At 46.4% G+C, this 50,836-nt stretch overlaps 1 protein-coding gene across 1 annotated transcript; it reads right to left on the reverse strand.

The window, feature by feature from the left end:
• Nucleotides 1–12,500: 12,500 nt before the first annotated feature.
• Nucleotides 12,501–36,648, reverse strand: LOC136463339 (uncharacterized). Its single transcript, XM_066462338.1, has 3 exons — nucleotides 36,456–36,648; nucleotides 33,757–33,976; nucleotides 12,501–12,597 (listed from the first exon to the last, which is right to left on the reverse strand). The coding sequence occupies exons 1-3, from the start codon at nucleotides 36,646–36,648 to the stop codon at nucleotides 12,501–12,503; spliced, it is 510 nt and encodes a 169-aa protein (XP_066318435.1).
• Between the last annotated feature and the right edge of the window lie 14,188 nt (nucleotides 36,649–50,836).

The following is a 50,836-nucleotide window of genomic DNA, read 5'->3' on the forward strand; positions in this document are numbered from 1 at the left end:
TTTTTAGTCAGAGCCGTTTTTGTTACGCCAAGGAGAAATTATAATTCGTAGCTCCTCTCTCCACCTCCAGCAAAGGAGGAGTTACAGAGGAGTCATATCAAACTCTTTCTTTCATTGCATGGTCCCTTAGATTACACACCAACCTTGTCCATTTTTTTTACAATTATTGCAGTGGCAAATAGGCTAGGAATTTGACGTATTTGATAACAACATGTTGTTTTTTTATTTACCTTTGTTATCTACAACCGCTGCATAAGGTCTAGTATAGACTAAGGTTAATACAAGTATCAATCAGAACTTTTTGAATATCCACACGTTACCCAACTAAGGGATGAAACAGCTATGTAAATATTGGCCATATATATATATATATATATATATATATATATATATATATATATATATATATATATATATATGCATGCTAGTATCCTACGCTATGATAGAATAATTGTCGGTGTTTCGTAAACCGGGCTAATAATTTATACGATTGGCGCGCTGCTCTAGGAAGACGATGGTATCATCCAATAGACACGAGGATTTATACTGGTTCAGGACGGAGCCCTACGTCCAGTCTTAGAGAAGATCTAGTGTGTGTTCCTCGCTTAATGCTCTGAAGTTCTTACAATGGGGGTGCAAGAATGGTGAAAGAGGTGGTCGAACCTATGCTAGACGAGGGGCAGTCCGAAGAGAAGCTCCAGGAGCCCGCTGCTATGGATGGAATGGTAGAGGATGAAGAAGAATGTCCTGATCCCCCAGATGGGAGCCCTGGCTGTCCTTATATAGAGTTCCAGGGCAGGGCTTGTTACAAAGAGGAGGTTCCCCAGACCGAAGCGTCGAGAGCCCAAGCGAGGTCCTAGATAACTTGGCTTGCAAGCTACACCGTCTTCTGATGCTCGCCCGGGCATGGCCGTTGTCATGGTCTTGCGGCCATGTTGCGGTGGAGCGAGACGTGGTGCTACTGTGCTGACCGTGGCAGGCACTGTAGGCACATCGGTAGTTCGCCAGCCGTCTTTTGCAACGTGGCATCCGTCATGGTCTTTGCCATCGTCTCCAAGTTTCCTAGGATGTCATACCCATAGTAGGTTGCCACCCTGGGTTGTTGTTCGCTTGGTCGCTTCGTGGGGCTGAGGGCCACGCCCCCGATCATTGGAGTCGGGGCACTCCGCCAGCCAGGAAGGTCTTTAGGTCGAGACCCTTGCCCTGAATCCCATCCCATAGTGGGTGGGATCGTACGTGTGTCCTATTGGTCCGTACCTAGACGGTGGGTATCGTACCTGTTGCCATCGTCATGCAGTATTGCCTTGTTCGTGCGGTATGGTGCCGGGTTGGCGTCTGACCGGACTGAGGTGACTGCTATCATGTCGGTCTTTGCGGGGTCAGTGCGGCGTGCTTGCCTTCGTCAGAACTGACATGTCGCGCGGGGCTCGACCTCTTCCTATCTCTTCCGGGGGTCATGACAGGGAAGCGGTCGCGTATTTGAACATCACGTGGCCTAATGTTGGAGGAAGGGATCGTGTCGCCCCCGGCCTTAGCGCCTGGCCTGTTCTGCTCGTCTTTCATAGGGCCTCAGTCGTTTGGGCCCTTGCTTACTGTTGCATTGCAGGCCGTGCGCCCTGCTAACTAATTGGTGCCTTGAGACAGCCCGGGGTCATGACCCCGACAGTAGCCCCCGAGCGTTTTTGCGATCACGAAGTGATCGGGAAAGCGCTGATATGCGTGTTCATCCGGAGCATGGGCACGTGGTCATGGCCTACTTGAGCTTTGTTGCTCGACCCCTTGCGGGTTGAAGCATTTAATGTGGAGGGTGGCCGTTGTGTTCCGTTGTGGTTCATGACCGCTGAACCTTGCCTTGCCAGTGCGCCGTGCATCGGGGTTTACGACCCAAGCGAAACCGAGCAGTCTTATCGATGTTTGTACTAGCTCACCTTTATGAGGGCCTCGATTCTCCTGTCCTCACACGGGCATTTGGCGTTGGCTATGTCCCCCTAGGGTTTGCCATGCGGTGGGGAGACCTGGGCCATTCGGTCTTCCTTCCGGCCTATAAGTATGAGTTCTTTGTTTGAACTATTCATGGCCGCGACTTTGAGTCATTTTGGACTCCCCTCGTTGGGAGTTGTTCATGGCAGTAGGGAGCCTGCGTGGCGTCCACCAACAGCCAATGCTAGAAGGGATTTTGGGGGGGGGGCAGGGAGGTGAGAGGCGGCGAAGATGTCAGTTCCTCGTGAAATCATTCAAAACCTGACATCTCCTCCTCTTGCCATCCCTATTTTTCTTGGTCCGTGGGCTATGGTAGCATGTCAAGATCAGCAAGACAATCTGCTTGCCTCTCTTGTGCCTCCACAGCCGGTGGACTGAGAGGCGCTCGCCGTCACCTTCGTCGGTGTTCGGCATTTTGTGCCCCTTGTGCGGCATGACCGCACCTATAATTGTCAGGCAGTGAATGAAGAGGGATTCCTCTACATCCATGCCTTGCCTCGTAAGCGGTTTGTCCGCTTTTGTTTTGTTTTTTTAATCTTCGAGGAGACATTTCCCTGACCTCTGGTTTGCACGGTCACGAGGACTTTTTGCGATAGTGTCCTGGCTCATAGGTTTTTGGACCTTTCTTGTTTTTTCTATGTGACCGGGCCACGATCATGCTTTGGGCTTTGCATTGCGCGTCACCTCGGCCTCTTTGCTTCGTTGATCTCTCCCGGAGGGGTCATAGATCCCTAATGGTTTGTGAATCTCTGGAGCAGGCCTTAGGTCTGAGATCTGAGATGTAGGGCAGAGTTGGTTGGGGCTTGGCCCTGACCTCTTTCAGGGTCAAGGGGATCCTACTCCATTTTTCCCTAGCATCCTTGCCGACCTTGAGAGGTCATGTCGCCTTGTAACAGGCGGGTCTATTTTCGCCCCACACGGATAGAGGCATGTCCATCGTAACCACGTGATTGGAGCGGTGTGCCTCATCGGGGTCTATGGTTAATCTGAGCGAGACCCGATATGCTCCCCAATCGACGTGGAGTTCAGCTGTGCCTCGCATGAGACATCTCATAAATCATCGGCCATCAATCCCATTGGTCTCCAACCACCTCTGCAGTGGCCAAAGGGCAAGATGCCCCCTCCCTAGATGGGGTCAACCCGGGAGACTTTGAAGCAGATGACTCAGACATAGGGAGAGATGGTCATATGGCTCCACAACACCGATTAGAGCCACAGGGGCCTATCTCCTCCCTGCCCTATCCCTTTTGTGGCCTTGAGCCCTTCTAAGGACCGGCCAAAGAGTAGGTTTCCTAAATACGATGCTAGGTCGTGGATGCGGAGGGTCGCTCGGCGTGTGAACCTAGGGGGTTGTCGACCTCCCCTGGACACGTCGCATCTTAGTGGTGCCCTCTTATAAATGGTCGAGCGCCATAAATCACAGGCGTGTGAATCAGAAGATAATGAAGGCAAAAGGTTTGAGGCTTACTCGGGATATGTTGCTGTGCTGGCGACCACTGCTCAATCTTTTGCCCGGCCATCTCCCCTACACTGCGAGAAGATGGTTAGTAGTTTATGGATCAAACGTGCGCATTTGATGTACCTCCTATGATCGTTGCTGGGTATTATGCCGCCTAGGAGGCTAAACCGCCGCGTCTTCTGCCTCTTGGTTATGAGTGCGTCTTGGGGTTTGGCGCCCGTCTTGAATGTCAACCGCCGCCTTCTCTGCCTTCATCTTTGTCTCCAATTTAAGTCGAGGGAGAGGAGGGCAATGCGCCTCATCCCCACTTCTCCCTTGTCTTTCGAGTTTTTCCCGGTGTCTAGTTCGAGTGGGAGAAGGACTGTCTTCTTCGAGCGCCATGGGAGGCCTAGGTCGCTGGGTTCCCCCTTAGTTGGTGGGCATGTGGCTCCCAGCTCTAGATTTGGGAGCATCGACTTGGCGGCCCGCTCGCTGGCTCATCGCTAGGTGGTCCTCCCCTGGCTCTACCAGAAGTGGCATCAGGGTGGTTTCTGGCGGGCTCCTCTTCCTCGGATGTTAGAGGAAGCTTCGCGAGGTGGTCGTGTAGGATCTCTGGTACGCCTAGAGGGGGTGAATAGGCCTGTAAAAATTCAACTCAAACCAAAGTCAAATTCACCCACGACACTATCGCTCTATGAGCACGGCACCTGCAAGAGAGATTAGTTCATAGTTCAAAATCTTCCCAATGAAATTTAGATCGGGTATATTTCTTAGCTTCCTATAGGGTAGTAGATCACAGATCGACAACTAAAAGTGGTGGAAACACCACACACAAGTAGATCGGCCTCAAATTCTAGAAATCACCTCAACAACAATAGGAACATAAGTGTAGCAGTACAAGTATAAGATGACACAAGGATTTATCCCATGGTTCAGCTCACCACCAAGGCTTGCCTATGTCCATGTTGTTGAGGTATACCACTAAGGCTTAGGTGTTTGCAACCCTACCTCATTCTCAAGTCAAGAGAGTGGACTCTTGAGATGAGGGGTGATTTTACTTGCTGCAAGAGGTGGTTACAAACCTGCCAAGGCTGCCACACAAGTTGGCAAGCTCCGTGGGCGATGCTCTAGCCGGCTAGGAGCCAAGCTCCAAGAGTAACAAACACAACTGCCGGTTAAAATATGAACCAAGTGCTCTTTAGAGTTTGGGAATCAATGGAGCTACTCTCTAATAGAGTTTTGGACCCTTATCCCTCAAGGATTGATGGGGAAATCAATGGATTTGCTTAGGGGCTTGAGGTCAACAATGGATTGAGAGAGAGAGAGAGAGCTCCTGCTCTATTTTTGGGTGTGCGGAAGTGAGGAAGAAGAGAGCAGATCACCATTGGGGAGGAAGGAGAAAGGTATATATACCCCCCACCCCCCAACGGTCACTTGAATTGTAGATAGCCATTGGGGAGGAAAGGGAAAGGTATATATACCCCTAGCCCACAATGGACATCGCACCCAAGGGGTCGGGCGAGATGAAACCCACGGCCATGAGGTCAGGCGAGACGAAGCCAGTGGCCTCGGGGATGGGCGAGACGAAGCCCACGATCAAGGGGTCGAGCGAACCAGAGCCCATGACCAAGGGGTCGGGCGAACCGGAGCTCACGACCCAAGGGTCAGGAGAGTCGGAGCCCATGACCAAGGGGTCGGGCGAGCCGAAGCCCGCGACCAAGGGGTCAGGCGAGCTTCTCTTCAAGTGCAGCAGTGCAGCACCACGCAAGACATCAAGGGTAATAGTAAAGTATAGATTGTCTTGGTTGTGAACCTGAGGATGCATGTGGTTGTTTGAGCACTTGGTAGCATATATTAGCTTAAGCATTGTGCCCCCCTTTATAGTACGGCTTCTCCTATAATCAAATTCAATATATAAAAGAATTTAAACCTCCTTTGAGTTTGAAGCCATCTACATTTGTAATTGGGGGCTCCTCCGTTTCGTGTAGCATCCTCGAATATAAATGCACTGCTTGTCATCTCGATAAATCTCATTAGTTCTCTAATTACATGGTCATTATCACCAAAACCCACAATTAAGGCTTCATTGGACTTTTAGGTCTTCCCTGAGGCATCTTTCGACAGTCCTCTCCTACTCATGGTGCAGCTCTGAAGGCTAGAGACGCCTTGTACCGGTCTTTTCGCTTCATGAGATGTCCATCGCGAGTGGGAGGGGATCCGACGATTATTGTAACCTCAGGTCCATCTAGTCCTATAATGCACTAGGCTAGGTATCTTTGTCCACGGCTTTTGAAGCCGGTGATCCTAATGTCTTAGGACAGTGTTGTAATCAGCAAGCACATGAGTCCTTGAGGCTCCGATGTATGCGTTGGTTTTTCAGATTTCCCTCTTGTTATTGCCAATGTCAATTTTATCTCAGTGATCCTTGGCGTGAATGGCTTTTGCCCAAGTTATTTGCTCCTTGTGTTGTCGATTCTCGTGGATCATTCCGTCCAGCTAGGCTCATCATGGAGCCATTGTCGGATTGTGGGAACTCATGTTCGAACTCCACAACATGCTTCGTCATAATCAAGAGGGGCAACGTGTTTGTCATTCCCTACCAGGCCTCCTTTCAGAGGAACGGTTGCCACAAACCCAGATGAGGTGGCCTTGGTAGACCGTTTGCGTGTGCGCCGAGGCGCTCAACATTCCTGAGTGGGTCGTGTTTCTTGGAACCGTAAGGGGTCCTCGACGGCTTTGTTTGACTAGATGACATGTTCGCCACGGTCGTTCAGGCGAGCGCAAGTGCTCCACAGGTGAATCACGCCTGCTGACTCGGGCCTTGTCAAGCTCGTCGTGTGGGGTTTGCTCTTGCTGAGGTTGTTTGCTCAGTCTTCTTTTCTTGAATGTGCGGGGTCGGCCACGAGTGACTATGTGCTTTCAGCTCAGGGCAGGTCAGATTGCTCGAGCGCTACGTGCGCTGAGGGCTGCTCGGATGTTGCGATGCTTGCCGCTTCCGCATGTGATCCCACCTTGTCACGTTGCCGTCTATGTCCCTCTTGTTCAGGTTGGAATGTGCTCCTTCTCCGTTAGCCTTGTGAACGCGGGTGCATGTTCTAGCCTAGGGGCTAGCCCATAGAGCGAAACGTTATGCGGCCCGATGTTACGGTCGAGGCATCGGGGTTAGGTCGCCAATTTGGTTTGATGCAAGGTGAAAAAGCGAGCATAGGGCGTATGCCCTGATTTTCCTCATTCCACCCGCTCGGGCAGGGCGGCGCTCTGTTTCCTTTCGCTCCTTATCCGCATGAGTGCCCGACTTTCCCTAGAGCTGGTCCGAGAGGCTTGGTCTGAGAGGCATCTTGTTACGATGAGGAGCCTAGGAAATAGTTCGCCAATCCATCCTGCCATGGATATACATGGAGAAGCTCGAAGCAGGTCTCTCGTTCAATGATGGATGGTGCTTCAGGTCTTTGCACCTAGAGTGCAATTGGCATATTCACTTGTCATTATGATGTTCTTTTACTTACTTTTTGTCCGAATTGGAAAGTGCTTCACCCCCTTGGGTCTGTGCTATGAATGCGTGTCTTAGCCTGAGGGCTAGCCTGTGGGGCTAAAATGTGCGCGATCTATTAGAACAACAGGATGGTGGAGGATGATCGCAGATCTGGCATGATGCAAGAAGAAAGCGAGATAATGACATGAGCCCCCTCCCTTTTGCTCCCCTAGTCCTGAGTGAATGGGTTTTCCATTTCCTCTTAGGCTCGTGCGTGGGTGCCTGTCCTTGCCTAGGAGCTGGTCTATTGGGTTGGCTATGGCATCCCAAGTGAGAGGTCAGGACACGGGTTACCGGCTTGTCGTAGTGTGGGGAGCGATCAGAAGATGCACGGGAAAGGGGTTACTGGGACAGTGACAAGTAGTGCTACGTCATGGGACACATATATGTGTCCTCACGCATGTCCTCCACGGGTGACTCATGTCCGGCTGCTGGCACGAGCCGGAGTGGGTCGCTCAGGGATCTAGGCAATTCCTAGATGGAGTGCTCAAGCGCACTATCCCATGGTTTGCTGCACGAGTTGGTCACGGTTTTCTGAAGCTAGGGGTGAGCCTACATGTGTATGTTGACATGTTTGGGTAGAGCGGCTAGAGCCAGAGATAACATTACTGACCGATGTGCCAGAAGCCATTGTGGATCAGGTTGTCGTAACTCGTGGCGTGTTAATCCCCCAAGCATCTGTTCATGGTGGAGTTGCTGCTCGAGGCACTGCGAGCTCTCGAGCGCTTGCTTGCGCTGGAGCTGTCGTGGTCCCTGGGCCATGAACCGATGAGGTCACTTCTCCACCACTCTGATCGGTCATAGCCGACGAGGATTGACCCCTCGGGCAGCCTTGGGTCGTTCCTTGCTGGCTCGGTAATCTCGATGGGCCGTGAGCCCCTGAGGAAGGCTTCTTCGTGTCTAACTTAGTGTAGTTTCTGGTCGAAGGAGCTCATGCATTCCGATGCTCAAACCCTCCATGTGTGATGACATCATTGTCGTCATGTCCCCGCCTCTAGGCATGGTTTCTGCTCTCAACGGAGAGCCGCCATGTCCTGTCGCTGCGGGAGCTGGCTTTGAGTGCAACGCTGTTTGATCTGCTCGTTGTGGCACGCGATGCATTCGGAGAGCCTGCTTCCTCGGATGCACACGCATTCGAGCGACGGCTGATAGTTTGTGGGGGTGTGTCATGCGGCTTTTCTATTACATGGGGTCGAACCTAGGTTTTGGGTTTGGCCCTACGTGGCGTGGCGCTGGTTGGCCACCTAAACACCCGTGATGCCGCTGTGCGGCGGTGGTTGATTCTGCTGCTCGTGTGCGCCCTGGCTCATTGCGTCCTATTGACAGCGGAGGCATTGTCTAGGGCGTGGTTTGACCGTCGTGTCCAAGTTCCTCAAGCGGTGAGTCTGGACTGGGCAGTGGCCGATGACGAGCATTGACCCATTGGTTCGGGCGATCTTGTGATTCCCTAGAGGGTTGCGGCCACCGTGGGCCATTCCTCGGGCGAGGTCGCTGTGAGCCATGGTCGTCTTGCTCCCTGGGTGGAAGTCTCGACCGTGGTTGGTGAGGAGAGAGGGCCCTGGGCACCCTACGTAGGTAAACTCTAGGATGCAGCCCCCGTAGGTAGTTCTAAGAGTGCGCCCGCCATAGGCTGTGGGATCCAGATTCCTGAGGTGGAGGTCTAGGCCGTGGTCAAGGGCGGACATGGGCGCCGGGCCTTTGGTGTGGTTAACCGCATGGTTCCCTAGAAGGATGTGGCCAGTCGTGGCCATTCCTCGGACGAGTTCATCGTGGGCCGTGTCCTTTGGTTTTTTGGACGAGAAACTTGGCTATGGCTTACGACGTGTGAGGGTACTAACCCCTTTGGGTAGGTGAACTCAAGGATGTAGCCCCCAAGGGTAGTTTTGGGAGTGTGTCCACCGTGAGCAATGGAACTCAAATTTCTAAGGTGGAGGTCTGGACTGTGGCTGATGGCGAACACGGGCGCTGGCCCGTTGGCATCGATGAATCTGTAGTTTTCATGGTGGATGTGACCGCCATGGGCCATTCCACCTGTTAGTCCACCGGTGGTGCGAGGAGCCATCGCTTCCTTCCACAATCAAAAGAGAGTGCGCGGCTGTCCCCTACCTGGCGCGCCAACTATCGGTATTTCGTAAACCAGACTAGTAAATTTATATGATTGTCGCGTTGTTCTAGGAAGACGATAGTAGCATCCAATAGACACGAGGATTTATACTGGTTTAGGCCAGAGCCCTACATCCAGTTTTAGAGAGATCGAGCGCATGTTCCTCGCTTGATTGCTCTGAAGTGCTTACAATGGGGCTGCAAGAATGGTGAAATAGGTGGTAGAACCTATGCTAGATGAGGGATAGCCCAAAGAGAAGCTCCAGGAGCCTCGCTGCTATGGATGGAATGGTAGAGGATGAAGAAGAATGTCTCGATCCCCTAGATGGGAGCCCTGGCTACCCTTATATAGAGTTCAGGGTGAGGGCTTGTTACAAAGAGGAGGTTCTCCCGACCGAAGGGTCGAGAGCCTGAGGGAGGTCCTAGCTAACTTGGCTTGCAAGCTATGTCGTCTTCTGGTGCTCACCTGTGCAAGGCCGTCATCATGGTCTTGTGTCCACGTTGCGGCGGAGCGAGATGTGGTGCTACTGTGCTGACCGTGGCGGGCACTGTAGGCACATCGGTGGTTCATCAGCCGTTTTGTGTAATGCGGCATCCGTTATGGTCTTAACCGTCTCTAGGTTTCCCAGGACATCGTACCCGTAGTAGGTTGCCGCCCTAGGTCGTTGTTCGCTTGGTCGCTTCGTGGGGCTGAGGGCCACGACCCTGATCGTTGGGGTCGGGGCACTCCACCAGCCAGGAAGGTCTTTAGGTCGAGACCCTTGCCCTAAATCCCATCCCATAGTGGGTGGGATCATACGCGTGTCCTGTCGGTCTGTACCTGGACGGTGGGCCTTGTACCCGTTGCTGCTGTCATGCGGTATTGCCTTGTTTGTGCAGTATGGCGCCGGGTTGGCGTCTGACCGGACCGAGGTGACTGCTGTCATGTCGGTCTTTGCGAGGTCAGTGCGGCGTGCTTGCCTTCGTCAGAACGGGCACGTCGCACGGGGCTCGACCTCTTCCTGTCTCTTCCGGGGGTCGTGACGGGGAAGAGGTCACATATTGGAACATCACGTGGCCTAATGTTGGAGGAAGGGATCGTGATCGCCCCTAGCCTTAGCGCATGGCCTATTCTGCTCGGCTTTCGCAGGGCCTCGGTCGTTTGGGCCCTTGCTGACTGTTGCGTTGCAGACCGTGTGGCCTGCTAACTAATCGGTACCTTGAGACACCCCGAGGTCATGACCCCGACAATAATACTTCATCCATCTCAAAAAAGTGATGTTTTAATTTTGTCCTAAGTTAAACATCTGAAGTTTGACCAAATGTGTAGAGAAATCTGCTAACATTTATGACAACAAATAAGTATACTTTAAAAATACGTTGCATGATGAATCCAATGATATTTATTTGGTAATACAAACATTAGTATTCTATTGCATAAATTTTGTCAAACTTTAGATAGTTTGACTTAGGACAAAACTAAAACATCACTTTTTTAGGGACGGAGTAAGTCGAAATGCTAGCGAGGGGGAACTGAAACAAAAAGTTAGTCCGCAGGCACTACATGTGATCTGCATGTATGATGTGCCTACCCTGCTTTTGTGGGGGATTTTGTGCCCATGTACCCCTTGGCTTTGTTCTTGTGGCATTTACTCTCTCCATTCAAATTATAAGTCGATCTGACTTTTTTAGTACACCGAATTTGCTATGTATCTCGTTATGTCTAGCATAGCAAATTCAATGTACCAAAAAAATCATATCGACTTGTAATTTGAAATAAAGAGAGTAATTCTTTGCACGATAATAATTAGTTTATTTCTCTTTAATACGAATATACTCAGCTCTCATGGGCATTTGAAAAGAAGTTGCATAACTGATGTCGACAGCTTCTTGATTTAACATTTTTACATGCCTCGGCCTGTAATAGAGCAAATCAAATAATATCCCCTGCAGGATAATTCAGGTTCCTTGAAGTCTCAAATATTACACCTCATCATATATGCACTCATTGTACTGGCGCCACAAATCTACACAACAGTCTTGCAAATGAACAATAAATATACAGAAATTCATCGCCACAAGTATATACCAGTACATGACCCATTCTTTTATTTTTGTTTTTTTTTTCATTTGAAGGGGAAATAATTGATACTGAATTCTGTATATATTAGGGCCCACGACAGTAAGGTAAGTTGGCAACATTCGAAACATACCAAAAAAAAAGATGCCCACAATTTGCACCCAGTGGTTCTAGTCCGTAGGCACCCCCCAAAGCAGTTAGTACATGGAGCAGCATCCATTGGACTCCACTGAGCAGACCAGAGCATTATGATCAATTAATCGCTACAAGCTCTGATAGGTTGTGCACATCCAAAGATTTCCCGGAGAATCCTTACCTTATACCAACACTCCCTACAAAGCAAAGCAAACCTTCCTAAGCTTGGACATGCCAGGACTCAGGTCTACTTGTCAACCTCTGTTCATAAAGGCCTCATGACAAGAGGTGTTTGGTTCGAGCTCCTAAACTTTAGTAGGTACTAAACGATTTAGTCACTTTTAGTAACTCCAGAGTTATTAGAGAGGACTAAAGCTCTTTTAGTAGCTTTTAGTCATAGCGTTTGGTTGAAAAGTTACTAAAGTGACTAAAAACTACTAAATTTAGTAGCTACTAGGCGAACCAAACAGGTCCTAATCTTTGTTCATCTGTACTAATACAAGGACTAGCAGCCTGTTCGTTTGGCTGTGGCTTGTCGTAAACGATCGTAAATTTCTAACTGAAACAATATTTTTCTCTCACACAAACTAGCCAACGGTATGAATCGGCAACTATACGAACCGGCGAAACGAAAGTGCTGTAGAGCGTCAATAACATTCACCAATCACCGACAGTCCAACACCAGCTCATAGACTACACTGACAACTTTGCAGTGTCAGAAAGCCGCTTTGTATCATAAAGTAGTGTGAGCCCTTTTTAGTTCTACCTTAACTTTCAAAAAGTTGCTACAGTACCTGTCACATTGAATGTTTGCGGCCTGTGCATGGAGCATTAAATGTAGACGAAAAGAAAAACTAATTGCACAGTTTGGTGGGAAATTGCGAGACGAACGTTTTGAGCCTAATTAGTCCATGTTTGAACACTATTTGCCAAATAAAAACGAACGTGCTACAGAACAGTGTTTTTTCGAGCCTTTTGGGCCACAGTCAGCTTTGCTTTCGCATCATAACACTACGCACCTGCATAACTGAAACAGCAGAAGCAAAATGCCAGTCCAATTAGAATACAAGGTGAACTACAGCCTACGAAGCTTTGTGGTTAACACTTGATTCATTAAGCATCTAATATATAGGGGAACTTGAACCCACATACTTGTTCCTTTACCACCAAAATAGAGCATCCCTATTTCATCAGCACATAACCTAGATCATGTCCGACCAACCAAACTATCATTCAAGGAGCTCCGAGTCGCTTTAGACACCATTGTTATTCTTCTTGTTCGTGGTGTTAGCATTGTCGCAAGCGCTAACATTGTTAGTGGAACCGTAGTGAGTGTGCTTCTTGGATGAATGATATGATCCCGTTAGGGTTTGTTCCCGATCTTTCGATGAGAGGTGTGGGATAACTCGATTAATTGATGGAGACGACGTTCACGGCCCGACTACAGCCTTCCAAGCTGCGTCTTAGCAACCGATACACCACCTCCAATGGCTGCCGCGATCTTGTGGAGCGCGTCACCCGGCCACTAGGGCACTCGTCCTGCAAGCAATCGAAGAACTAGCAAGAACAAGTATAGCAAGTACTGAATTACTAGATGTAGATGAAAGTTTCAAACTCAATCTCAATCAAGGTGGGGTTCCGAAGACAAGAAGACGGGCGACTGATCCAGCACGCGCGCTTACAAGCAAGTAGCGAGAGCTAAACTTGATCTAAACAAAACCCAACTATTCTTGGTGGCGGCTAAAGAGTATATGAAGGTGGAAGGACGACCACCGGGGTGTTGGGGTCGTTCTCCAACCCTAGGACGCGTCCCTAATGGACCCAACTTGATACACGGCCCATTAGACCAAACTAAGGTGATGCAGCACCTTGGACAGACAAGCTCTTAGTCGGAATTCAGTCATTGCGGCCGCCTCAAAACAGATATAGACTTGATTCCGGATCCATATGAAAATAGACTTCATCAGGATTCCATAAAGTACTTGAACGCCCCAATCCGAGTCCGTATGCGACCGTGGTGACCATCACAAGTTGGAGCTGTCCTGGAGTCCGAATTCAGCCTCCGCGAATCCTTGTCCCTTTCGGTCCTCTCCCTGGTTCCTAACCAAAACAAGAGTGCACGCGTCTCCATTGTCTAAATATGATGGACAGGACCTCAAGAGTGAACTTGATGATTAATGTGATGAGCACGGGCGCGAGTAATAGGACCAGAAACTGGTACTCGTGTCGGCGTGGATGTATCATTGGTGTTGATGTCCTCATCATCCTCCCCTTCTTGCATTTGAGTCATCCTCGACTCAAGCTCTTCTTCTTCTCCCATATATGGCTTCAAATCTGCAATGTTAAATGTGGGACTAACCCCAAAATCTGCAGGCAGATCGAGCTTATATGCATTATCATTAATTTTCTCTAACACTTTAAATGGTCTAGCAGCCCTAGGCATCAATTTAGACTTTCTCAATTCAGGAAACCTATCCTTTCTCAAGTGCAACCAAACTAAATCTCCAGGTTCAAATATTAGTTCATTTCTACCTTTATCACCAGCAAACTTATATTTAGCATTCATACGCTCTATGTTTTCTTTAGTTGTTTCATGCAGTTTTAACATCAATTCAGCACGCTTAGTAGCATCAAAATTTAGTTTTTCAGAAGATGGCAAAGGCATCAAATCAATAGGAGCACGAGGCAAGAAACCATAGACAATCTGAAATGGGCACATCTTTGTAGTAGAATGCAGCGAACGATTATAAGCAAATTCAATATGAGGCAAACAATCTTTCCACATCTTAATGTTCTTCTTTAAAACAACCCTTAACATAGTAGACAAAGTTCTATTGATAACTTGTCACACCCAATTTTAAGGATAAAATTGAATGCACAAAACTCGTGTGTGCCCAGGGATCAATCACACACACAAGCTGACAAATTACATAATGTATCATCACGGTGTTCATACATCAGATCCATAATATAACTTAGTCTTACATTACACAGCGGAATATAAAAAGATAATAAAACTCTCGTGGGCTTCATCACAGGGAAGGTCAACTGGTTGACCACAAGCCTAAAAATCCTCCGGGAAATCCTCATACCCGTTGGCATCTGTTACCCATCCGGGATTTTTATCCAAATAAAGAAAATAAACAAGTGTAAGTACATCCCGTGCTTAACAAGCTAACATGGGGTTATGAAGCTCAAAAGGTTGACACTGGTTTACTGCAGTTAGCATTTTTAGTAAGTCAAACTTTTATTCTCAGGTAATATCCAATTATGCTTAAGCTCCCATTTAACCCCATATGAACAGGTATCAAGGTCAAGTGTCTCATATAACATCATAGAACAACTTAAATAATCATCAATAAGTATCCAGTTATTCTGTGAGTTTTCCGGGCCGCTCGTGACCGTGAGCACGGCTGTTATAACAGTTTGTTACCCTCTGCAGAGGTGGTGCACATTTACCGCGAGTCATGATCCCCATATGCCCGGGTTAATTACTCCCATGTCACTACCAAGGTGAGCGGGTAGGGTACACTATGAAACCATTTCATAGGTTTCCCTAACAAGTTAGGGCCGCTAGGTTTCCTTGGCAGGCAGATGTAGGAACCCCCCTTTTCTATGGCACATATCCATCGCGGCTATACTCATAGGAACAGAGGCAGCCCTATACCCAACGTGGCAAGCCCCATTTGCGCCAAAAAGGTAACCTCTAACTAGCTAGAAAAGATCCTATTACTAAGCTAAAGTCAGAGCCATATGACTCTCCCGGTTGCACTATCAGTCCCAGCTTTTGCCGACAGATAAGTCCTTATGGAGGGCTGGGAGCAACATGAACAAAGGTCATTTGCACCTTCACCCTATGGAATAGTTGTTATAAATCATGTTAAACTCTTAGTTCCATAGTATCATTCATCATCATGTTTATCAAGTTTAGTTAGAGCACTAGCAATCTACCCATATGCATTTAACCCATAGGAGACAAGGAACAGGATAATCAATCACTAGAATGTCCTTACGGGTATCAAAATTAGACACATGCAAATGAGTAATTGATTAAAGTGAAATAGGACTTCAAGGTAGGCCCATGCTATACTTGCCTTGGTTCACAAACTCTTGCTGGTCCTGCTGGTCGTCGAAGAGTTCTTGGTCTCCAACGTTTTCCTCACCGTCTGAACGCGACCAACACGGCAACATACAACATTCCAAAAGCATTCATGCAAAGCTAACATTCCTATCATTAGAACAGTACACCAATAGTATTGAAAACAATATAAAATGTTTGTAAAAATAACCTACGTCTCGCTACGATCACGTCAACGCGAAATTCACGAAAAACGGAGCTAAAACGCGAAAGTTATGATTTAAACGGGTTTTCCTATAGCAATATATTTAATTAAATCTAACCATGAATTTAAAAAGTTCCAAACTTGACTAACAGTGGTTCTAACATGTAGGTTATGGAATTACGAAGCTAACGTGATTTGAATGGATCAATTCGGAGCTAAAACGACAATTTTATAAGCGAAACAGTTCAAATGGCATTTCTGTAAATACTGAAAACGTATTTTTGACTTAAGCCATGAAGTTTACGTTTTCCAAACGAGAATGCGCATTCGGGGAACTACGCCTTGGACTGTGGGTTCTATTAGATGAAAACCGAGGGTCTCTTTAGCTATTTGACCTCCGAAGAGGTATCTTCTAATCTCGACCGCTGATTTGAGAACGGACGGCTGGAAACGAACTGGGGGAGAGAAGAGAGAGAAACCCGGCCGGCACAGTAACGCCGGCGGCAAAACACCATGGCCGGTGGTGCGGAGGTCTCAGGCGCGCGCGGTTAGGGAGCTAGGGTTCACCAAATGAGAAACCGAGAGCACCGGGGTAGACGGGGGAAGAAGGGGGTCTCGGCCATGCCGATACGATGGCCGGATGACACGGGTAGCGCGGTGGCCGCCATGGCCGGCGGCCAAGGCTTGCGGAGCTCGCGGCCAGGGCATCTAGAAGCCAAGAAAAATGAAACTAGCGGTACCGAAAGATAGAGGGAGGCCAGGGGATTCTCACCGCAGGGAAAAAGGAGGACGGGGAAGCTCGGCGGCGGCGGTCCGTGCGAAGGTGTGGTCGGCGGATCCTGGCCACCTTCGGCTCGGCAGTAACGGCGGCGAGAGCGAAGAAAAAGGAGCGGGGAACAGCAAGGGCGCGCGGGGGGGGGGGGCTCGGCTGCTATTTAACAAGGCCGAGGAGCGGGAGGGAAACGCTCCCAGGACGCACGTCGTGGGCGACGGTTGCTGCAGCGCCGGGCGCGGGCGGTTCCGAGCCGCGCAGGGAAGAGGACGGCACTGACATGCGAGGCTGAGCGGTCAGCGGCTACGGGGAAGGGAGCGGCGGTGGTTGCGGCCAGGCCGTTCGGCTGGGCTGGGCCGGCAGCGGTGCTGGGCCGCGCAGCGCGCAAGGGCTAGCGGCTAGCGCTGGGCCGAGCAAGGCGGGGAGGCGAGCTGGGCCGGGGGAAAACTGGGCTGCGGGGGAAGGAGAGAAGGCCAGCGGGCCGAAATCAAGAAAGGGGGAGAAAAGAGGAAAAAGATTCTTTTCTTTTCTTTTTCTACTATTTTCCAAATCCCTTTTTAAATTCAAATTTCAATTCTTTTTGAAATATTTAATAAATTCCTAACATTCACAAAATGATATGCAGCAGCATGTATGCATCAAAAAGTTTCTAGCCTTATTTTTAAATTTTAATTCCACAAAATTTATTATTTCCCTATCTTTTAATGCACACATATTTGCATAAATAAATCCTATTTAGCTATTTTAAAAGAATGTCATTTTTTGGGTGTTACAATTCTACCCCCCTTAAGATGAATCTCGTCCTCGAGATTTGGGTGATTGCTTACTCAAACAGTTGGGGATAAGTCTTTCTCAGATCCTCTTCTCTTTCTCAAGTAGCCTCATCCTCTGTATATCGATTCCACTGCACCTTGCACATCTTTACAGTTCGGCTTCTTGTAACTCTTTCGGCAGTTTCCAAGATCTTTATCGGATACTCTTCATAAGTAAGATCTTCCTTGACAGCAAGTTCTTCCAAAGGAATCTGCTCTTCTGGTACCCTCAAACACTTTTTCAATTGGGGAACATGGAACACGTCGTGCACACCTGACAAACTCTCAGGCAGTTCCAACTGATAAGCTACTTCTCCATGTCTCTCTAGGATCTTAAAAGGTCCTATATACCTTGGTGCTAATTTTCCCTTCATATTGAATCTTCTCACACTTCTCATTGGTGACACCTTGAAGTACACATAATCACCAATCTCGAAAGTCAGCTCTCTTCTGCGAGTATCAGTGTAACTTTTCTGTCGGGACTGAGCTACTCTCAAATTGTCTCTAATCATTCTCACTTGTTCTTCCGCGTCTCTAAGGACATCGGGTCCAAACACTTGAGTTTCTCCAGTCTGATTCCAGAACAAAGGCGTTCTACACTTACGCCCATACAACGCCTCGAAAGGTGCCATCTTGAGACTCTTCTGATAACTGTTGTTATACGAGAACTCTGCGTATGGCAGACTCTTATCCCAACTATCACCATACTGAAGTGCACAAGCCCTCAACATATCTTCCAAGATCTGGTTGATCCTTTCAGTCTGTCCATCAGTTTGCGGGTGGTAATAAGAACTGAAATTCAACTTTGTCCCCAAAGATCTATGTACTTTATGCCAGAATTGCGATGTAAACTGAGTGCCTCTATCCGACACAATTTTCTTGGGAACACCATGTAAGCACACTATTCTTTCCATGTACAACTCTGCTAGTCTTGCACCATTATAGGTAGTCTTGACTGGTAAAAAGTGAGCAACCTTGGTGAGTCGATCCACTATTACCCATATTGAATCATAACCTCTTTGAGTGTGGGGCAGTCCTACAATAAAATCCATACCAACTTCTTCCCATTTCCATTCAGGAATCTTCATTGGTTGTAGTAACCCTGCAGGTCTTTGATGCTCAGCTTTCACTCTTTGACAAGTGTCACACAAAGCCATATATTCTGCCACATCTCTCTTCAAACCATACCACCAATACTTCTCCTTGAGATCCAAGTACATCTTGGTACTTCCGGGATGTATAGAGTAAGCAGACTCATGGGCCTCTTGCAGAATTGCATCTCAGATAGCTTTCACTTCAGGTACACATATCCTTTTCCTGAACCAAAGAGTACCATTCTCATCCATTCTGAATCCGGGTGCCTTTCCAAGCACTACATTCTCTGTTATCTCTTTAAGTTTTTCATCCTCCAATTGACCTTTGCGTATCTCTTGTTCCAAAGTAGGCTCTATCACCAATTCCATTGCATTAGTGACCAGGCTCAAATTGAGATACTCCATTTTAGCACACAACTCTGCTGACATAGATATTATCTGAAGTCCATTGGCATAGCTCTTTCTGCTAAGTGCCTCAGCTACGACGTTTGCCTTTCCCGGGTGATAATGCACTTCCAAATCATAATCTTTGATCAATTCCAACCAACAACGTTGTCTCAGATTCAGATCTGATTGGGTAAAGATATACTTCAAACTCTTATGATCGGTATAGATATCACTCTTATGTCCAATCAGATAATGTCTCCAGATCTTCAAAGCATGAACCACAGCTGCCAATTCCAAGTCATGAGTAGGATAATTCAACTCATGCTTCCTTAATTGTCTAGATGCATATGCCACCACTCTTCCTTCTTGCATAAGCACACATCCAAGACCTAAACGGGATGCATCACAATATATAGAGAAGTTCTTGCTTAAATCGGGCAACATTAATACTGGAGCTGTAGTCAATCTCTTCTTTAGCTCTTCAAAGTTTGCCTGGCATTTATCTAACCATACATACTTAGCATTCTTTTCCAACAGAGTTATCATAGGCTTGGCTAGCTTGGAAAAACCTTCAATGAACCTTCGGTAATATCCAGCTAATCCCAAAAAGCTACGAATCTCACTTACAGTTGTTGGTGGTTTCCAATTCAGTACATCTTGCACTTTGCCTGGATCCACTGCTATTCCACCATTGGAGAGTACATGACCCAGAAAAGAGACTTCCCTTAACCAAAACTCACACTTGCTCTGCTTAGCATACAACTTATGTTCTCTAAGCTTTTGCAAGACCAACCTTATGTGATGAGGACATGGCACCTTCGGATAGGAACAATGATTATAAGGTGCGCTCGTTCCTACATTTGTTCAAATCTGAAATCTCCTTATATTGTGCAAAAGTATGATCAACCAAAGGATTGCAATTGCTATAATCTTGTCATGTCGAGTTCCCCTAGTTTTGTTATAAAGAAACATGTTAAATTTCAAGAAGGGGAGCAATATTGGCTACTACCAACAATGTTTTCTTCATCTAATCCCAAACCGAGGACGGTTTGTTGTCAAGAAGGGGAGGATGATGAGGACATGGCACCTTCGGATAGGAACAATGATTATAAGGTGCGCTCGTTCCTACATTTGCATAGTGGCTTTGGTTATAATTCACTTGGTTTCACATGTACATGTCACTATTTGATTGTAGGTTCAAATGTGTTTCATAATGTAAGTTCATCAAAGTTGAACTTTCGGTTCGTCGGCAGCCCGACAGTGCCTCATTGGGAAGGCCATAACTCATCCATCTGGAGTGCGATCGAGGTCAATGAGCACTTGATGGAAAGCTTGTTTGATAAGCTTTCAAATAGATCTGGTTCCATCTCAATATCACGTCAGCAAGGCCTCCAAATCACCAATATATTCTGTCGCTATTTCTGTCGGGAGCTACACTGTCGTCATGGGCTTGTTAGACATCCTTGGGACCCAGGCCCAAGTTGGAGCACGCCCCAAGAAGATGGAGAACACCTAAGAGATGGCCTTGGACGTCCTCCTCCTTGGCCACCACCTTAGGAGGCCAGTAAGGACGTCCAAGCCAAGCCAGAGGCCCAGTCCAATCCGAGTTCGAGTCTGCCTCGGCCATCAGGATCAGTCTGCAATAAATCGGACGCCCAGGATGCATCCGAACTCCGTTTTCGATGATCCACATATGGATGGAAAGATAATTTGATAAGGAAGCCAATCCAAGTGGTTTCACATCAAAAGCTCTTCGGAATCAACGGGAATCGTCGAAACAAGTCAGCGTCCAGAATCTATCAGGGTGCTGCGACACCTTCTTTTGGGCCGTTGGGCCTTGTAACGTGTTGGGACACCTTTAGGACGTGAAGAGGGATCCTTGAACGTCCCTTAGGCTATATAATCAGTAGCCACCACCTACATTAGGTTTTGGGGGTTTGTTTTAGATCAATCTGTCATTGAACAGTCGCCATTATCGGTTTGCAGGACCCCAACTTCGAGTGCTTAATCATTCATCTGCAATTGTCACTTCAATTGAGTTGCATTTTATCTTGTTCTTGCTTGTGTTCTTCGATTCGCAGCAGGGATTAGCCTTCTTGGCGAGGTCAACTGGATTGTGGCACGGTTGATAACCAGAGGAGACGTGGTGCTAAGGTTGCAGGGTTTGGGTCTTTGTGATCTGAAGCCGGATCGGTGTGTCGCTCTCCGAACAAATCGTTGTTTATCTTAAACCTGACGGAAGGAATAAATGTGAACCTGACGGAAGATCGGGATCCCCGTCTACATTATTATGTGTTCAGCATGTTCTTCTTCAGTCTTGGAGAATATTAGTATGTCATCTATGAATACTACCACAAATTTATCCAGAAACTCCATGAACACCTTATTCATCAGATACATGAAGTATGCGGGTGCATTGGTCAATCCAAAAGACATAACGGTGTACTCATATAATCTATACCGTGTAGTGAATGCTGTCTTAGGTATGTTCGAGTTTCGAATCTTAAGCTGATGATACCCAGATCGGAGATCAATCTTGGAGAACACATGGGCTCCTCTCAACTGATCAAACAAATCATCAATCCTAGGTAAAGGGTATTTATTCTTGATTGTAACCTCATTAAGTGAACGGTAATCCACACACATCCGTTGACTACCATTCTTCTTATCCACAAAGATCACAGGTGCCCCCCATGGGGAAGAACTAGGGCGTATGAAACCTTTTTCTTGCAACTCTTTTAGTTGTTTCTTAAGCTCTTCTAATTCATTAACTCCCATTCTATATGGACGTTTAGCTATCGGTGCAGTTCTAGGTAATAATTCAATAATGAATTCAATGTCTCGGTCAGGTGGCATACCTGGCAAGTCATCGGGGAAGACATCCGGGAACTCCTCCACGACATGATTTTGTTCATTGACTTCACTATCTAGCTGATTCACTGTGGCTATAGGCTGAGCTTGCACTACCACTTCACAGATTCTATCTCCATTGAGTGATGTCACAACCACAGATTTCTCCTGACACTGAATCACTGCCCGGTGTTGTTTCATCCAATCCATTCCCAGAATAAGATCAATTCCCGCTGTTCTCAACACAATAGGCTTCACTTTGAAGTCTACCCCCCTTAAGGAAATGCTAGTTGAGGGGCTCCAATAAGAAGCTGGCATACTACCTCCCGAAGAATTTACTAGTATGGGGTTTTTTATGGCACACAAAGGTATGCTATGCATTCTAACAAAAGCTTGGGAGATAAAAGAATGCGAAGCACCAGAATCAAAAAGTACGGTAGCAGAGATAGAGTTGACGCTGAACGTACCCAATATGACCTCAGGCGTCTCCTGAGCTGCATTAGATGACACATAGTTCACCTTCGTAGTGTGAGGTGGTCGGGCGTTGAACTTCTGATTGCTGGTCTAGTTCTGAGGTGCTTGTTGGTTCTGCTTCTTAGGACACTGATGAGCATAGTGACCTACTTCTCCGCATCGGTAACAGGCATTAGGATTGTTGGGTGCACCACTCTTCACAGGAGCATTGTTGGGCACTCCTTGGCATGTTGCAGGATTGCTGGTCTGTTGCGGGGGACGCTGATTCCCAAACTGTTGCTGGTACTGAGGGCATTGCTCAAACTAATTCCGCTGAGGATACTGACCACGGTTTCCCTGGTGAGTTGGTCCTTGATTCCGCTGCAGGAAACCTTGCTGGGGATAAGCACGTGGGCGAGTGTTGCTTCCAGAAGCTTGCCCTTGGAGCCTTCTCTTCTTAGCTTCCATCTCCTTGCGCTTATCGTCAATCACGATAGCGCGATTCACCAAAGACTAGAAGTTAGGGTAAGTATTAGACATCAGCTGGAGCTGTAGTCCATCATAGAGCCCCTTGAGGAAACGGCGTTGCTTATCCTTGTCATCCACTACATCATTTGGAGCATAGCGTGATAGTTGTGCGAACTTGTCCCGATACTCTGCCACAGTCATTGATCCTTGCTTGAGGGATCGGAATTCTTCCTGCTTCAGTTCCACTAGTCCATCAGGAATATGGTATGACCGGAAATTGTCCTTGAATTCCTGCCAAGTGATTGCAGGAGCATTGTTGGGACGTCCAAACTGGAATGATTCCCACCAATCCTGAGCAGCTCCTTGGAGTTGCCCGGAAGCGTACAACACCTTCTCAAGGTCGTTGCATTGTGCTATGTTCAGTTGTTTCTCCATAGCACGCAACCAATCATCTGCCTCCATAGGCATGGGTGAACACTGGTGGTCGACCTTTCATGAACTCTCCACGCTTATCTCTGACCTGAACAGGCGGTGGTCCTCTTGCAGGTTCATTGTCCAAGCGCTGCATCATAGCTTGCATCAGCTGCGCTTGCATTCCCAATATCTGTTCCATGGTCACAGGTGGCGATGGTGGTGGATTTATGAGAGAATCATATCCACGACCACGGCCTCTGCCTCTTCCTCCTCTTGCAGCCATCTGTTTTCCAACAAATATGCAAAATTTAGAGATTTTTCAATTATAGAGAGCTTACAAAAGATAAGAAACAATGCTGAGAATTTTCTGGACAATATTCAAATTCAGCAGTTCAGTAAAACTGTTATAACTCGAGTTTCAGAGATCCAACAGAGGTGCACCAAGATTTGTTAGAAAGCTTAGGAGACCAGCTACAACTTTTATTTAGATCACTTTTACAGATTCTGAATCACACATAGTCAAAAGTAGAGCTAAACCGAAACTGTTCTGGGTTCCAGACAGTGCAGGAACACCAACTTGTGTCAGCTAGATCTCCCAAACCTGAACAGCTAATAATGTGATTCCAGAGACATTCGAAAGATACAGAGGTCTAGTTATCTCCACAAAAAGTTTAGAATTTTTGACAGCCCAGATTTCGAGATATCAGATAAAGAACACAGGCTGCTCTAGAAATCAGCACAGCAGAGATAAGATAAAGCGAAACATCTGCATTAAGATTTCATTCTAAACTTAAAGTTCCAATCTAAGAAAGTTGTGGACATGCCCACAAACTTCCAGCAATCAAGCAAAATACCAAATCAACCAAGTTCACAAATTAAACATCTAATCATCCAAGTTCACAAGACCAAACAAGACTAAATAAGAAACACGAACTAACGACGTGGTAATCTAGATCAAGGCACCTAACACCTATGGAGCGGTGTCAATCATGGTGAAGGACCGGCGCTTCTTCTTGTAGATGGAAGGCTATCCAAGTTGTGCTCGAAGTTCATCCACTTGCTTCTAGAGGCGTCTCTGAGCCCTCTGAGATGCACGCAGTTCTCCTTTGACTTCCTCGTCCACTCCCTGCATAGCGTGGACATGCTGCACCATTGCTTCCAGAGTTGGGTCATTCTCTGGTGGAGCCAAAACCTGCCAGACACCCTCATGATCATTTCGAGGAAGGAACCTGAAGCGATCCTCCCTCATGGCCTCAAAGCGACGACCATGGTAGTGGATGTAGGCGTTCTGTGCTGCATCCTCCATGCCATCCAAAGCATGGGCTCTCCTGCCAGGGGCATAGTGGATAGTCTCCACCTCATGTCCATTCTTGATATCGTTCCAAGCGGTGACCACCAGCTCTACCTTCCAGAAGGTAGCCTCCAATGGATGCTGGTACTCGGCGCAGTGGTAGCTAATGGAGGCGTGCAAGTCGGGGTAATAGTCGTCCAGCACGTGAGTGATGAGGGTGTGGTAGTAGGCTGTCTCTAGGGCTGGCTTGTAGTAGTACTTGCACTTCCAGCCAATCTCCTCCTCCACCACGGGAATAACTGGGGATGGTGCAGGTGTAGGGGAAGTAGCCGTCGACTCCTCAGGTGTAGCTACAATAGGGTAAACTAGCACGGCGACTGGTGTAGGAGTAGGTGTAGGCGTCGGTGTAGCCATCTCCTCGTCGTCGGAGATGATCACAATCTCCCTCTCCGCCTGTGGGGCACGCGAGGTGAACATGGCACGATAGCCAGCGGTGCTGAGGTGAGCAGTCTTCGGATTATGAGACATCTATAGATTTAAAGTGAGATAGAATTAGAATCAACAATTTTAAATAATAGATTAAGGTATGAAAAGCATAAATGTTTTAATAAAATAACAAGAATAAGACAGTAAGCAAGAAACCAGAGGAGCAAAGATGCTAAAACGACCGTTTTCTAACTAGGCTTGCGTCCTACAGTCAACACGGCTCTGATACCAATTTGTCACACCCAATTTTAAGGATAAAATTGAATGCACAAAACTCGTGTGTGCCCAGGGATCAATCACACACACAAGCTGACAAATTACATAATGTATCATCACGGTGTTCATACATCAGATCCATAATATAACTTAGTCTTACATTACACAGCGGAATATAAAAAGATAATAAAACTCTCGTGGGCTTCATCACAGGGAAGGTCAACTGGTTGACCACAAGCCTAAAAATCCTTCGGGAAATCCTCATACCCGTTGTCATCTGTTACCCATCTGGAATTTTTATCCAAATAAAGAAAATAAACAAGTGTAAGTACATCCCGTACTTAACAAGCTAACATGGGGTTATGAAGCTCAAAAGGTTGACACTGGTTTACTGCAGTTAGCATTTTTAGTAAGTCAAACTTTTATTCTCAGGTAATATCCAATTATGCTTAAGCTCTCATTTAACCCCATATGAACAGGTATCAAGGTCAAGTGTCTCATATAACATCATAGAACAACTTAAATAATCATCAACAAGTATCCAGTTATTCTGTGAGTTTTCCGGGCCGCTCGTGACCGTGAGCACGGCTGTTATAATAGTTTGTTACCCTCTGCAGAGGTGGTGCACATTTACCGCGAGTCATGATCCCCATATGCCCGGGTTAATTACTCCCATGTCACTACCAAGGTGAGCGGGCAGGGTACACTATGAAGCCATTTCATAGGTTTCCCTAACAAGTTAGGGCCGCTAGGTTTCCTTGGCAGGCAGATGTAGGAACCCCCCTTTTCTATGGCATATATCCATCACGGCTATACTCATAGGAACAGAGGCAGCCCTATACCCAACGTGGCAAGCCCCATTTGCGCCAAAAAGGTAACCTCTAACTAGCTAGAAAAGATCCTATTACTGAGCTAAAGTCAGAGCCATATGACTCTCCCGGTTGCACTGTCAGTCCCAGCTTTTGCCGACAGATAAGTCCTTATGGAGGGCTGGGAGCAACATGAACAAAGGTCATTTGCACCTTCACCCTATGGAACAGTTGTTATAAATCATGTTAAACTCTTAGTTCCATAGTATCATTCATCATCATGTTTATCAAGTTCAGTTAGAGCACTAGCAATCTACCCATATGCATTTAACCCATAGGAGACAAGGAACAGGATAATCAATCACTAGAATGTCCTTACGGGCATCAAAATTAGACACATGCAAATGAGTAATTGATTAAAGTGAAATATGACTTCAAGGTAGGCCCATGCTATACTTGCCTTGGTTCACAAACTCTTGCTGGTCCTACTGGTCGTTGAAGAGTTCTTGGTCTCCAACGTTTTCCTCACCGTCTGAACGCGACCAACACGGCAACATACAACATTACAAAAGCATTCATGCAAAGCAAATATTCCTATCATTAGAATAGTACACCAACAGTATTGAAAACAATATAAAATGTTTGTAAAAATAACCTACGTCTCGCTACGATCACGTCAACGCGAAATTCATGAAAAACGGAGCTAAAACGCGGAAGTTATGATTTAAACGGGTTTTCCTATAGCAATATATTTAATTAAATCTAACCATGAATTTAAAAAGTTCCAAACTTGACTAACAGTGGTTCTAACATGTAGGTTATGGAATTACGAAGCTAACGCGATTTGAATGGATCAATTCGGAGCTAAAACGACAATTTTATAAGCGAAACAGTTCAAATGGCATTTCTGTAAATACTGAAAATGTATTTTTGACTTAAGCCATGAAGTTTACGTTTTCCAAACGAGAATGCGCATTCGGGGAACTACGCCTTGGACTGCGGGTTCTCTTAGATGAAAACCGAGGGTCTCTTTAGCTATTTGACCTCCGAAGAGGTATCTTCTAATCTCGACCGCTGATCTGAGAACGGACAACTGGAAACGAACTGGGGGAGAGAAGAGAGAGAAACCCGGCTGGCACAGTAACACCGGCGGCAAAACACCATGGCCGGCGGTGCGGAGGTCTCAGGCGCGCGCGGTTAGGGAGCTAGGGTTCACCAAATGAGAAACCGAGAGCACCGGGGTAGACGGGGGAAGAAGGGGGTCTCGGCCATGCCGATACGACGGCCGAAAGACACGGGTAGTGCGGTGGCCGCCATGGCCGGCGGCCAAGGCTTGCGGAGCTCGTGGCCAGGGCATCTAGAAGCCAAGAAAAATGAAACTAGCGGTACCGGAAGATAGAGGGAGGCTAGGGGATTCTCACCACGGGGAAGAAGGATGACGGGGGGGCTCGGCTGCTATTTAACAAGGCCGAGGAGCGGGGGGGGGGGGGGGAAACGCTCCCACAACGCACGTCGTGGGCGACGGTTGCTGCAGCGCCGGGCGCGGGCGGTTCCGAGCTGCGCGGGGAAGAGGACGGCGCTGACATGCGAGGCTGAGCGGTCAGCGGCTGCGGGGAAGGGAGCGGCGGCGGTTGCGGCCAGGCCGTTCGGCTGGGCTGGGCCGGCAGCAGTGCTGGGCCGCGCAGCGCGCAAGGGCTGGCGGCTAGCGCTGGGCCGAGCAAGGCGGGGAGGTGAGCTGGGCCGGGGGAAAACTGGGCTGCGGGGGAAGGAGAGAAGGCCAGCGGGCCGAAATCAAGAAAGAGGGAGAAAAGAGGAAAAAGATTCTTTTCTTTTCTTTTTCTACTATTTTCCAAATCCCTTTTTAAATTCAAATTTCAATTCTTTTTGAAATATTTAATAAATTCCTAACATTCACAAAATGATATGCAGCAGCATGTATGCATCAAAAAGTTTCTAGCCTTATTTTTAAATTTTAATTCCACAAAATTTATTATTTCCCTATCTTTTAATGCACACATATTTGCATAAATAAATCCTATTTAGCTATTTTAAAAGAATGTCATTTTTAGGGTGTTACATAACTTCAGTTTGACCATCGGTTTGGGGATGACATGTAGTAGAAAACAAAAGCTTAGTCCCCAGTTTTCCCCATAAAGTCTTTCAAAAATGACTAAGAAATTTAGCATCATGATCAGAAACAATTGTGTTGGGCACACCATGCAAACGAACAATTTCTCGAAATAACAAATCAGCAATATGAGTAGCATCATCCGTTTTATGACAGGGTATGAAATATGCCATCTTAGAAAATCTATCAACAACCACAAACACACTATCACGTCCCTTCCTAGTCCTTGGCAAATCCAACACAAAATCCATAGAAATATCTTCCCAAGGGGCACTAGGAACATGTAGAGGCAAATACAAACCGTGTGGATTTAACCGTAACTTAGCCTTTTGATATGTCGTGCAACGAGCAACAAACCTCTCCACATCTCTTCTCATCTTTGGCCAAAAGAAATGACCAGCAAGTATGTCCTCCGTTTTCTTAGCTCCAAAATGCCCCATCAAGCCACCTCCGTGCGCTTCCTGCAGCAACAACAAATGAACGGAGCTAGCTGGAATACATAGCTTGTTAGCTCTAAACACAAGCCCATGACTAAAGATGAATTTGTTCCAACCTTTCCCATCTTTACAATGCAGCAACACATCTTTAAAATCAGCATCATTAACGTGTTGGTCCTTAATTGTTTCTAATCCAAAGATTTTGTAATCAAGTTGATTCAGCAAGGTATATCTCCTAGACACAACATCAGCAATAATATTCTCTTTCCCTTTCTTGTGCTTAATAACATAAGGAAAAGATTCAATAAATTCAACCCACTTAGCATGTCTACGGTTCAATTCACCTTGACTACGAATATGCTTCAAAGACTCATGATCAGAATGAATAACAAACTCTTTGGGCCACAAGTAATGCTGCCATGTTTCTAATGTGCGAACAAGAGCATACAATTCCTTATCATATGTAGAATAATTTAGAACAGGCCCGCTCAATTTTTCACTAAAATACGCAACATGTTTGCCTTCTTGTAACAAAACACCACCCAGTCCAATTCCGCTAGCATCACATTCAAGCTCAAAAGTCTTATTAAAATCAGAAAGTTGGAGGAGAGGTGCATGTGTCAACTTATCTTTTAGCGTATTGAAGGAGTTCTCTTGTACTTTGCCCCAACTAAAAGGCACTCCCTTCTTTGTAGGCTTATTCAAAGATGCAGCAATGGTACTGAAGTCCTTCACAAATCGGCGATAGAAACCAGCAAGTCCTAGGAAACTCCGCACTTGTGTGATAGCCTTTGGTACAAGCCATCCCTGTATAGCTTCTACCTTGGCTTGATCAACCTCAATTCCCTGTGGAGTCACAACATAGCCAAGAAAAGACACTCGATCGGTGCAAAAGGTGCACTTCTCAAGGTTACCAAATAAACGTGCATCTCGTAAAGCATTAAAAACAGCACGTAAGTGATCAAGATGTTCATCCATAGATTTACTGTAAATCAATATATCATCAAAGTAGACTACAATAAATTTTCCAATGAAAGCACGCAGAACCTTGTTCATCAACCTCATGAAGGTACTAGGTGCATTAGTTAACCCAAAAGGCATGACTAACCACCCATAAACCAAATTTAGTTTTGAAAGCAGTTTTTCATTCATCTCCCAATTTCATATGAATCTGGTGATACCCACTTCGCAAATCAACTTTGGAAAACACATTAACACCACTCAGTTCATCAAGCATATCATCCAATCATGGAATAGGGTGTCGATATCGAATGGTGATATTATTAATAGCTCAACAATCAACACACATATGCCATGTTCCATCTTTCTTTGGCACTAAAATGATAGGAACAGCACAAGGACTGAGGGACTCACGCACATAACCTTTGTCGAGTAGTTCTTGCACTTGTCGCTGAATTTCCTTCGTTTGTTCCGGATTAGTCCTGTATGGCGCACGGTTTGGCAAAGATGCACTAGGAATAAGATCAATTTGGTGCTCAGTCCCTCATATTGGTGGTAGCCCCGCTGGTATCTCACTTGGAAAACATCCAAAAACTCCTGCAAAATATTAGCAACAGCAGGGGCAAAGAATGCTGCATATCGTGAACTGAAATCAAAGCACCCTTGCATACCAAAGCATAGGCAACAGAAGTGGAAGCAACCAGTTCATTAATATCAGATTTAGTAGCAAGCAAGCAATGTCCTTTCAATCTTATCTCATCTTTGTTACTACTAACATATTTGATATTTTTATCGATCTCAGATTTAGTTTTCTTAGCTTTAGCAACATCATCACGCACAATAGCTTCAGGAGACATAGGAAGCAAAACAATTTTCTTATCATGGTGTATGAGAGAATACATATTTGATCTACCATGATGCATACAATCTGTATCAAATTGCCATGGTCTACCTAGCAGAATATGACAAGCTTCCATAGGCACAACATCACACTCAACAACACCATGATATGATCTAATAGCAAAATGAATTCGCACCAATCTCGTTACCTTAACCTTACCACTATTGTTGAGCCATCGAATGTGATATGGATGTGGATGCGGTTTGGTTGTAAGTGCAAGCTTCTCCACCATATCGCTGCTAGCTAAGTTGTTGCAGCTACCTCCATCAATTATCAAACAGCACGAACGCTCTTTAATGACACACTTTGTTTGGAACAATGTATGCCGCTGATTTTGCTCTGCCTTCTCCATTTGTGCGCTAAGCACACGCTGCACAATGAGGCTCTCATAATGATCTGTATCCTGTGCACCAATCTGCTCTTCTGGTTGTTCCTCACTTCCTACATGGTCAACAGCAAGCAAAGCAAGTGTATCTTCATCAAAATCACTAGCAGAGGAATACTCACCATCATCTTTGACGACCATAACACGCTTGCTTGGATAGTCACGCATCACATGTCCATATCTCTTGCACCAATGACACTGAACGTCTCTTGTTCTACCTATAGATGCCATGGATGAAGCACTCGCAACAGGCTTCTGGGTCGTCTTCGCCGCTGAATTTGTAGAAGTAGCACGAGGTTTGTCGCTGGATGTTGGCATAGGAGCACGTGTAGTTGAAGTAGTAGTCGTGTGGGGCTGCCATGAATTAGTTTTCCCTGCAGAAATATTATTCTTGGCACTGGCATGTCGCCCCTGCACTTCCCTTTCAGCTTTACAAGCAAGATGAAACAGACAGGTTACGTTAGTGTATTCTTTATAATCAAGGATGTTCCGGATTTCACGATTTAACCCACCCAAAAATCTTGCCATAGCAGGTTCCTCATCCTCATCTAAATTACAATGCAACATACCCATTTGCAATTCTTGATAATATTCTTCTACACTTTTAGCACCTTGCCTTAGTTGTTGCAATTTATTTAACAAATCACGTGCATAGTAAGAAGGGACAAATCTGGCCCTCATGATCCGTTTCAAAGCATTCCAAGTTCGTGGTATGTTATTAGGATTTTTCTTGCCATGTTCTATCCACCAAACAGTAGCAAAATCAGTAAACTCACTAGTAGCAGCCCTAACACGTGTATTCTCAGAAAATTCATGACATGTAAACTTTTGATCAACGGCAATTTCCCAAGTAATGTATGCATCAGGATCATATTTACCATCAAAAGGAGGTATCTTAAATTTTATCTTACTGAAAGCATCATTATTATTGGGTACCTCACGTCGACGGTGACCACCCATACCACTACGATTATGGCGTAGGCGACGCCGGTCACGAGTGTCATGAGCATCATGTTCAGTATCAACAGTATAATCATCATCATAATTATCTTCGAGTCGCTCTTCGTCCTTGTTGTCTTCATTATACTGCTCTCTGTCTTTCGTGTGGAAGTCATCAAAATGCTTCAGAAGAGCAGCAAGGCTTCTGTCCATACGGGCAACAGATGCCTCCAATCCTGTAAGCTTGGTGGTGGAGGCAAGTTGGGTGGCCTCCAATTGCCCAATCTTGTCATTGGTCACCTGTAAGTCTTGATCAAGTCCTTCTGTATGCAGCTGCACTTGCCTTGTAAAATGTTGAATGATGCCCTTGGTGCGAGGAGATTGTGGCCTCTTGTTAACATCCTCTGATCCTGACATGGTTTAAAAGACAAGGGAAACAAGAAAAGAGGTGAAGAAATAAAAGCCCTACAGCTATTAGGATGTAGCTACTGCAAGGCATTCACTCTCAACCTGTTATAAAAGCTCTTACCAATTCTTACCTTGCTCAACAGGAGGGAACGACAATCAACAAGTCTGCAACCGTGGAATGAAGTGTATCGGTGCCGCAACAACAACACATGTCAAGCTGTAGTCGAAATATGTGGAGCTATAGGTGGGCTGAAGCAAGGAAGTACTAGCACCACGTTAGTCACAAAAGCAAGCTGAATACTTGTTCAACGGTGGTACTGTGCTGGTCCTAGCCTAGACCGTGCTAGAGACGCGAGCCTGGGCACAAAGGAGGTCACAACACACCACCGGAAACAATGGAGAAGCACAATGAACAGCCCCCCTTTTTTCCTTTTTTCCTTTTTTTTCTTTCTTTCTTTTTCTTTTTCTCTTTTTTTCAGGGGATCCTCAAAACTGATTATATAAACAAAAAGACTTCACAGGAGTCACACACCACACAAACTTTTTTCGAAGGATAGGGTATTCTGGTAAAAAAAAGACACACTCTCTCTCTAGAGTAAAACCGAGCCAAAACATATATCCAGGACGTGGAGAGTTTAAGTATAAGTAGGACTACTGCTGCACAAAGATGTACTCAGATTTGGACTCACAATAGCAACTAGGCAGCTGTCAATTCGGACCAAAAACCGATTCCAACTCGAACTCAACACCACGTGGGATTCGGTCTCCAACTCAGATTCCTACTCGGTCTTGAACACAAGGATGTATTCGAATTCAGCCAACAGAAGGTTTATATGTTACCACACGGCTGTGACTAGAACGTGATAAGAACTCGAAACTCTAAAGGACAAAAACTAAGACCAGCAACTCGACACAACCGATGTAGCCGACGACTCAACAAACCCTAACTAAGCAGTGCTAACAAAGGCTCAAAGGGTTTATAGGATCACGAGTAAAACTAATCTACTATATTTTTTTGGTTTTTTTGGACTATAGGAAAAATTAGAACGAAGGATTGGAAGACTCTCACCGATAAACCTTGTTCTGATACCAACTGATATGATCCCGCTAGGGTTTGTTCCCGATCTTTCGATGAGAGGTGTGGGATAACTCGATTGATGGATGGAGACGACGTTCACGGCCCGACTACAGCCTTCCAAGCTACGCCTTAGCAACCGATACACCACCTCCAATGGCTGCCGCGATCTTGTGGAGCGCGTCACCCGACCACTAGGGCACTCATCTTGCAAGCAATCGAAGAACTAGCAAGAACAAGTATAGCAAGTACTGAATTACTAGATGTAGATGAAAGTTTCAAACTCAATCTCAATCAAGGTGGGGTTCCGAAGACAAGAAGACGGACGACTGATCCTGCACGCGCGCTTACAAGCAAGTAGCGAGAGCTAAACTTGATCTAAACAAAACCCAACTATTCTCGGTGGCGGCTAAGGAGTATATGAAGGTGGAAGGACGACCATCAGGGTGTTGGGTCGTTCTCCAACCCTAGGACGCGTCCCTAATAGACCCAACTTGATACACGACCCATTAGACCAAACTAAGGTGACGCAACACCTTGGATAGATAAGCTCTCAGTCGGAATTCAGTCATTGCGGCCGCCTTAAAACAGATATGAACTTGATTCCGGATCCATATGAAAATAGACTTCATCAGGATTCCATGAAGTACTTAAACGCCCCAATCCGAGTTCGTATGCGACCGTGGTGACCATCACAAGTTGGAGCTGTCCTGGAGTTCGAATTCAGCCTCCGCAAATCCTTGTCCTTTTCGGTCCTCTCCCTGGTTCCTAACCAAAACAAGAGTACACGCGTCTCCATGGTCTAAATATGATGGACAGGAACTCAAGAATGAACTTACTTGATGATTAATGTGATGAGTATGGGCACGAGTAATAGGACCAGAAACTAATATTCATGTCGGCGTGGATGTATCATTGGTGTTGATGTTCTCGTCAATGAACCCTTGCACTGCCCAACTGGGCATTTGCGGGCATTGATCTCCATCTTGCGTAGGGCAGCCTTGCCGAGGTCGACGCAGCACATGTCTGACAGCCGCACTAGATAGAGGAGCACGTCCGCGAGTTCCTCACCCATGTGCTCCTTCTCGTCATCGTCCCAGTCTGGCAGCCCCTTGGGCACCACCTCCCCTTTCCATTGGAATATCTCAGACAGCTCCCCACCTCCCCTACCTGCACAACACCAAGCACAAACATGCATGATAAGGGACATGAAAATCCAGGGAAAAGTTTTGCTGGGTGCCAATTAGATTATACTAGACCTAGGAGCTAGTTAGTAGCTTACACATTGCCCATTATGGGCATCTCCTAGCTGGGCAACACTTGGAAAGAAAGGGTGTTGTATAACTTTTTGTTAGTCCCCACCACAACAAAAGAGTACAGAAGTAGCAGAAACCTGTTGGCATCTGGTGCAGCGAGTGGGATCCTGCTTAAGTCCAGCTCATTGAAACTATAGATTGGGATAATCTAATAGTGAAAAGACAACAGAAAGAAAGAGAACTATTGCAACAGGATGTGTATTGGCATCTTCTCCCAGGATACGCAGGACGGCAGTATTGAAGATTTGTTGTTTTGTCTGTTTTACTGTTGGCGAGGGTAAGACTGTCACTGACACTCTTCCTCAGACGCTGTATAGAGTGGGAGCTCTCTGCATTGGGTACGTTCTTTTTAGTCTTTGAGAGTCTGGGCGGTGGATGCGTTATGTCGTTTCGAGGTTAATATAAGTGAAGAAGCATATGTTCTACTCCCTTAGTCCCAAAGTGTCAACTATTTCGGGACAGAAGAAATATGTACTGTTCAGGTTTATTTCATATTCTACAAAGAAACTAAAAACCGAGTGCTAACTAGTATAGGTCATTTCCCTTACATAAGTTGCTAAACTACTAGTGGAAAGGTTTAGAGAAAATCCTGCACATGCTCCATAACAAAAGGCTGAAAAAACTGAAGTTTATACATTTTATTTTTATTTTTCCTGTAATTATACTAACCTAACCTATTGCTTTGGGTGGATTGCTTAGATACTCATGCGCACATATTTCAACAATGTAGATTAGATAAGAGAATATAGCTCTTTATTTTTTCTTCAAATCATAGTAAACCATGAAACATTGAGGTCAACCAACAAACAACTTCAGAAGGTACTATTAGACACCAAAATGGATGAACTAAAATGTGCTGAAAAATGAGGTGCATGGCATAACAAATTGTAGTTAGTTTTACGCTAATCAATTTTTCATATAATAAGAAACTTAGGGTTAAATTTATAGCCCGAAGAATACAACAAATTCATTCACCCTTGCATATCCATGTACAACACAAATGAAACATGAGTAGCCATTAGACACAAAACATATATAATTAACAACTATAATTTTGGCATCTTAAACAATGCGAGCTGCAAATCCCAGATCATAGAAACAAATTATTTGTCTAGACCAGACAGTATCCCCCATGTGAACAACATTCACACCCCGTTCAGATGGTGCAAAAACCAGCCGAAATTTCACGCGGCTGAAAGTTCCTGTTCATGGCTTATTCGCTCGAACGGGCCAATGCTTGAAACATTCTGGACCATTGGTCCATACTGTACATGCCAGCATAGAATGTGAAGCAATGTAGTGCTTCCCTCTCCCCCAACCCCACAAAAAAAGGACTGCAACTCACTGTTCGGTCCGTGCAGATGGGCGTTGTAGCCACACTTCGAATCCAGTCTTTCCTGTGACAATAAGGCCATGGTTTCTACACGGCTCCAAAAATTTCCGTCAAATCAAATGTTTAGATACATGTATGGTGTATTAAATATAGACTAATTATGAAATTAATTATACAACTTACGACTAATTTACGAGACGAATCTTTTAAACCTAATTAGTCCATGATTTGACAAACGTAGTGCTACAGTAAACATGCGCTAATAATAGATTAATTAGGCTTAAAAAAATCATCTCGCAAATTAGTCTTATCTATATAATTGATTTTATAATTAATCTATATTTAATACTCTTTATTAACATCTAAATGTTCGATGTAACATAAATTTTAGAAGCGACTAAAGAACCAACCACCAACAGTAGTAGCATTTGATTTGACCACCCATGTTTTCATGGAATAACGAATGTCATCATCTTACATAATACCAGTAGCATCTTGGAACCATTCTAGAGATGGATTCCTGAGTGCCTTACCCTTTCTACTACCTTTTTCTCCCCAGCGTTCCACGCGAGCGAAACCACACGCATCGTGTGAGATTTTGACCAAGCCAACACAGGCAACAGGACAGCAGCACAGATTCTGGCCATTAGCCTCGCAATGTGGTACTGAAAGAAAGAGAACAAAAAGTGACGGGCCTGACAACTACGGGGGTCCGGGGGACGACGGACGGACTCTCAAGGACGACAAGGTTTTTCTGCACACATTCTCTTTTCTCTGGGCAAGAAGCCAAGAACTGGACCGCCTACACCCACCCTTATCCTCATTTTTTTTGTGAAAAAAAATATATCTCGGCGCAGCAGAAACGAAGAACCCTCACGAAACCCCAAATTAATCTAAGTCGCCAAATGAACTTGAGCAAGATTCTCCCAAATTGGAGATAGAAATATATCGCAAGTGAATGAATAGAGGAGAGAAGAGAAGTGGAGCAGACAGACCAGGGCGATAAGGAGGTTCCTCGGGGAGTGGAACTGCTCCCAGTCGCGCTCCGTCGCGAAGTCCGCCATCCGCTTCCGCAGCGTCTCCAGGCTCACCGCTGTCGTCCTCACCTCGCCATCGCGAACACCGCCGCTAGCGCCGCCCTTCTCCTCCCCCTCCATGCTCACCGCCTCCTCCACAACGTTCATCTCCGCCCTAGCCTTGTGATTTATTAATTTTGTTTTCTAATTCCTCTGCCCTTGTTGGTGAGGGACATAGCACTAGTTAGGCCTTGTTTGGTTTCACCTCCTAAAAACTTTAGGAGCTAAAATCTATCTAAAGAACCAAACACCTCTACCTAAAAACTCTTAAAAAGTTTAGGAAGGTCCAAAAACTTTAGGAGCTCCACTCCCTCCTAAAAGCTCCTAAAGTCTATCCTGAACCCCACTACCTCGTCACGTCATGTAGGTGATGAAAGTACCAGGCGCATGCAGAGAAAGAGGAGGGGTAAGGAGGAGGGTTGCATGGTCTTTTTGTTAGTACATTTATTACTTTTAGTCAGTTTTAGGAGGTGGAACTAAACACTCTTTTATAAGGTTTTAGAAAACTGCCTAAAATTTTTAGGATCTAAAGTTGTAGAAGCTCGGAACCAAACATGCCCTTATTATGGTCTTATGGAGGTCAATACGGCAAGGAGGATTGAGAGGGATAGGAGGCTATAAATAGGGGGAGGGTGGGAACAGTCATCACTGGGGTTGGGGCAAGCACAGTACAAGTTTCTTTATTTGGGAACGCGAGGGGTTCACATCTGGGCCGGCCCGCCCGCGACGGAACGGGGAATGGAGATCCTGGGGCGCCGCAGTCCACTGTCCGCGTGCTATTTTCTTTCTGCTGTGCTGAGAGAGAACACTGTTTATCTTGAGAGAAAAATATTATTCTCCTAAGAAAATACTATTCAGTTCAAATTTTTTAACAGGCAAATATACCCCGTGCGTTGCAGTAGGAGAAAAATATATCAAATGTTAATGAGAAACAACGACGGGAATGATACATGTCTATCTATGTTTTATCCTTTCTATAAATTTAAATTCTATAATTTATTTTATGATAGCCATGACATCCATAATATAAGTTAATGTTGTCAATAATGTGACAATTTCCTATTAAGCATGTATTGTGTTAAAATAGAACCTTGATAGATTATCATGTTGCAAAGCATAGAAAATTTAGATGTCAATATATTGTAACTTTAATTTTCATACTATCCATGTGTCACTAAAGTTAAAAAAAAAAACAAGCTCTCTAAAACTTTCTTTGAGGAATCAAAATATGTAATTCTAATCTATGAGTAAACTGGGCAATGAATTACTTACGGATGTGTCAGGAATTATTCTATCCACTGAGGATTATGAAAAGAGACCTCTTTTGATTTTATTACATATCCCCTTGTCGAAGGCTGCATATATGCATTTATTTATATTGCGGTTTAATTAGTCGAACCATCGACTAATCTAGATTTAGTAAGAATAAAACTTTATTTCTAATCAAAACATCATAAAATTTGTGGTGTAAATCTTTGTTTCATAAACAAAGGTCTAATCTATGATTAAAGTGTGCAAGGAATTGCTCACAGACGTGTCAAGAATTGGTTTATCCTGAGGATTGTGAAAAGAGACATCTTTTGTTTTTCCATATGCTCGGAGACTACCGATATATATTTATTTATACTGCGGTTTAATTAATCGAACCATCGGCTAATCTAGAGATTAATAAGAATAAGTTTTTATTTCTAATTAAGGCCCCGTTTGGCAGGGCTTCACTTCACTAGTGAAGCCATTTTTTTTTGCTTCAACTCCACGAACAGTTCCACCGGTGGAGCTGAAGCGGTTTTGGTAAATCGTTTGGCAAAATGGTTTCCCTGTGAGAGCATGTTTTTAGGGGCCTGGAGGAGGAGCCGGGAGAAGCCACTTTTTTTTGACTCCATCCCACCCCAAATCACTGTGAGAGCATGTTTTTAGGGGCTTCACAAGTAAAGCTATTTTACTTTACCCCGTTTGGTAGAAAACGGCTCCAAACGGCTCCTGAAGCCGGTGAAGAAGCCCTGCCAAACGAGGCCTAAAACATCATCAATTTTGTGGTGTAGATCTTTAGCAACACATGGATAGTTCAAAGATCTACAATTTGTTTCCAATCAAAACATCGTCATCGATCTGGTGGTGAAAATCTTTATTTTTTAAAAAAAACAATGGTTTAAAATCAATAATACTATATTTATTATTTATTATTTATTATTTATTATTGAAGTAACGTGAACAAAAAAAATCGAGCGCAATAAGGTCAGTCTTAGTGGATAGTTTCATGGTGTTGTTCCAGAACTGCCATGTCATATAAAATAAAATAAAACTTGGATTAAACATCCACTCCCATTGCAAAGTTTTGTTCTACAGTTTCGTAGGTATTTAATTTCATGACTTATACAGAGTTGGTAATCGTGCCAAGAGAGTTTCATCTAGATTAAAATTTATTTCATATTTCTTCTTAAATACATTGTTATGTCATTAAAAATGTCTATATAGCAACCTACTTAATACAAATGAAACTCATGTGAAACTCTCATTAAGATTGGCCTTAAAAAGACATGTAAACAAAGCGCGACAAGAAACAGGGAAACAAATTGGAAATCAGAAACGTTAGAATAAAAAACGAAAATAAACAAATCTAGAAGTCCGTAACAACCAAGTGGAGCGAGCTTGTCCAGAACTCGAAAACAACTAAACATTGTTCGACAGCTGTATGCACGCATGCATTATTATCAGGGATTCAGGATGACCACCGAATGGGAACCTGAACGGGACAAGTTTGAGAACTCGATGCCGGACGGGAGCCACAGAAAAACACAGCGGCCGAAACGAAGCACAACACACGAGTCGGGCTACATCGGGGATATAGAGGGCACCCACCGTCTTTGAATTGGAGTTTTGTCTATCATTATTAGACGTAAGTTATTCTAATGGCGTAGGTCCTGTAAGTTCGGGTTACATAATAGGTTATGCGGGACAGAAGAAACTCTCCTGTGTACGATCGTTAGGGAGAGGTGGATAAAAAAATAAACTAAAATTTTATAAAATACTAGCATCTCTTGGAAAACCCATTTCATACCCTGTTTGTTTACTGGACTAAAGTTTAGTCACTTTTTAGTCATCCCTTGGGGATTAGAGAAGACTAAACTACTTTAGTCACCTTTTAGTCACTCCGTATGTCATTTTAGAGGCTAAAAATGATTAAAATTTAGTCTCTAAAGTTTAGTCACCCCAAAGCAAATAGACCCTTATACCGCCTCTTTTAGAAACACATCGAGTATTAAGTAGTGATCGATGGATTACATCAACTTACATAACACAAGATTCATCCCTGGAATCTAGCTCTGTCCATTAGCGCTAGCGTCATCCGTAAGCCTCTTGGCATGACTCCAGACTTAGCCAAAAATAAAAAGGTGCTGATTCGATACCGGGAAATAGGGTGGGATATGAAATGAGGGGTGATGCATAACTCAGTGGCGGACCTAGGATTTGAACCTAGGATATGTCTAACAAAAATATCTCACAATCAATATGGTATATAATCTAAGAGACTAAGATATAATTTAAACTTAGTGGATACCAAGCACAATCGAGCACCAATCGACACGAGCTATAGTCTGGGGACTAAAATACTTAAGAATGTTAGACTTTTAATTTAGACTTTCTAAATCTAACTAGTGATAATATTTTTGGCTAAAATCTAGAGTAGTCCACGGACTACCTTAAATCAGGCTGGGCCCGCCCATGGCATAACTTATCCATTGTTTGTTTTAGGGAAAAAGAAATAAATACGAATAGGAAAAGGGTTATGACATTCTCATTTCCCACCGGTCATATCCCATCGGGTGGGGTGGGTTACCAGCGGGTACCTAGTTCCGTGCGATAGCCACCCTTGCCTTGCTATCGGGCGGTGGTGCAAGTCTCCGTCGCAGTGCTCGCTCCCACGTGCATGGGAGGCCGGATCCATTTTTTCAGCGCTTGTCTCCCATGCGCCAGGCAGTCGGAGCCACGTTCGCCTTGCTCGCACGCGGGCCTACAGCAGTGGCGGAGCTCTGATTTTCGATGCATATGCAATAGTAACCAGGGACAAAACCAGTATAAAATTGATTATGGTGCACAGCTCAAGTAGTATATATATAATTTTTTTTAAATAGATGCTAGGTAAATTATTTTTTTACCCTGGTAACAAGGCACCAGGCAAAGTGAACCAGGTGTCACCCCCGGTAACAATCAAAGTATAAGTTCTTTATCTACGTTACAAGAAAAACAATGCAACGTTTCTTTCAAAAAAAAAAAAAGAACACAATGCAACCAAAAAAATAGAAAACGAAACATTCAATTCTTACTCTGAAGAATCAAGAATGGATCTAGGGTCTTTTGTGTTCGTCGTGATGTTGCTTCAAGCCGCAGATGAGAGAGGTGCCGAGGGGGAGGGTCGGACACCTGGACGCTGGAGCCGAGGGGGAGCCTGCAAAGACCATTGACCGCCGCCGCCGCCGCCGCCAGAGGAGTGTCGGGCGCAAGGTGCTGCCGCGTTCCCGACTGCCAGAGGGCCGATGGGCGAGGGGCCGACCGGGCGAGGGCTGAAGGGCTGAGGGGGAGAGCCGACCTGCCGTGCCGCCGCCCACCGGTGCAGCCGCCGCCCTTCCGATCGATGCGAGCGACGGACGGGAGCAGGAGACAGGGACAGGAGTACGGTCGGTGTGTTTCTGTCTTTCTGAGTTCGTGGGCTGCTGCTACTAGTTGTTCTACTAGGCTTATGGGCTACATATTTGCAACATTCAACAAACTAACATGTTGTATCATTATACATATATACATATATTTGTGTTTATCACAAAAATCATGGGTATTCCATGGAATACAGGGGCGTACCCCTGGCGCTGCCCATGGCCTACAGAACTATCGTTTCCTTCCACGTGCACGGGCTTTGGAGCTATCATCGCCTTGCTTGCGCGGCGCCAGCAGGCCACCGAAGCCTTGCTCTCGTGCGGGACGTAGGAGATGTGGGCTGCGGGGGCGATCTGTCGCCTTGCTTGCCTAAGGGATGCCGCCGGACCCCTCACGCCTAGGTCGCCATCATAGACACCCCTCACCTCGCGGCCACACAGCCGCCGATGCCACCTTGTGCCTTAGCCGCGGAACGATTGGAGCAGCTGCTCAATTCGGTGATGCCGCAAGCCGGCAAGCAGCTTTGCTTGCAGCCAGGCAGAGTGGAAGGCTTCCTGTGGATGTGGTCCTATGGATAAGAATCATGCCCTCACAGGTCACGGGTTTGCATTTTTTTAATTGAAACTGACATGGTCCCACTTCCAAACCTAAACCTATACCTAATCTCATCCAAACAGAGGATTTGCTTTCCAACCTTCATTTTCCATTCCATATTTGAAATGTCCTAATGGCTAGAAGGAGGTGAATAGCCTATAAAAATTTCTACAACAACACTAAACAAAATAGTTAGATAATTATGAGGCGAAACAAATATTGCGCTAACATACTAAAATACAAGTCACCTACCACAATTCTAGTCTCTATGATCTCTAGGCATACAAAGGTTGTGTCACTACACTAAGTTAGTGAGCTCTCAATGACTAACTAAAGAGACTCACTAACCACTAGATACGACACAAGCTAGCTCTCAAACCTAATTACAATGAAGAGCTTAGCTATACTATGAATGTAAATACACAAGTGGTTGAGATGTTTATACCACCATGTAGAGAGGTATGCCAATCACAAGATGAAGCCAATCAATTACAATAGAGTTCCGGTGACAAGAGGTGACACAATGATTTTTCACCGAAGTTCACTGGCTTGCCGGTAAGCTACTCCCCATTGTGGCGATACACTCACTTGGAGGTTCACGTGCTAATTGGCATCACACGTCAAACCCTCAATAGGGTGCCGCACAACCAACACAAGATGAGGATCACACAAGCCACGAGCAATCCACTAGAGTATCTTTTGGCTCTTCGTCGAGGAAAGGTCAAGAACCCCTGACAATCACTACGATTGGAGCCAGAGACAAGCACCTTCCTCCGCTCGATGATTCTCGCTGCACCAAGCCGTCTAGGTGGCGGCAACCACCAAGAGTAACAAGTGAAATTCGCAGTGAAACACGAATACCAAGCACCTCTAGATGCAATCACTCAAGCAATGCACTTAGATTCACTCTCAATCTCACAAAGATGATCAATCTATGATGGAGATGAGTGAGAAGGCTTTGGCTAAGCTCCCAAGGTTGCTATGTCAATGCAAATGGACAAAAACATGAGCTTGAGCCGAACATGGGGCTTAATATAGAGACCCTCTCGAAATAGAGCCGTTGGGCTCTCACTGTAGCCCAACTTGGGGCGACCGGACGCGCCGGTCAGATCGACGGATGCACCAGCCCCAGCGTCCAGTCACCGATCACCGTCCACGTGTCCCCTGCGTTCAACCTCACACGTACAATTTCAATGGTCAACTCGCTTCTTTGCACGTGTTAAAGAACGACCGGACGCATCACAGCCCATGACCAGACGCATCGGTGCTCACTTCAGCCCACGTGCGCCCAAGCCTTCACCCTTTCACTGGACGCACAGCTGACCTCCACTGTGCAGCTCAGGTCGACTCCAGAGAGGTTCTAGAGAGGCAAAACTGTGACCTAATGCGCTCAGCGTCCGGTCCTCTCTGGTCAACTCCTCCACATTGCGTCAGCGTACGTCAGCAGGGACTAGACTCACCCGCCTGACCGTCTGGTCACTTTGTGATCTATATCCGGTCGCTGTTTCACAGTGACAATCACATCCTTCACTTCACCAACTTCTCCACCCTTGCTCAAATGTGTCAAACACCAAGTGTTTCACTTTGTGCACGTGTGTTAGCATATTTTCACAAACATTTTCAAGGGTGTTAGCACTCACTAGAATCTAAATGCATATGCAATGAGTTAGAGCATCTAGTGGCACTTTGATAACCGCATTTTGATACGAGTTTCACCCCTCTTAATAGTACAACTATTGATTCTAAATGTGATCACACTCGCTAAGTGTCTCGATCACCAAACCAAAAAGCTCCTATCAAGTTTCACCTTTGCCTTGAGCTTTTTGTTTTTCTCTTTCTTCTTTTCCAAGTCCAAGCACTTGATCATCACCATGGTCACACCATCATCGTGATCTTCACCATTGCTCCACCACTTATAATAGTGCTACCTATCTCATGATCACTTTGATAAACTAGGTTAGCACTTAGGGTTTCATCAATTCATCAAAACCAAACTAGAGCTTTCAATAACTAGCTCTATATTTCCTAGTTCATAACCTTTTCTGTATCCCTCCTACCATTTAAACGCCACCGAAGAGAAAAAGGGTTAGAAATAGGATTAGGGGTGATTGATCTTTTTTTGAATTAGAAGCTATAGAAGTGGAAAGATAGCTGGTTTCAGATTGGCATCCCATCTCGGTAGGCAGAGAGAAAAAAGAAGAGGTGTTAAGAAAAATACCATGGAATAATGTCAGCATATATAGCCCTCTATAGTATTATTGTAGCTTTGTTATAATATTTTTTATAGAGTCTACGTCGATGATATTGTCAATTTCTTCAATTTTACCGTTAATGATGCTTTAGCTCCACTAAATACCACTATTTAGCTTAGCCAAAAAATATATTTAGCACCACTAATACTGACTAAGGTATTCATTCCTTAGTCTAAAGAACTATAATCTCTACTTCTTTGTTAGTTTTTTTTAAAAATAATGTAATGAACCATCGAACAATTATTGATTTGTTGATCATTGAATATTGAATGAATATACATGTTGATCACATCAATGAATATGTTGACTGATGTGGTGAATGACAAGTAATGGACATGGAGGCATGTTCTCCTAGAGCATGTATAGTGTATTTGGAACATCCAGCCCACACACTCACTCACCTTTAGCCCAACACCGGTTTGCCTCTTTCTAATTCTTTGAACTAATGGCCTCTGCTTCCATCCGTATTTCGTATGGCCACTTGCCTCCATCACCACACAAAACTGTTGGTATCTTGCCTCTGTAGGCACATATGGACTTAAGAGGAGTAGTGGAAGCCATATAGAAGTTGTCGGTGTGGCCAATAGGCCTACATCGAGTCTTCCTAGGCTTGCCTCGCCACTGCCTTCCCCTCCTAAGTGAAAGCTCCATATTTGGTTTTGGCAATAGAGACAACTAGTGGACTAGCCTCTTGCTAAGTGTTGATTAAGCTAGGTTAGGTCCACACTAAGATGGTGAGCAAGGCTTGAAGGTGGATGAAGGGTGATCAATCCAAATCGAGCAAGCTCATGCTTGAAGAAGATGAAGAGGTGGAAGCAAGCCCAAAGGCAAAGGTATACGATAGAGTTTTGTTTTCACCGGTCGAGACGCAATAGAGTATGTGGTCGGATTTTAGATAGATGCTTGTACTATTAAGTGGGGAACTCTAAGAGCAAACATGGTCATCTAGTGCAATTAGGTGCTGATTTATATGCATTACATTAGACCTAGTGTGGGGGTATGACCCCGGATACCCACGACAGACTACATGGGCTGCACCACCAGGGGTGGTTCAGCCCATAAGACAAAGACTTACGGTGCACGGTACTGCTCGGCGTGTACCACAAGACATCAAGGGCGATATCTTGAAGATGCTACGAGATATGTTAGGATATGCTCGATCCCGTGATTCCTGTAATCTGTTATTACTTACCGGTTATCTCCTAGATCTAACCGACTTGTAACCCTACCCTCCAGCTATATAAGGCGGGTAGGGGACTGTGGGGGGTACGACCCTGGATACCCACGGTAGGTCACATGGGCTATGCCTCTAGGGGCGGCCCAGCCCGCAAGAAGGAGCCTTGCGGGGCACGGTTCTGCTTGGCGACCCCCGCAAGGCACGGAGAGGATATCCTGAAGATGTTACGAGATCTGATAGGATACGTACGATCCCATGTTTCTTGTAATCTGTTATTACTTTTCGGTTATCTCTCAGATCTAACCGACTTATAACCTTGCCCCCCAGACTATATAAGGCGGGCAGGGACCCCCTACGAATTCACGGCAAATCATACGATAGCTAATACAAACCAACAGACCATAGGAGTAAGGTATTACGTCATACTGACGGCCTGAACCTATATAACTCATGTGTCTCTGTTGCCTTCTTGTTCTTGATCACACGCTCCTCTGCCGATCAATCTACCATCGCGGGATACCCCTCGGTGGACTGCCGACGATATTCTGTCGACAGTTGGCGCGCCAGGTAGGGGTGTGCGTGTTGTTTCCTTGTCGAACAAGATGGTTTTTTCCATAGGCTCTTCGTCCCTCCCGCAGCCCGGCCAGATCTTCACGGTTGGATCCATCACGTGGGTCATCAACGCCGACGGAGTTGGAGAGCTTCTCGAGCCAGTGCAGATCTGTTCTGCATCGACCACCCTCGCACCTGCAACTGCAGATACAATCTCGAAACCACTTCCGGGGTCGACTCCATTAGCCACCCGCCGCTCGCTTCCTTTCTACCAGAGGAGGCATGTCAACAATGATGATCTGATCGAATCTATCGATCGGGTCGGCCTGAAACTCGCTGATTGCCTCTCCATTGCTGAGTCGGCTCTGGACACCCTTGTTTAGCACCGAGCACCCTCCGATCCCGATCTGTCGACGTTCAATGCTTGGCAGACTCCAGGGCTCGCCGCCCTGCCCTTCGGGCTCACCAACACCGCAGCTACATATTAGGACGCCCTGAGGGGCAAATTCGCCGACCAGCTCGCCGACCAGCTTCCACCAACCGTCAACATACTGCACGCCGGCCGGGGTCTTAGAGCATCTCTCCAAACTATCCTTGAGGAAAATCCGGACTCCGAATCTCAAGGATCCACCGAGCCCCTCGCTGAGACCTTCACCAAGCAACCTCCTCTCCTGCCTTTCCGAGGTGGCGCGATCTTCAACGTTAGTATCGACAGCCCCCCTCAGAACGGCGAAACAGATGAGGAACGCGCCGCTCGTGAAAACAGGAACGCCAACCACGCGCAACGGCGTGATAACAAACGTGCCATTTTGATGGCCGAGGCCGCTCGTGATAACCAGTTCGATTCACAAGGAAGGCCCCTCCATCGCAACCTCAACGAAGAATTCCTCCACGTTGACGGCCATGACGTTTTCAAGACTCCGAGCGCTAATCTGGCCGTGGCTGCCAACGAACTTGCTCACCTCCCGCAGACGCCCGAGCTCGCCAAGGTCGCCGCTATGCTTAAAGCGGCACACTGTCAAGTTAACGAGATCCGAGAAGTTCAGAGACCTTCATGCTCCACAAGCGTGATCCGCCGATCAGCTGATCCTAGATCTAATCGCCGCCCTAGTCAAAGCCGCTTCGCCGACCAGTCACCACCTCCCCAGGGGGGAGTTGGAGGCCACCACGCCGAGCATCATCGCCAGCACAACCAAGAGGTCGAACAGGACGCCGAGTGCACCTCAGCAACCTTTGGGATGCACGACGGCGTATCGATCAATGATGTTTCGGGCGCCATGAAGATGAAGTACGACATTGCCAGGAGTACGAGCAAGAGTACGGCAACCTAGACTCAGCTCTGGAGCCGATCGTCGCCGACAATACTGCCGATGTCGGCCCCGACAGCCCGGAAGGGCCCCCTGCGTTCACCAGGGCACTCCGAACGCTCCAGTGGCCCCGTGGTTTCAAAATCACCGGAGTCGAGCCCTATGAAGGAAGGATGAACCCAACTCAGTGGCTGCAGGCTTACGCCACCACCGTCCGTGCCGCCGGAGGAGACACCAACGTCATGGCAAACTATCTCCCTGTCATGCTCACGCCAGCCGCCATGAGCTGGTTCACAAGCCTCGCCTCGGACACCATTGGCTCTTGGGAAGATCTGAAGAGAGTCTTCACCGACAACTACATGGCCACATGCAGGCGACCGGGCGCCAAGCATGATCTCAACCACATCAACCAAAAGCCATCCGAACTACTCCGCAGCTACATCAGACGCTTCTCCGAGATGAGGAATTCTATTCCCAACATCATGGAGGCCGAAGTCATCACCGCCTTCGTCCGAGGACTTCATCACCGAGAACTCCGTTCTAAGTTCAATAGAAAGCCACCTACCGGCATCGGCGAGATGATCACAACCGCCAACCAGTACGCCGACGCCGAGGAAGCGGAGGTGCGTTTTAACGAAGATACGAGCACTAATCGCCCGCCTCGCCGCCACGACGACCGCAACGATGACCGACAGCACAACGTTCGCCGCCACGACGATCGCAACGACAATCGACAGTACAACGATCGCCGCTACGACGACCGTAGTTTCCACCGGGACAGCGGACGTGATCGGCCAGATGGATTCAAACCTGGTCAGAATCGCCGCCGCTGACCAGATCACTTTGTTGCCAACGTCAATGAGCCGCGCGCAAAGCATAACTACGATGAGCAGTACAAGAAGATCCTCGACGGTCCATGCCCCCTGCACAAGAACGCCAAACACAAGATGAAAGATTACCTTGGTTTGGCTAAGGAGTTCCAGGAGAAAAAGTACAACGACGACAATGGTGGGAACGGAGGACGCCGACCACTAGGGGATAATAATAATGCCTTCCAGGACCACGAGAAGATGGTCGCCACCATCTTCGGGGGTTTTGCCTCCAACAAAAGTAGAAGGGAACGGAAGCTCGCCGCCCGATGAGTGCTTGCCGTAGTTTCAGAAGAAACTACCGCCAACCCCAGCTATCGCCCATGGTCCAAAATCTCCATCACCTTCAGTAGGGCCGACCAGTGGGCAGACATACCCTACACAGGGCGTTTTCCCCTCATCCTTGACGTGACTGTTCAGAAGGTGCTCTTCAGAAAAGTCCTCGTCGACGGTGGGAGCGCTTTGAATCTACTCTTCGCCGGGGCCCTAAGGGAGCTCGGACTCAGGACAACAGACCTCACGCCCTCAGACTCCTCCTTCTGGGGCGTGGTACCTGGCAGGGCATCTAGACCACTTGGGGAAATTACCCTACCAGTACAGTTCGGCACGGCAACCAACTACAGAGTGGAGCATATCAACTTTTATGTCGCCAACTTCGACACTGCCTACCACGCCATACTAGGGCGTCCGGCTCTGACCAAGTTCATGGTCGTTCCGCACTATGCGTATTTGGTGTTGAATATACCTTCGCCTGTAGGAGTCCTGTCTCTACAGGCAAACCTCTCCATCGCCTACGCCTATGAGACGGAAAGTCTCGCCCTCGCCGAAGCCACCGACCTCTCCATCCAGATGGCCAGCATGGTCACCGAAGCCAAGACCGCATCTGCTGACGACATGGAGATCCCAGAGCCTCCCTGGGCCTCCGCCAAGTCCAAGGAAGTCAAGGAGATCGGCCTTGGCCTCGACGACCCTTCCAAGACGGTGAAAATTGGGGCTCACCTTGACCCCAAATAGGAAAGCGCGCTCGTCTCCTTCCTACGTGCCGACACCGATGTGTTTGCTTGGAAACCTACAGACATGCCGGGGGTACCACGGGAGAAGATCAAGCACTCCTTGAATGTCTCGCCGACCGCTAAACCGATCAAGCAGAAACTTCGCCGATTCGCGCCGGACAAAAAGGAGTCTATTAGGGTAGAAATAAAACGGCTCTTAGCTGCCGGATTTATAAAAGAAGTGTATCATCCAGATTGGTTAGCTAATCCTATTCTTGTTAAGAAAAAAAATAAAGAATGGAGAATCTGTGTTGATTATACTGATCTTAACAAACACTGCCCTAAAGACCCCTTCGGCTTGCCTCGGATAGACGAGGTTGTAGACTCCACCGCCGACTGCGAGTTGCCCTCCTTTCTCGACTGTTACTCAGGCTACCATCAGATCTCCCTCAAGGAGGAAGACCAGGTTAAAACATCGTTCATCACGCCTTTCGATGCATACTGCTACACCACTATGTCCTTCGGACTAAAGAACGCCGGCGCGACCTACCAAAGGGCTATCCAGACGTGCCTCGACCAACAGATCGGCCGCAACGTCGAAGACTACATCGACGACGTGGTCATCAAGACTAGAACCGCCGACAATCTTATCACTGACCTTGAAGAAACTTTCTCCAACCTAAGCAAATATCGATGGAAGCTGAACCCTTCAAAGTGCATCTTTGGAGTTCCATCCGGTATCCTGCTCGGCTACATCGTCAGCGCTCGGGGCATCGAACCAAACCCTAACAAAGTCTCCGCCATCACCAACATGAAACGGCCGACATGTGTCAAGGATATACAGAAGCTTACAGGCTGCATGGCTGCACTAAGCCGATTTATCTCGCGCCTTGGTGAAAAAGGGCTACCTTTCTTCAAGCTCCTCAAGGCCTCCGAGCTTTTTTCTTGGTCGGAGGAGGCAGACAGCTTTCGAGCAGCTCAAATTGTTTTTACCAAAACCTCTGATCATGACAGCGCCACGACTAGATGAAACTCTGCTGGTTTACATCGCCGCCACTTCTTGAGTTGTCAGTACGGCTATTGTCGTCGAACGCGAGGAAACTGGACACGCCTACAAGGTACAACGTCCAGTCTATTTCATCAGCGAGGTACTTAATGAGCCCAAAACTCGTTATCCTCAGGTGCAAAAGCTGTTATATGCAATTCTAATCACCTCACGCAAGCTCCGACATTACTTCGAATACTACAAGATCGCCGTGGTCACTGAGTTCCCTCTAGGAGACATTCTCCGCAATAAAGAGGCCAATGATCATATCATCAAGTGGGCTGTTGAGCTCGGCACCTACTCCATTGACTTCAGAAGCAGGCCGACCGTAAAGTCGCCGGCGCTCGCCGATTTCATCGCTGAGTGGACCAAAATCCAAGAACACATCGCCGCCACTTGCCCCGAGCACTGGGTGATGTACTTCGACGGCGCCCTTAATATTAATGGGGCCGGTGCCGGCATTCTGTTCATCACACCAACAAAGGATAAACTCCGATACGTTCTTCGCATACATTTCCCGGTCTCCAACAACGCCGTGGAATACGAAGCATGTCTCCATGGGCTCCGTATAGCCATCGAGCTCGGCGTCAAACTCCTTATGGTATATGGGGATTCCGCGCTGGTTATCAATCAACTCAATAAAGATTGGTCCTGTTCTAGTGAGAAGATGGACGCTTACTGTGCCGAAATCAGGAAGCTTGAAGGAAAATTCTACGGCATCGAGTACCACCACGTGGTACGGGATCAAAACCAAATAGCCGACCAGCTATCGAAGATAGGATCTTCTCACACCACGGCTCCACCGGGGGTCTTCGTTCAGGACCTCTTGACATCATCCATTAAGGAAGACAAGGAAGT

This window comes from Miscanthus floridulus, chromosome 7 (genome assembly GCF_019320115.1).
Source record: "Miscanthus floridulus cultivar M001 chromosome 7, ASM1932011v1, whole genome shotgun sequence".
In the NCBI taxonomy this organism is placed as follows: Eukaryota; Viridiplantae; Streptophyta; class Magnoliopsida; order Poales; family Poaceae; genus Miscanthus; species Miscanthus floridulus.

What these genes read in the sequence shown, in the direction of transcription:
- LOC136463339 (XM_066462338.1), bottom strand. Translation starts at nt 36,648, where the DNA reads ATGAACGTTGTGGAGGAGGCGGTGAGCATGGAGGGGGAGGAGAAGGGC. An exon ending in CCTCCTTATCGCCCTGGTCT is followed by an intron (nt 33,977 to 36,455) that starts GTCTGCTCCACT and finishes CAGGTAGGGGAG; the next exon opens with GTGGGGAGCTGTCTGAGATA. An exon ending in CCAGTTGGGCAGTGCAAGGG is followed by an intron (nt 12,598 to 33,756) that starts TTCATTGACGAG and finishes GGGATCATATCA; the next exon opens with TTCATCCAAGAAGCACACTC.